Source organism: Eschscholzia californica, unplaced genomic scaffold (assembly GCF_041429995.1).
Source record: "Eschscholzia californica isolate CP2 unplaced genomic scaffold, dmEscCali1.0.p SCAF_1, whole genome shotgun sequence".
Classification (NCBI taxonomy): Eukaryota; Viridiplantae; Streptophyta; class Magnoliopsida; order Ranunculales; family Papaveraceae; genus Eschscholzia; species Eschscholzia californica.
In genome coordinates this window covers 39,441,344-39,513,432 of record NW_028238198.1, presented here as the reverse complement: position 1 = coordinate 39,513,432, position 72,089 = coordinate 39,441,344, and the positions used below count along the sequence as shown (strand labels likewise).

General features: G+C 37.5%; 4 protein-coding genes across 7 annotated transcripts; 1 reads left to right on the top strand and 3 right to left on the bottom strand.

Moving 5' to 3' along the window:
- Positions 1-13,125: 13,125 nt before the first annotated feature.
- Positions 13,126-14,586, top strand: LOC147566746 (uncharacterized). The gene is made up of 3 exons (XM_086655464.1): positions 13,126-13,390; positions 13,593-13,989; positions 14,199-14,586. Exons 1-3 carry the CDS (start codon positions 13,126-13,128, stop codon positions 14,584-14,586), a joined length of 1,050 nt encoding a protein of 349 aa, XP_086511590.1.
- A 10,714-nt stretch (positions 14,587-25,300) lies between these two features.
- Positions 25,301-25,970, bottom strand: LOC147566745 (uncharacterized). Its single transcript, XM_086655452.1, has 2 exons — positions 25,956-25,970; positions 25,301-25,846 (listed from the first exon to the last, which is right to left on the bottom strand). Exons 1-2 carry the CDS (start codon positions 25,968-25,970, stop codon positions 25,301-25,303), a joined length of 561 nt encoding a protein of 186 aa, XP_086511578.1.
- Positions 25,971-32,045: 6,075 nt separating this feature from the next.
- Positions 32,046-44,340, bottom strand: LOC147566744 (MLO-like protein 1). Of its 2 annotated transcripts, XM_086653293.1 has the most exons (14): positions 44,148-44,340; positions 37,153-37,210; positions 36,828-37,039; positions 36,179-36,295; positions 36,013-36,073; positions 35,810-35,901; positions 35,623-35,697; positions 35,415-35,503; positions 35,139-35,188; positions 34,750-34,790; positions 32,891-33,100; positions 32,729-32,796; positions 32,548-32,608; positions 32,046-32,453 (listed from the first exon to the last, which is right to left on the bottom strand). In XM_086653293.1, the coding sequence occupies exons 1-14, from the start codon at positions 44,280-44,282 to the stop codon at positions 32,256-32,258; spliced, it is 1,467 nt and encodes a 488-aa protein (XP_086509419.1). In that variant the 5' UTR covers positions 44,283-44,340; the 3' UTR covers positions 32,046-32,255. The 2 variants fall into 2 exon arrangements, with proteins under 2 accessions (XP_086509419.1, XP_086509420.1); XM_086653294.1 differs by lacking the exons at positions 32,046-32,453; positions 32,548-32,608 and having other exon boundaries at positions 32,725-32,796.
- Positions 44,341-63,506: 19,166 nt separating this feature from the next.
- On the bottom strand, positions 63,507-70,648 carry LOC147566743 (cysteine protease ATG4-like). Of its 3 annotated transcripts, none has more exons than XM_086653290.1 (9): positions 70,101-70,648; positions 69,150-69,650; positions 68,965-69,050; positions 68,792-68,842; positions 68,278-68,663; positions 65,861-65,999; positions 64,381-64,436; positions 64,226-64,296; positions 63,507-63,926 (listed from the first exon to the last, which is right to left on the bottom strand). In XM_086653290.1, exons 2-9 carry the CDS (start codon positions 69,628-69,630, stop codon positions 63,724-63,726), a joined length of 1,473 nt encoding a protein of 490 aa, XP_086509416.1. In that variant the 5' UTR covers positions 69,631-69,650; positions 70,101-70,648; the 3' UTR covers positions 63,507-63,723. The 3 variants fall into 3 exon arrangements, with proteins under 3 accessions (XP_086509416.1, XP_086509418.1, XP_086509417.1); XM_086653292.1 differs by having other exon boundaries at positions 69,150-69,633; positions 70,101-70,595; XM_086653291.1 differs by having other exon boundaries at positions 69,150-69,795; positions 70,101-70,522.
- Positions 70,649-72,089: the final 1,441 nt, after the last annotated feature.

Here is a 72,089-nt window from a genome sequence, read left to right as displayed (position 1 = left end):
AGGCAATGTCCTGGGTCCCGCGTGATTTCCAGCGCTTCCCTTGTGGGTTTCAGTCATTACATACTCTTGTTCATCCTTCGCCAAACAATGTCGTAACAGATGGATAAGAGATTTTCGATTAAAAAGCCCTCTTAGCAAGGTGTATCTCAAGGCGTTTCTTTGGATTCTCTTGGCTTCGTTGGCATCTTCGGACAATTTTTCTGTCTGGAGGTATTCGATGTATGGTTTCATCCACGTATCTCCCTAAGTTACTCTGATGGCCAATACTTTCGCTGCCTTGTCGATGCTTCTTTCTTCCAGCGTTTGGAAGATTACCCCGGGTATGGTCGTTTGTCCTTTTATCATCTTGGACAGAGCGTCTGCTAATGCGTTTTCCTCTCGTGGGGTTCTGGTGATGGTGAACTTCGTAAACATTTCAATCAAGTCTTTTACTTTCCCGACATACTTTGCTATATCTATTCCCTTGACCTCGTCATCCCCGTTGATCTAGTTGACGACGAGTTGGGAATCGATGTATACCTGGACATTGGTAGCTCTGGATTTTAAGGCCATTCGTAGTCCTGCAAGCAAGGCCTCGTACTCGGCTTCGTTATTTGTGACGGCGAATCTGAAAGTTGTTGTCTGAAATGTCTTTTCCTCTTCGGGGATGATCAAGACTGCTCCGACGCCCTTCATTGCTTTGCTCGAAGCTCCGTCTATGAATAGGGTCCAGACTTGCTCTGGTCCTATATCTGCTGCTGGGACAGAGCATTCTGATATGAAGTCTGCCAGTGCTTGTCCCTTTATGGCTGTTCGGGGTTCATACCTGATGTCGAACTCGCTGAGCTCTACTGCCTATTAGGTCAACCGTCCCGACAAATCCATCTTTTTCAACACACTTCTGAGGGGTTGGTATGTTTGTACGATTACGGTATGGGCTTGGAAATAGGGGCGCAACTTCTTGGTTGTTAAGATGAGCGCGTAAGCTAGCTTTTCTACCGTTGGATAATTCAACTCTGCTTCGCTGAGTACCTTACTGACGAAGTCTATCGGGTGCGTTACTCCTTCAATCGTTTTTATTATCACCGCGGATACCACCTCCTTTGAGGTAGCTAGGTAGATAATTAGTTTGTCCCCGGGGTCTGGACTGACCAGTAGCGGCAAGCCCATTAAGTGCGCCTTCAGGTTTTGGAAGGCTTGTTCTGCTTCAGACGTCCATTCGAAGTTCGGTACGTTTCTCAAAACTTTAAAGAATGGGAGGGCTCCGTCTCCCATCTTGCTCAAGAACCTTGAGAGAGAGAGAGGCTAATCTGCCTGTCAATCTCTGGACTTCCTTTCTTGTTACTTGACTGGGCATGTCCCTTAATGCCGCGATTTTAGCAGAATTTGCTTCTATTCCTCTGTGACTTAGCATGAATCCGAGAAACTTTCCTGAAGTTACTCCGAATGCACACTTCTCCGGATTCAGTTTCATGTTATAAGCTTGGAGCCTGTCGAAAGCGATTTTGATGTTTGGTATCAGATCTTTGCAGACCATGCTTTTCACGATCATGTCATCGACGTAACACTCGACAATCTTGAGACCGAAGGGCATCTGTTGGTAACAGTACAACCCTTGATCCGTAAAGAATGCAGTGTGTTCCTGGTTAGCCCGGTGCATGGCTATCTGGTGGTATCCTGCGAAGGCGTCCATAAACCTGAGCAATTCGTGGCCTGATGTGGAATCCACTAACTGGTCGATGGATGGTAGTGAAAAGCTAATCTGTCAGGCAAGCTTTGTTATGGCTGGTGAAATCTATGCACATCCTCCACATGCTGTTCTTTTTCCGGAGTAACTCCACGTTGGACAACCAATCGAGATATCGGGCCTCTCGTATTACCCCTAAGGCCAGCAGTTTTTCGACTTGTTTCGCAATTTCTGCTTGTTTGTCAGGTACGAAGTTCCTCTTATTTTGTTTTACGGGTTTGCTTCCTTCTCTGATGTTTAGCCTGTGGGTGATTATGGCAGGGTCAATTTCGGAACTTCGTCGGTTCAGAAAGCAAAGACGTGGCGGTGGGCCCTTAGGAAAGAGTCAAACTCTTCTCTCTCGGCCTCGGTTATCGTGCTACCTACGCAGGTGATTTCATCAGGTTTGTAGCTCCGATCTGCACAGGTACCGTGATATCCGTTGTTTTCTCTGCTTCTTCGTCCTCTGGTGCATTCTCCTCTTTGGTTTGCTCGACCTCAGCAATTACCTCGTCGGAAAGGTGGTTTGGCTTTGGTTTCTTTAATGGCCTCGCTGTTTGAGGGCATGATTGCCTGAAGGACTAAGGAAAACGATTAGTTTTGAGAGTGAGAGAGAGTTCAGAGTACCGACTTGATGATATTGCTAGAGAGATGCCCTCCTTCTAGCGCCGAATGCTGATGTCAAAAAATGGCTTTCCGTTATATCAGCATGAAACAAAGGGACTTGATGCCTGACATCGTCCGTTATGGTTAAATATTCTGTTAGATTGACTGCGGCTCTGGTTTCCTGCTCCTTACTCCAGCTCTGGTCCCTTGTTCCTGCTCCTTAGTTCTTGGGAGAAAAACTTGCAAAGGGTTCGAAAACCGTTCCGATGCTGAAGACAGTGAGGTTGCTCTTTGCAGTAAAAGAATGAATATTAATTGATTCTTTTGGTGGCGAGTTATGGGAACTCTACAGTAATGGGGGGATCTCTCTGGTTGAAGAGATCGAGAGTGTGTGAGTGTGACACTTGAATATTCGGTCTAGAACGCGTTGTGTGTCAGTGAGTTGAGTGGGTGAAGAAAGCTTGTGTTCTGTAGAGGACGATTGTGATAGTCCCACATCGCTCACGAGAGTGTACGGAGCCTGGGCTATAGGTGTATGCTCAAGCTTGGTAAGTGTCGAGGCCTTTTGGGGGAGCTGGGAGTGCTCTCGCCACGAACAAAACCTCCTACCATCCGTGCGAGGGTGGTGGCGTAAAGGGAGGACAATATCGGTAACTGCTGGGCTTGGGGCGTCACAAGTGGTATCAGAGCCGAGGACGGCTCTTCACTGAGGGTGGGGGATTGTGATAGTCCCACATCGCTCACGAGAGTGTCCGGAGCCTGGGCTATAGGTGTATGCTCAAGCTTGGTAAGTGTCGAGGCCTTTTGGGGGAGCTGGGAGTGCTCTCGCCACGAACAAAACCTCCTACCATCCGTGCGAGGGTGGTGGCGTAAAGGGAGGACAATATCGGTAACTGCTGGGCTTGGGGCATCACAACGATGGGGCCCTTTTATAGGTTTAGGTAGACCGACTATGAGTAGACGGTCCAGATTGGGTGGGGATGTTCCACCGTTTAGGGAAGTTTCTCACTGTTCGTGGTTAGGGTTTCCTTTGTAGTTATCTCGTATGTACATGGGAAACCCAAACTTGCTTAAACACTCAAGATCTTCTGAGAGATGTTTCCTCGTGTGGGACTCTTGAAGCCCAAACTTGCTTTAACACTCAAGATCTGTGACCGACTAAGATCTTTAAGGAGATTCTGGGATTGAGTCGGTAAGCCTGCAACGCATTCCCACCCTCCCAGTTTAGGGTGTGAGACAGTGGCCTAGCTTGCGTGGACCCCTCATTCTTTTGTTAATCTCATAGGAGATCCGTCTGTGCCGAGGGCGAAACAGGGTTGTTGGTTTAAGTTGAACTCCCAGTTGGGGGTGTGGGTAGCGAAGTGTAGGGGGTTTAGCCGTTCTGTTTTCCTTAACTAGGGTTGATCCGTTAGACTTCAGGTCTGTGTTTGACTCTTTGACGTCAGTCAACGTCTGGACAATTTATGCATCATCAATAACCAACTCATCTAAATGATCCCTAAAGAACACCAACTTATATCTTAGCCTCCCTTTAATTTTTTTGTTAGTCTACTCTAACCGTCAACATACTTTTACTTATTTACCCTTCATCCAAAACATTTCCCTCCTTGTTCTTTTCTTTATTCCTTCGTTAGGGATGAGGTCGTTTGCAGCTGTCGGTCGACGACCCCATCTAAAAAGAAAAAAAAATCTTTATTTTTTTTGTTCGTCTCCTTCCGCACCACCAGAAACAAGAACAAGAGAGAAAGGTAGAAAAGAGTTGATGGTGGTGGTGGGCGGGGAAGAAAGTAAAGAAAAACATAATTTCTTTTCTTCTTTTTGGTGATGGGGGTCGTCGGATACTTGCCGTCTTTTGTCGCCGACGACCTCATCTTCGACGAAGAAATAAAGAAAATGTCAGAAAGGGAATTGTTTTGGAATGAATAGTAAATAAGTAAAAAAATATGTTTCACTATTAACATTGACATATTGAAAAATGAAAAAGGGCACGAAAGTAGAAGTTGGTCATTTTTAGGCGTCATTCTAGTGAGTTGGTAATTTTTAGGAGGCCAAAATGGAATTAACTCTTCTTGTTTACTATAGTATTTTGTTTAGTATAGACTTAGTAAATTTGAGATCATTACTGCTAGGGTTAATTCCAATTTGACCCTTAAATTTGTCAAGTATTTCAACTTGCGCCCTAAAATTATAATCCTAACTAAAGTTTTAATTATTCATTTATTATGCTCCCCTTTAAAACTAATTTCATCATGTCCTATTCTACTTCCATCTTGATGGAATTTGGTCACATGCAGATGGTCGGTCGGGCACCCGCCAACGATCTTTTATTAACCTTTTTCTATTTGTTATTTTTCATATCTTCCATAACCACCACCGTCATTATCAAATATCTCTCTCTGTTTCTCCCCTCTCTCTCCCTTTCTCTCTCTCTTCGTCTCTCCCCTCTCTCCCTCCCTCCCTCCCTCTCTCTCTCTCTCAAATGTTGAGTACCCACTACCCAAAGGTTTACTTCTTCTAGTTACTTAATCTCCCTTGAGGAATTGAAGTTTGTATGTTGTTTCAGTTGACCAACCAGAGGTTTTGTTCAACGTTGCGGTCAACTAAGCTCTTTCTGATGGAGACCATCCATCGAGTGGGCCTCCCGGCTAGTCAACTAATGGGCCTAACGGCCAGATTTCCGAATTAGAATAGTTTCCCGTTTATTATTTAGATTTCCATATTTAGAGTCCTAGCAATCAAGGACATAATCTTTAGTAGTTATCTTATTTCCGTATTCGAGTTTATCTAGGAAAGTCTAGTCTCTATATAAGAGAAGTCCGGTCTATCTTGTTGCTCATTGAATTGAATTACAAAAACCCTTGATTGCAACTTCTTTTATATTTATTTCAGTTTATCGTTATTTGATTATCGTTTTTCTTGTTAGTTTATTTAATGGATTCTAATAGTTTTACGCTTCCGCCGAAATCTACATCACTTTCCTTCTTAAGAAAATCTTTGAACTTCATACATGCAAATTCGAAGGGAAGTACAGTTGATTGATGATAAAAAATTAAAAAAATGCATCTTAAGGATGAGTTTAATCAGATGAGAATTTTTAAGGAACTCCAGATTGGGGTTTCAGTCAATAAAATAAATCGTGAGTTGCAGAAACCTCATATTTGGGGTTTCTGGATTCCGGGTTTGTAGAACTCAACCAGAAACTCCTGACTGCAGAAACCCCATGGAGTTTTTGTTCGCAAAAAATCAATTGGGATTTCTGCAACTCGATCTCTTAACTTCTGCATCTCGAGAGCGACTGAGCAAGCATGTGGGAGATATGACAATGATGATGATGATGAGATCAAAGGAAAGGGTAAGAAGAGATAGAAAAGTTGATCGCATATTTGCCTAACATAATTATAGTGTTAGAGGCCAAATTATAATTCTTAACAAATATGAAAATTCAAAATTTTCAATTGCCCACAATTTGAGGGTCAAATTAAACTTTTCCCCAACTAATAAGTACTAAATATATTCAACAAAAAAAGAAGTACTAAATACATTGCAAGTGACAAGGGGCTGAAATTGTTTTTGGGTTTTATCTTATTGCCAAATAGACCAAGACACTCTGGATGAATAGTTAATGGATCCTAAGAATTTATTGATTGCCAAATACTACACCTACGAGAATGCTAACGATTCATGATTCCTTCGTCAAACAAACCACTAATGTTTATAACCACAATCGGAGGACAGTAATGCTACTCTCATGTTCCTACTAGGAGCAGACTCACACTGGGACCTGCGAGGGCACGTGCCCCCACATGACTGAGTCAGAAGACGGTTACTGGGTAGCCCTTCTTAAGTTATATAGTCGAAAAATACAAAATGTAAATTAGTGTGTTGTGTATTGGTTATCTGCTTGTATGTCCATCCAAGAGGGTTGAGTTAAAGTCCCCTTAATGTAATTCGGTTTTGCCTCTTAATTCTTTACAAACTTTCTTTTGACCCTCAATCGTTCTTTACCCGTGTTTTTATTTCTATGGACCCCAAATTTTTTCTAAACTTATGTTATTGTCTTTCACTATATTTCTTGCACTAACTTCTTTAATGAACATAAATGGTGTTGAGCTTTTTCAAGATAAATAAGTACCTAAATATTTTCTATAGAGAATTAACATTGTTTTTTTTATACAATTCCAATGTGAATTTAAGACTAATTATTTTATTTATTTTATGAATATTGACTACAATGGTCATTACAAAGGCATCGATACATCGATACGATGTGATAAGCACGATAACTGCCGAAAAATAACTGACCTAAAGTCCGGCGACATTAAATGACCTAAAGCCTGGGGCAATTAAATAGCCTAAAGCCAACATAAATTACTTTATTTATACCCAAGTTCAATATTCCCGGATTTACACTTCCATTGAATCGAACCTGGGACCTCCACATTGCTGCACTGACCAACTGGGCTACCAATTGTTGGCAAGACTAACTATTCATATGAGATTTTTGTCAAAACAAGTCTTAAGTCAACAATAGTCATGTTGGTTGGGAGTGTCCCCATAAGATATAGTGGTCACTGGTTTGATTGAGACACATGTAGTTTTAGATGATTCATTTGTAACACAATAAGTAAATTATTTTAGTGATTATTTTTCTCGCAATCCATCATTAGTTACGATATTTGCTTTTTGCTATTTATTATAGTCAAAAAGTGCCCCCATAACGAATTTTTTTTAGATCTGATTCCTACTCCCCAATAATCAAAATGCTTCAGCTTTTATGCTTCTCAAATTATCACTCAACAGTCTAACACCTTTTCTAAGTGTTCTTTATCCCTAGGATACTTCTCCGATTGTGGCTCTTTATAATTTTTTTGTTTACAAATATTTATTACACATAATTTTCATTCAAACAATAACTTATTTATATAATATTGTAAATAATTTTCCAACACTATAATCATATCTTCCTTAAAAAATCACATTTCGTGAATGACTTGTAAGAAGCTTTTTTTTTTTTGCAAGGATAATCACATTAATGAATAAAAGATGAGTTATTACAATAAAGATGTGACAGTAAAGGAGGAATAATATTAAACGTTCTATTGCATTTATGGGTGCGAGCCCATTTTGCCAATTTGTCAGCTGGCATATTCTTCTTTGTAGGAAGCTTTTGTTGCTTTGGTTACATTTGGTAATGAGTATTTTTAAAGGAAAACAAATCTAAGTCTTCAAAAAATAGCTTGTGGACTTTTTTTGGTTTCCCTCTCTAGAATTTACTTTCTAAACTTGTCAATGGACATCTTAGGCCTTAGGGTTTCTTGAACGGGAAATGATTGTTGGTTTCGGTGTACCGATTCAACGAGTTGACTCAGCGAGTCTATAACCGAATCACTGGTGAAACTGGTTACTACTTTGATTTTATTTGTAAATCAATCAAAAACACTTTCTTTCCAAATTAATGGAGAAAAACTAAGGAATAGAACAACTCAATATCTTTCGTATTTCTAACCGATAATGTCTGTTATCCGGAACAGATGATTCGTAGTCGAATCTCACTATCGATTTAAGATTGGAAAGAGGAATTGTATTCCTTCTATGTTTACTGATTTATTACTTAAAAATCAACACACTTCTGATTTTAAAAATCAGAATGTCTTCGATTAAGAAATCAGATAGACTAAAAAAAAAAAAAAAAAAATCGGAGGATTAGAAGAAGAAGTTTTTTTAATCGAGGCGAGGTATTCCTCTTTCCTTAAGACAATTGACTCCCTGTATAGTACCAAACAGTTCCCGGCGTTTGTCTCCCAGGATACAACGATTACCTTTCGATTCAATGATACTTCGAATCAAAAAGCAGTCGAACTTGAAAGTATACTAACCTCTGACTTAATGCAAATGGACCGGACTTACTTCTTATGAAACTCCTTGAATACTCTATCAAATGATCTTCTTAAATTCTCTAAAATTAAGTTCTAATAATGCTTGATGCTCTGGAAAAAACGGAATGAAATTTGGAGTTCATTTGGGTCCTATAAATAGGTTTCGAATAGACACATGCATTTGGGACATTTCTGTTGGTTAAGGGATGCATCTGTTGAGAACTAAAAGTGACGTATCACTTAATTCCCTACAGTTCGTGTCGGTTGGGGTTTGAACCATCAGATCGCTCTCAAAACCTCGGAAGCAACGCCATCCATTGGATCTTGAGATGTATACCCGAAGGTAGCCCCACATCTGAAGGGGATCGACCGTTAGATGAGGACAAGGGTTATCCCACTCTGTGCCCGATAAGGGATTAGCGCGAGCCGTTGGATGAGCGCGGATTCAATGCGCGCCGTTAGATCCGAACTTGCCCTCCTTGCGCAAATGACCCTCAAACCAACATTTCTTTATTGTCGTTTGGTCAATAACTTAACTAATTTCCGTCCAAACTTCAAACTTGAATATCTCATTCATCCGAAATCGGATTTGAGTGATTCTTGACTCTAAACTTAAGAGCTCGACGAGACTGACACACTGACACTGACAAAGGTTAGAGGCGGAATTTCGCTGCATCGGGATAGATAGCTTGCGGCTTTGAATCTTCCGTAGTGAATAGCCATCGGGTTTACAAAGACCTTAGTGAACTATGTCTTGAACTGGGTCCCATGAGTTATAAAGCAACGAGTAACTATCACACAGCTAGTTCCTTACTTTCAAAAGTTCTCAGTTGTGTTCATTTCGGCTCTGACCAACCTGGTTTTCATGTGTGCTCTAGGGAAGTCGGCCATTACGACCTTCTCATAGAACCGGCATCAGTTCGCACACATATAGGTTATCCGTAATAAGGTATCCTGCTATACCTCACGTTAGACTCAGGTATCCTTCTCATTGAACTCAATTATCAATTATTGAAGGGAATAAATCAGCCACCAATTAGTATTAGGAATTAATAAAAATGTGTTCATAACAACCCATTTTCCTAAGTTTTTTAAATTCAATAACATGAATTTTTGCATTATTACTTCGACTGAGACTCTTTCATATTTTGCACAATCAGTGGCGAAATGACTAATACTAGATCAGTAACGTAGAAATGACATACTGGCAGAAAAATTAGCAAAGACTCCCTACACTAAATTTTCTTTTCTGCATCGAAATATTTTTGGCTTTAGATTTGGCCGAGGAAGGCGACCACAAATTTGCACAAGGAGGGCCACCACAAGTTCTTTTTTTTTTGAAAAAGGCAACCACAAGTTACACATCTCAACAAAAAAAACCACAAGTTACACATAGTTTTGCATAGGGTTGCAAAGAGAGTTCATGCCAAAAGATTTGATTCTTTGACCCAATTTTTCCATTAGTTTTCTTTTTTACTTAAGAACCGTAAGATTTGTTGTAAATAACGAGGACCATATGAACAAATATATTTTTATAATTATTGTTTATATTGATAGAATGACTCTTAGTTTTGGCTGGGTGTGCTTGATATGTATAGGAAAACTCAAGTTTCTTTACCTCCTAGGAGAAACTGGGTCACCATTTTGTTGCATTTGACTACGAAAACTAAGTTTCTCATTTCTATTTTGTCTTAGGTCGCGGCTTTGAGGAATAAAGAAAATTTTCCGGGGAATAAAGACTAAAGGAGCATATTTACATTTTAGACCGAAAATTTACAAAGTTGTATCTTGCCTCCCTAATCTTCATCTTCCACTAAGTTTATCTTCTTCTTCTCTCTAAAAACCCTAATCCAAGAAACCTAATAGTAGTACTACAAATCAGAATCCCGAATAAATCAAGAGAAGAAGATTGAGGAATTTAAAGACCAACGGGGTTCTTCTTCCATCAAATTCGTGTTGGAATGGATACTAAATTATTGTCAATCAACTCACCCAATTTTGATATAACATCACTTTGTAGGTTTCAAACTAATTGGATTTTTGAAGGTGTATGAATATTACTTCTAAAACTCAATTTGTAACCCTAATTCCTCAATCTTCTTCTCTTGATTTATTAGGAAATTTGATTTGTAGTACTATTATTGAGTTTCTTGGATTAGGGTTTTTAGAGAAAAGAAGAAGAAGATAAACTTAAAGGAAGATGAAGATGAAGATTAGGGGGCAAGATACAACTTTGTAAATTTTTGGTTTAAAAGTAAATATGCTCCCTTAGTCTTTATTCCCCGGAGAATTTTCTTTATTCCCCAAAGCCGTGGCTTGTCTTAACCCATAAAACAATCTATAAATTAGAGTTATTGGAAAGAATTTTGTGGTTATTTAGCTATTATTTTACTTCTTTTTATTTTGTAAGGTTTCTCTCTTTCAATTTCGTCTTAGCCCACAAAACAACCTAGAAATTGCTGAGTCCACCTCCGGTGGAAATCAAACATGAGACCTCCAAGTATTTTGAGTTTATGTCAACACTTTCGACCACTTGGGCGACCAAAGCGTTGATAGAAAATGGGATAGTTAATTGTTGGAAATGAGAGAGAAAAAGATCGATTGGCTGAACTAAAATGGCAAACGGGAGTTACCTATCTATAGGAAATCAAAGTATGTGAGGACATCCATTAAAAGAGATGCATTTCTTTAAATTAACTGTCGAAATTTATTCATGATTTAGGATACAAATATTGAAAAAGTTGATAAATCAACACCAACCGTTGATTTGAGATTCTCCCTCATATGTGGTTAAAATTTCCATAGATCATTTTCCATGAAAGAAACTTCTTTATTTGAAAAAATATGACCCCTCCAAATTAATAAAGGATAAAGAATAGTCAGATAAATATTGAACAAATTCATGTTTGAGACACACCAGAGAGAGTTTGTGGAGGAATGAGGCGCCTATAACACTTATAGGAGCCCCTGTAAAACTGCCCATCAATAAAACCTTGAATCTGAATAAGCGTGTCATTTCAATTTCACATTTTGACAATAGCATCTCTTCAAACCGACGTGGGAAGGAGAAAAAAATGACTCCTTGTGAATGACTTCATTTGCTCAACTTTTAATTGTGTTAAATAATATTCATTGTACTTTTGAACATGAACTCACAACCTCGTCGCTAAAGTTTCCAAGGCCACCAACTGAGTTGGATGACCAATTATGAAACGTGTAATATTTTATTGAATTTTTGGGTATATGGCCCAAAAATCTGACCCTAATAAGAGATTTAGTCCCCTCTAATCCCATAAAGGGTATAAAAACCAAAATAATATTACAAATAGATATCTAGTCCTTTTGGTTCAATCTAGAGAGTAACCACAAATCCCTAGAATAAATATACTTTATTAATACCCAGTCTAACCTTTCTTAAATATTATAACAGTTATAAGCTCAAAATCAGTTAATATATTTTCCATTTTTATCTCACTGTTTCTCTCTCCAATCACGTTTTATATTAAGCAATCGTGATCTTCTCATAATCAGCAAGTTTTGTAACTGATATCGCATTGTTGCTACTGATCTATCTCTCTCTCTCCCTTCATCTGATTCGAACGTAAATCCTCCATTAAAGCAAAATCATTTGAGTTGAAGCAATCATAATCACTATTCTTAATCAGGTAAAACATTCATCATTATATAACTTTCTTTGATTTTGTTTTAGTTTATGAAGATGTTGATTATCTATCTACATCTTCCATTAAAGCAAAGAAATTGTTAAAACTTCATTAGAGCTAATCAAAATCAGTTCCGGATTGTTTAATCAGGTAAACAATCTTCTTCTTTAATGTTTCTATTTCATATGGATATGAAATTAGGATTTTCTTTCTCTCTCTAAGGATCTTTTGAATGATGGCTGGTTTGATTCAGTAATGATTCATTAATGAATCTTACACATCCAGTTTAATACAGAAAGATTCAATCATCTAAAGATATGTAGATTAAGCTTAATGAGATTTGTACTTTTTGTTCAGATCCGGTTTTCAATCCGATTGGATAATTGAATCGTGTTTTTACCGTACGGTTCATCGTAACAGAATTATCAGTACCTGTAATTTATCATAAAGTATCATATATTATTGTAAATCATGCAAACATCAGAACTTCAATGATTTTGAGCTTGTAAACACCATTTCATAATTCTCTAACAAATTATATATACTTTATCAAGCTTTTAATGAATGCTATATTATGGCTCATAAGTTACCTGTTTGTAATACAACATTACGTATGCTTTAATATAAATCAGGGTTCGTTTCATTAACATAAAACATTCGCAATATTGTTGCACATCATGATTGATTTGGAATAAATTATATATAATTTATTCTAATGTATACTTGATTTATCTGACATCAATATACTTTATGCAAAATTTATTTGTATTTATTATATTTCAACATGTTATCACAGATGGATTTCCAGGCAGAATCAACAAATCAAATTAAGCAAATCAAATTGAAATCAGAGGGTTGGGATAAGATATTTACAGAAGTAGGACAGCTCTTTCCCGGTGGTGCCAAAGCATTTCGATATGCTCTTAGGCAATATAGTATTAACACAGGACATGATTTCAAATTCATAAAAAATGATACAAAGCGTGTTACTGCTGTGTGTCCTGTGGAAGATTGCAAATGAAGAGTGCATGGATCGGCACCATTAAAATGCGAATCGATGTTCATTTTGAAAGATTTGGAAATGAAACATGACTGTACTGATTTCATTAAGAAGATCAAAAAACCCAAAATCAACAGTTCTTTTGTTGGTAAACTTATTCTTGATGATGTAACAAGAAGTCCAGATCGTTCCACTAAAAGTTTGAAGAACGATTTCTTGAAAAACTACGGCGTCCAACTTCCATATTACTACACTTATGAGGGGAAGAAAGTTGCAATGAACGAAGCATTTGGCCAGGAAGGAGATTCATATGCAAAACTTAAATGGTATGCTAATGTCTTTTCACGTACAAATCCAAACAGCATAGTCCAATTAGAAATCGACGATGTTAGTCGTCGATTTCAAAGAATTTTTATAGCACCACATGCTTGTATGGCTGGATTCAAATATTGTAGACCTGTTATGTACGTTGATGGAACCTTTTGCAAAACTCGTTTTGACGGTTGCATTCTAGCTGTTGTTGCTAAGGATGGAAACAATGGTTAGTTCCTAAACTCACATAAATACAATATATTATGTCTTCAGTTTGTATACTTTCTTGTCATTATTCATAATTTCAATATTCCCTTCATAATTTAGCATAAAGTTTATACAATCAATCTACATTACCTATGCTTTACGTGTAATTTAGACATATATGATTACAGTATTATGGATTTATCTAACATAATTCGCAATTCCAGGTCTGTTTCCCTTTGCTTATGCTGTTGTTGACGCCGACATTAATTGGGAATGGTTTTTAAGTCATTTACGCAATGCTGTGGATATAGAGAAGACATATACTTTTATTTCAGACCGTCACAACGGTATTATCAACGGTGTTAAGAAAATTTTCCCTATAGCAAACCATTATTTTTGTGTTTGGCATCTAAGGAATAATCTCAAGTTAAGACTCGCTAATGGAGCTCGAAAATCTAAGTTCTTTCAATCTTTGATTTTCAAGGCAGCCAGAGCTATTCCCGAGTCTGAGTATAATAATACTATTAACCAGATGATACAGATGGGTGGTTCCAAAGTTGCTGCATTCTTTCAATCCTTAGACCCTGCATCATGGGCAGATTCATTCTTCCCCGGTCCAAGGTTTGATCAATATATTTTTACAAAATACCTTGGTTCAAATCACATATGTTTGTTAATAAATTTTTCATGATTTAGGATTTTGAAATCATACTATATGACATTATACACAGCAATAACTATAATTTAGACTTATTAAATTTTAATGTAAACACCTTTTTTAATTCTTTAGATCATGATATAACTATAATTTTTCTGTTTTGTTCAAACAGGTACACAACAATAACTTCTCAACTATCGGAGTCCTTTAATAATCAAATCAGATATGCTCGTGTACTCCCAATTACAGCAATGTTGGATGCAATACGTACCCATATAATGAACAAGATGAATGTAGCACGTGAATTGTCCAAGAAGTGGACTACGTTCTTGTGTCCAACCATCACTGATCTTTTGAAATCTAAACATGATAGTGCAGCTACTTGGAATTATGCACAGGCTGCACCACTCATATTTCAGGTTTATTCTGATCCATCACATTGTGTTGATCTTCTAAATCTAACTTGTACATGTAGAAGGTGGCAGGTAGATGGGGTTCCTTGTGAGCACGGCATGTTGTGCATTAAAACTTTGGCTGACGATCAACAAGATTGTTTTTAAGATCCTATATGGACAACTGAGTCTTATGTTAAGACTTACCAGGAACATATAATGCCAATCCCAAATTTTGATGAGCCTCGTTCATTTGATGAAGAGTCAAAAACACTTCCACCGTTGATTCGTCGTAGACCGGGTAGGCCAAGAACAGTACGGATCGAGAGCTCAGGGAACATTCCCAGGAAATTGAGGATATGTGGTAGGTGTAAGCAACCTTCCTACCACAATCACTCCACATGTAGGGTTAATATTTGATTTTATTTCTTCAGTTACAGTATAAACAATGTATCTCCGGTTCTTATTAATGACAAACAAATTGGAAAAATTTCATTGTTTATGATAAATGTGTTATTATGTTTCAATATGTTTGCATAATTTACTATAAAGTATACATAATTTAGTAGAAATTTTTTTAAGCTTTTACATACATACAATAATTTGTCCCATAAATTATAATAATTTATGGTACATAATGAATTCCTCCGTATAAATCTTACTGAGTTTATATCAGTACACTATATAAATTGCTTTATCTGGATTTATCTAACAGAAATTACTATAATTTAAATAACAATCCAAACATTTATATAATATAATCATATAGAGAATCTGTCATTAAATTGATTTTGGGTTCAAATACTTCGAGATATTACATTTGTCCAATAATTGTAGACCTTCCAAAAATTAAAAACTAAACTATTATAAATTCTTTCTCCACTGATCTCTCGTTTCATTCAGAAGCTCGTACGTCACTTGCGCCCTCTTTCGTTGTGCTAAATCAGTCCAATCATCGCTAAGAAATTCTTTTTGTACTCCCCATTTGAAATGTTTCATGAACAACAACTCCATTTGTAGCATTATAAATGGACCACAATCCGCACTGTCCATCATTTTTAAATTATAGTAAATTTCAAACCATGAAATAAGTAACATCAAATGTGGTGCTATAATAGTAATATTAAAAATAATATATCAAGGTTGTTACTTACTTCTCTCCTTGTTGATGATCATACGACGTTTTCAAATCTTTACATTTTTTTTTAATTCAGGACTTACATATTGTATTTCATGAAGCACATCAAGTATCTCCTGCGCATACTTCTTAGCATTTTCTTCGCAAACTTTACGTAGTTTGATGTCGAAGAACAACGAGTTGTAGTGTGTCCAAGTTTGATCATAATAATAAAAAACAAACAACGTCCAATGGATACCCCTACTTACATTTGTAATCATCGCATGACACATTGGTGCAACTACATACGACAGCAGCCCTCTATCAACCTCATTTAAAATCCGATCTTTGAATAGTGCGTTTATGTTTGCTTTGGTTGCCTTGCATTTTATCATTGTCTGTACAATAAACATTCAAGATTTGCACACCAAGTTTGCATCTTATCATATAAAGATTAAATTAAACATTAAACAATATGATATATTTCATGTAAATCTTAAATAATTTACTGTCTATAAATTAAAAGTTATGGTCTGAACATAACTTTACACATAAATCTGCACCAAGATGGTTACTGTTTTAGTGCAACAGTCATGTTGTTTGATAAATTATGACACCTTTATCATACATTATGCATATTTAAACATAATCTCACTGACAGTTTCATGTAAATTATGTATACTTTATAAATAAAGATTCATAACATAATAGAATGTATCTGAACACTTACCCATAACTCTGCTCCAAGAATGAATACTTGTCCAGCACCAACCATTACTTCAGAAAATAAATGTTTTCCCCACCAATTTATAATCTGAGCATCTGTCTCGCAATTCATCATTAGTAGTTCCAACTGTCTCCCTCTGATCTCACTCATGATTAGATTTGTCCAAACAAGTGTTCTGCATGTTGGATATTGTTAGTCAATATAGAAATATTTCTAGAACTCATAAATATAATATTTCATAAAGCTCACAAAATATCAGTTACAAACACAATACTAATACTTCAACAACATAACATTGTTCACAAAATATAACATCTTTAATACATATAAAATCAATTACGTGTTTTTTCCTCCTTTGCTAAACTCTTCCAACAGCCCCTTTTCATCATCTTTAACTTGTTTCCATACTATGCTCTTCTTCCAGTTGCAGAGTTTCTCGTCATCATCTGATGCTGGTTTCTTCCCCTTAGTATCTTCCACAGTTTCGACATTCACGACCTCCTTTTTCGACATTGTAGCATTCTTCTTAGTAACCTTACCTTCCATTAATTTTGGATCTGCCTTTTCAGTATGCTTTCTTGTCCTAGGGGCTTCCTTCACTCTCTTGATAAGAGAATTTTGCTTAGGTGTTTTAACAGCATCATCTTGTTTTAATCCTACTCCTTTTGATGCTTTTGACTTTGTCCTTGGCTTCTTTACTGTCTTTGGTGAAGGCTCTACAAAATCATCATCTTCATCTATTTGTACATCTTTTCCTTTGTAAGATTTTGCAAGTTCTGCTATACCAGCAAAGTCATTTGGCTCATTATCATCAATACCCAGGTCAAATGTTGGTGTGCTACTATAAACTCTATCTTCAACCATTTGATACTTGACTACGGCTATGCATGGTACATTTTCATCAGCTTCTGAACAAATAATAAAAAGAATTTTAGATAAATCATGCATAATTTTACAGCTATATTGAGATAGATCATGTAAACAAATCATAATGTCTGATAAAATACCTATAATTTATGACATCGATACATAATAGATGTGAAATTATGCATACTATAAGTAATGTTATACCATCATTTTTAATAAATTTTACTCCCTCCGTCCCAAATTAAGAGTCCACTATTCCTTTTTGGGATGTCCCAAATTAAGAGTCCCATTCCAAATATATCATATAAAATCCCTTACTTTTCCATGAATACCCTTTCTTTAATATTTCCAATATGGTGCTTTAATTAAGCTAATTAAGGCATTTGACACTTTCCAATACAAAAATTGATTTTTCCAATCAACAAATTCTTTTTTTTAGATTAATATAGTTACTTTACATGACTAATGGTCAAATTTGATTGATAACCCTTGAATTACTCTAACAAAAGTTATCAAATAAATAAGGGTAAACTTGGAAGAAGAAAAACTATGAAAATAAGTTGGATTACCAATATGGGACTCTTAATTTGGGACGGAGGGAGTAATAGAAAATGACTCACCAAAGTTGTTGCCACCATCATTGTTAATCTCACTCTCCTGTTGCTTATCACCATCATCACCGACATTTCCCTCAACATCTTTATCTTCTTCTTTTTCACTATTCTCATAACCACCTTCCATTCCATCTTCTTGACCTACATCTTTATCTCCCACATTACTTTCAAAACCAAAATTACTTTCATCATTTCCATCATTACCTTGATCTTCACATTCTTCCACATTAACTTTTTCCTTCAACTTAAGTTGTTCCTTCAATTCAGCTATTTCTTTTCTCAACATCTCTATTTCAACGTCTTTAGACTTCATTCAACTCTTTAGAAATTCTATCATCTCCAGCATATCAATTTTCTGATCATAGGTTAATTCAATATCAACCTTTTCAGTAAATTTGAGCAAACCATGTTCTTCTTCATTTTCTTCTTCATCAACACTAACAATTACCTGCATTTGAACATTAATCATCATCCCAAAATTTCATGGCCAAACTTATTATTTAATGTAAATTATAGAAAAATTATTATAAAGAAAATTTATTTCATGATTCAGTCTGAATCATATAATGTTAATTTAACAGTGATTAATATAAATTATATATACTTTATGATAAATATACATTAGTGTTATATAAATTATACCTGCTCTTCTTCAAGTCCGGCAATATCGCTCTCCATTCCATTACTAAAAGCATCAACTGACCACCTCAAGAACCTTGGATATTTTGTTGCATTCAAAGGATTCTTAGGATAAAGTGATGCGTGCATGCATATCCAGAACTATAAAACAAAATGTAAAATTTCCACATCACACAACTATTATAAACATAATTTTATGTAAAGTATATTATCTCTAAATAAAGTCTAACAGAGATCATGTAAAGTATGCATACTTACAGGTAAAAGTAACAGACTACCAGATGCTTTGGTTGGTTCTTCAGCATGTTTGTCAATGGTTTCCATCATGTAAGAGTGTATGGCTCTTGGCCATGACACCCTATTGATAGCCCTTCTCGACATTATGTTCTTATAAATGCTTGGCAGAACAGTGAAACCAGCCAAAGTTGCAAACAGAAAATTGGCTGCTAACAACATGATTAAAAGACTTACAAATTCGATTGTTGGTTCATGGTTTCTAATACATCTCTGTAGTGCCATTGCAACATAAGCACTTGAAATCCCCTTGTTTTTGTTACTTGACTTTTTTATTGGTTCCTCAAAATATTTCATTAGAAAGGAACACTTGAAGGGATCTTGTTCATGAAACTTTGGAAAAGCATCGTATTCTGCACCCTCCATTGGCATACCAAGCAATAGGGATACATCTTCTGGTTTAAACTCTAACTCAACCCCACCAATAACGAATTTTTTTGTCGATTTTTTGTATCGACATAGAATATCTAGTATTGCACTTATTGGCCGAGTGTTATAGTTTTCCCTAAGGATGAATCCTTCTGCCATGGAATCAAAAAGCTTTGAGAAAGGTGTATTGCCAATTTCTTCCTTCATCTCTTCCGTCATGTACTGACGGTGGCTTGTTATCAACTCGATCGGTTTGCTCAAGCTGTATCTGAATGGATTGAAAGTCTTCCCCTCTGGTATTATCTTTTTCTCCCCCACTATGTCAACAGTACGACAATTGTTCTCTTTTTCCTTCCCTTTCTTTGTTGTTGAGCTTGCTCCCACCTGTTACATAAATTTGAACCATTTATATGTAAGAATAACACTCTTTCATCTAAATTATCTATACTTTACATAAATTAAAAGAATGGATAGAAATTACTAAAACATTCTCATAAATCATACCTCTTTGACAGAAAGTGTTTTGTTTTTCAACTTTTTAACAGTTTCACCTTCTACATTGGCTGAGATTTCTTTGTTTTTCGATTTCTTGGCAGGACCTACTTCTTCCTCTGATGCTTTCCTTTATAATGGACTTCTTCTGACTGGTGTAGAATCCTTGGTAGCTTTAGGTGTCCTTTTTTACTTTGGTGCCATTGAATTCTCCTGCAACCAAAAATTAAAATGTTCTCATTCTTCAAGAACCCTAGTGATGTAGAAACGCAGCGGAATTAAAGATATGAAATAACTAAATAAGAACAATGAAATTAAAGATCAAATAACTCTAAATAATAAACTTTATTAAAACTTCAATGGGGTTTTTCTCTCAAATCTCAAAATAATAGACAAACTAGATATCCCTCTTATAGGGTTTTGGACTTTCCTAGATAGACTTGAATTAGAATTCCTAAATAATTAAATACTGCAACTTGCCTAAATAACTGGACTAACTCTGGACCTTTCCAATTATTGGAAATATTAAAATAGCATAATTCCTAAACCAAAATTAATTAATAAACATACTAAAATAAGAACTTTCTAAGTCCTCTCTCCTTGGCCGGTTGGACCATGACCGGGTCCGGTCATGGAATTAGTCTCCATGCCGGGTGCCCCTGCATCAGCATCCTCTTCCCTCAAGAGGTTCGTCCCGAACCGTTTGTGAAGAGAATGTAATTCCTCCGATCCATCATCAATTGGTAATAATGTCACAATCATCTTCTTCCATGGAAATTCATAAACATTCGAACGACCACAGTAAGTGGCATCAACATCAGATTGCCATGGCCGTCCTAATATGATGTGGCATAAATCCATATCTGTAACATCACAATTAACTGTAGACACATAAGAAGAACCAATAGAAAGATTAATAGTACACATATGATCAACTCTTGTTGTAGTACCGGACTGAATCCAAGCTGTTTTATATGGTGTTGATTTAATCACTGTAGGAATACCCAAGAAATTGACTAGTTTAGTAGAAATCAAATTCTCTACACAACCATTGTCAATACAATAGTACAAACTTTATTCAGTACTGTTCCCCGTGTAACGAACAAATTCTTTCGTTGAGATAAATTCCTCTTGAAAGGTGTGAAAAGAACTCGTCGAGTGAGTAACATAACCCTATCACCATTGTCGGGAATAGTGTTAATTCGTTCAAATTGATCCTCATCTGTATCCGAATCAGCTTTCTTTTCTACCAAATTAGCTTTACCGCGAGAGGGGCAAGCATTAGAATAGTGGCCTGTTTCAAAACAACGATAACACTTAACTGGTGGAGGCTTTTTATAAGGATTTTCTGTTAGTGATTTAGTACCGTCTTCCGCCTGCTTTGATTGATCTAATTCATCTGGTAGAGTTCTGACTGTTTGATTTCTCGTATTATGTCCTCGAAAAATTGAACGTGAATCAGATTCAAAAGACCGAGCTACACTAATACATTCAGAAACCGAATTAAAAGCTCTCAAATTAACCAAATCTTTAATATCATTACGAAGTTCGTCCTTGAATTTTTCTACTTTCATTGACTCTGAATCTGGGAGATTAAGTCTAGTAATAAGTCTTTGGAATTCCGAAGCATATTCCTCAACGGAACGTCTTCCTTGGCGGCAACGTAAATAATCAACACATAGTTGGTTCTCATAATCCGGAGGGAGAAAACGGGAGAACATTAATGGTTTCAATTCTAACCATGAAGAAATAGGTGGAAGGTTTAATAAACGACGATTCTCAGATTCCTGTTTCCACCAAGTAAGAGCAGTTTTAGATAAATAACCAGTTACACAACGTACCTGTTCAGGGCCTTCAACTTGCATAACATCAAAAAATATCTCAAGTCTAGAGACGTAATCCAAGAAATCTTCAATATTAATCGAACCATCATATGAAGGTACCTCCATTCGAATACGGTATGATGAACTAGGATTTGGAGATTCGATGTCGGTGGGTGGAATGTAGTGATCACGTTCGGTTTGGTTGCTTTGTACTCCCAAAGTTTGTCGTTGTTGTATGTTGGTTGGACGGGTGAGAGTGGTAGTAAGGTCACGGTTTAGAGAATTGGTGGAGAGGTGGTCTCGGTTTCGGTTGACCGGGTGGTTTTGATGACGTTGGTTGGTAGTGTTGTCGGGTTGGAAAGGGAGGTTGTGGTGTGGTTCGGTTTCAAGGGGGCGACGGTGTTGTGAAGGTGGTGTGACCGGATCAAAAGGTGTGGTGGTTGATCGTGTTTTGGTATAAGGGTTGTATTGGTAGTGATGTTGATGGTACGGTGGGTTGGTTTCGATTGGGTTTGTTGGGAATGATGGGTATCGGTTATACGGGTAAAGGGTACGTGGGTCTTGTTGGGTCGTAACGGTTCCTAAAGGGCCAATTGGTTGGGTTAGGTTGGTGATGTTTCGGTTGTTGGTTTGTGGAGTGGTGAGGGTATTGTGATCGGCCGAGAGGTGGCTCTCGGGTGGTGGTCGGTGTGGTGTTGTCGTCGGCTCGGGGAAGGAGAATGATGGTGGTGTTGAAGAGTGGGTATAGGGGGGGTAGCTAGGTGTTGGAAAAAATGTGTTTGGTGAATAGGAGGTGGTGAAGGGTGGTGTTATAATCGGTGGAGGGTGGCTAATGGTGTGGCCGAAGAGTGGTGTCGTCGGTTCGGAGGAGAAACCTAGAGGGGGAAACCGAGTGGTTGTGGTGGTGGTGGTGCCCGTTAGTGGTGAGGGTTGATGTGTGATAGTGGTAGGAGGTGGAGTTTGGTTTTTACACATACCTTCAAGTTGTTTGGAGATGATGGTGATTGAGTCATTGAGTTGATCGAATCTTTTATCGATTTTGTCGAATTTTTCTGTTGTTTCCTTCTTGTACTCATTGAACCCTTCTTCCAATTTTCTTCCTACAGATAGCCCTTCTTTAATGTTGTCCCATTCAGAAGAGAAAGTTGGTGATTTCTCCTTAGTTGGTTAGTTGGTGTAGTAGTAGTAGTATTAACCATGATGATAAAAGTGATGAAGAAAAAAAAAAAAAAAAATTATGGCTCTAGATACCACTTGATGTAGAAACGCAGCGGAATTAAAGATATGAAATAACAAAATAAGAACAATGAAATTAAAGATCAAATAACTCTAAATAATAAACTTTATTAAAACTTCAATGGGGTTTTTCTCTCAAATCTCAAAATAATAGACAAACTAGATATCCCTCTTATAGGGTTTTGGACTTTCCTAGATAGACTTGAATTAGAATTCCTAAATAATTAAATACTGCAACTTGCCTAAATAACTGGACTAACTCTGGACCTTTCCAATTATTGGAAATATTAAAATAGCATAATTCCTAAACCAAAATTAATTAATAAACATACTAAAATAAGAACTTTCTAAGTCCTCTCTCCTTGGCCGGTTGGACCATGACCGGGTCCGGTCATGGAATTAGTCTCCATGCCGGGTGCCCCTGCATCACCTAGAAACACATTTTATAAGAAATTTCGTGTAATTTATACATTATAAGCAAAATAATAGTAACATTATGAAACCTAACAACTTAAAAAACATATCAAAACCCTTACAAACTCACAAAATCGGCCAAAACACAATACTAACCCTAGCCCCCAAAAAAGAAAGAATCATAAATTTATTGAATGATATCAAAACGATTTTTCATTATCACATAACATTATGGATAATTTATCAAACTGATCCCAAATATTAGGGTTAATTCCGTTTTGGCCCCCGATTTGTGACCAACTGGCCGTTTTGGCCCCCAATTGTGTCCGACAGTTCGTTTTGGCCCAAAAAATTCCTCAATGGCCCCAATTTTTTTTCAACCTCCCAATTCTACCCCCATGGCAATTCTGTAATTATTTTTTTTCTTTTCCTTTGTCCACCTCATCTAACAATTAACACATCATCTCTGTCCACCTCACCTTCTTCTCCGGCGAAAGGTTGCCGGCCGGAATAAAAAATTCCGGCCGGCCACCTTTACCAAAAAAAAAATCTTCCTTTCTCTCTCCTCTTCTTCTTCTTCTTCCTTTCTCTCTCTTCTTCTTCCATTCTCTCTCTTCTTCTCTCCTTTCTCCCTCTCCTTCCTTTCTCCCCCTTCTTCTTCCTTTCTCTCTCTCCTCCTTCCTTTCTCTCTCTCCTTCTTCCTTTCTCTCCCTCCTTCTTCCTTTCTCTCTCTAACACCTCCGGCGAAGGGGTTCCCTTCGCCGGAGGTCTTCAACAGACCTTGAAGGTTTGTTGAATCGGATCTTCAACAGACCTTCAAAGTCTGTTGAATCGGATCTTCAACAGACCTTCGAAGGTCTGTTGAATCAGATCTTCAACAGACCTTCGAAGGTCTGTTGAATCAGATCTTCGAAGGTCTGTTGAGCAGATCTTCAACAGACCTTCGAAGGTCTGTTGGAGTAAACCTTCGGCGAAGGAACCCTTCGCCGGAGGTTTTAGAGAGAGAAAGGAGAAGAAGAGAGAGAAATGAGAGAAGAAGAGAGAGAAAGGAAGGAGAGAGAGAAAGGAAGAAGAAGAGAGAATTTTTTTTTTTTTTTTTTAAAGTTTATGGTTGCCGGCCGGAATTGTTACTCCGGCCGGCAACCATTCGCCGGAGAAGAAGAAGGTGAGGTGGAGAGGAGGTGGTGTGATGGAGGAGAGAGAAGGTGAAGTGGAGGAGAAAGAATGAGGTGATGTGGCTTTTATGCCTTTAATCTGTTTTTATAGAAATAATTCCTTTTTGGCCCCCGAGGTTAATTTCGTCAAAATTTAACCCTTCCGGGCCAAAACGAACTGCCGGACACAATTGGGGGCCAAAACGGCCAGTTGGTCACAAATCGGGGGCCAAAACGGAATTAACCCCAAATATTATGATGTATTACTAAGCTTTAAAACTTCAATAATAAGATCAGAACAGAAAAAACCCTAACAATCACACCAAAATCTTACCATAACGATGCAACTATCTTCTTTATGATGAAAATTTAACATGCAAAATCGGATTTATAAGGGTTTTCACCTGACAGTAACGATGGTTCAAAAAACAAACGACGGAACTAAACGATGAGGGATTTCATCAATACCTTTTCACCTGAACCGGAAATCTCAACCGAAATGTTTAAAGCTTAAGAAGGTTGATGAACAACAGATTTCTTGGCTTTCGATGATGGCGATTCAGAGTTTTCTTTAGGGTTTTTCACCGTTTCGTTTTAGGTAAAAACCCTTTTTTACCTAAAACGTTAAAAGAAGAGAGAGAAAGTTGGGTAGGTAAAAATCTAAAGATCCTATTAATAACCCATAAATCACGGATTTTGTCCGTTACAAAATATTCTCGCACAACCAACATTTAGATTTCCGGCTTTATTACTTTAGGGACACAGACGTAAATCTTATATGATTTATAAGGTTTTTTTTGTCCAATGTGTAAAAGGACTAAATATCCATGTTTTAACAAGATTGGACCCTAAACCTTTTTTGATTATTATTTTGGTCTATATCCCCACGGACCCTAGTTTATTATCAACTAGATTTTATTAGTTTTGTTCCTTAAAAGTTTAAAGGAAGAGAGAAAAGCAGTAATAGCACTTCATGGGACTTAAACCCTTGATCTACACATTAAAGCTTGAAGATCCACCAATTGCACTGCCAAAAATATTGGGCAGACATGGATAATAATCAGGTAGACTGATTTTGTCCAAAAAAAACTACATATTATAATAAATACTTTTTTTTTATTGAACAGAAAATAAATTTAAGCATCCAAACCATCGTGAAGCTCATGGAGAGAGTTCCAAGTTCGATTACAAGCATTTTTCCTGCCCCACTTAGCGAGTTTGTCAGCCCATCTGTTGTGATCCCTAGAGATATGGGTGAATTTGGTGGAGAGGAAATGACTCTTGAGCTTCAGAATATTATCCATGAATTTTTCTGTCTGCCAATCGATTGACTTGCTACCGTAGTTAAGGTATCTTATTATGTTTTGGTTATCACTTTCCATATGCAGATGAGTGATTTGAAGCTGTGTCGCCCATTCCATTGCCCGTACGATCGCCTGACATTCGCATTCTTCCGTCGTTTGGCCTCTAATCAAGCCTGCCATTGCAATAACAAATTCCGCCTTGTCATCATGTATAATACAACCGTAGCCAGCAGGGTCTAAAAGTGTCTTGAAAGAGGCATCCACATTGCACTTGAGAAAAGGTGGTTCTGGGGAGGACCAATTGAGTGGGGCGATATTGTTTGTTTCCTTTTGACCTCGAACCGGGGAAGTGATTGAACCTTGAATGTGGGTGATCACCTGTGTAGGGGTTTGCTTAATCGAAGAAAAACATTATTCACACCTTGCTTTCCAAATGAACCATAGAATTTTGGCATATAGAGACTGTGATTCTGGTTCAAAATTTCACCACTCCAGTATCCATTCCTGTATATTGGTGATGTTCTCTGGCATGATATTACAGTGAAACCATATAGTGCGGGTAAAACCGCGATGTAGCAGTATATGAGACGTAATTTCAACATTATCACAAAAAACACAATTAAAAAAATTACCAATGTAGTTTCCAATTTTTCCACGCACAGGTAGACTATTAGTGCAACACTTCCATAGAAATAGTTTAATTCTAGGGATCGTTGGAATATTCCAAATAAAGTTCCATTCCGGAGGGTCATATTCAAAGTTCTTGGTTATCAACTGATCGTACATAGATTTTATGGTAAAATTACCTGATTTGGTTAATGTCCATTTCATGGAGTCGTCCTTATGATTTTGCAAATTGATGTTGCTGATAGCCCTGCATAACTCGTTATTGAAAAAATGGTTTAACAAGTCCATGTTTCAATGATTAATAGTGATCAATTGAGCCACTGTATGTAAATTGCAGTTGTAATCATTAGCTATAGGGAGTTTATGATTCGGAATCCAGTAATCCTCCCAAATATTAATATTTGTGCCCTTATTCACATCCCAAAAAATGAGATTGTTAACTTGTTTATAACGTTTCGCTAAAGATTTCCAAAACCTGGAATGATTAGGTTTAGTTGTCGTTGGTTTGGTTCCCTTAGGGTAGTATTTGGCTTTGAGAATTTTGGCCCAAGGGGCATCTGGGTTCTTGAGAATACGCCAGATGAGTTTGCTAAGAAAATATTTGTTATCAATAGAGGGGAGTCTGATGCCTAGTCTTACCAAGTTTGCGGGGCCTACAAATTTGGGACCAGTTGATAGTGTGGATGGATTTTGATTTTCCCCACTAGAAAGACCTTTGGATGGTCTCAATGCGATTACTTATGTCTTTAGGAATGGAAAAGTACTGCATTTGGTATCGGGGAACGGCTGCTGCAATTGTAGAGACTACAATTGAGCAGCCAGCTTGGGAGAGAAGATGAGTATGCCATTTAGAAAGTTTGTTTTGGATTTGGTCAAGAAGGGTGGAAAAAACCTGCTTTTTATTGGCACCGATGAAAAGGTGCGTACCAAGGTATTTATCGAGGGAAGAGGATTGGTGGACTTTAAGGTTTCGAGTAATGATACGCTTGAATTTCGGGTGGGTCTTATTTTCGGTCTCTATTCTCACGAGAATCTCAGCAACCTTAAGAGTATTTTTGATACCTTCAACACTGCTTCGAGTCAGATGATAAATACTTTATCAAGGGAGGGGGGAAGGAGAATTAGTCCTTACGTAGCTACACCACTAGTAGGCAGCATCTACCACATGTAAGATCTTGTACTAAAGCCATACACCTCACGAGGGGCACCCCGTCAACCGTTTAAAGGCGCTAAATTATTTTGTTGTCATGAAAATGAATATCAATTTTAGGAAGCCATACAATATTTTCTTCTTTTTTTTATTGAAGGTCAGTAAAAGTTGCTTTCCTACACACTACACATCAAGGCTGTGTATGAATCACTACCCTATTCTGAATTGTAAGAACCAATAGATTTATTTCTGAAAGGTTGTATATATATTGCTAGAAACTCGAATGAATTGTATAAATATAAACTGAACTAACAGGAGGGAGACGTAAGTGACTTAAGGTCGTATTGTTTGATAGTCCATTTCCACATGCAACTTAAGAATGTGTACAGAAGTAAATACGAGTTGAAGGAATGTATTTATTAGCCAATCCTATCCCGTGAATTCTTAACACCACAAAAAAATCAGACTTAATCATGCTCACACGAGTCAAAAGTTTGTGTGCAGATTTCATGAATGGATACAAGTACGGTGTCCTGATTCGCGTACCGTAGAGTAGTAGAGGGATCAAATATAATGAGTGTAAAATGAGAAAATGGAAATGTGGCCAGTTGGCCAAACACTCACACCACACACACACATAATTTTTAAATATGTTATATATATATATATATATATATATATATATATATATATGTTAGTACTAAAAGTTCACGGAAGCTATCGAACATATCTTAGAAATTGATCTGATTATGAAAATTAATCGAAAAACTAAACCAAAACTAAATATGTAAACAGAATTAACGAGGTTCGGCTTAAAGCCTACGTCCTTGGGCGAACAAGAAAACTTTATTGAAGGATAGATGAAGACGACTCACACAACCCGCAAGTTCGTCCCAAGATGGTACAGTATAGAACTTAACCTTCTATATTAGATCTTCGACGACCGAGAAATTAAACACCGCTCAAAACAATGAAAATTTTCTCTCTCAGTTGCTCTCACTCTATGTTGAGTAGTTGTTGTGTTTGTGTTGTTGTATATTTTACCAATACTCAAACCCCCTATATATAGCATTAAAAACTGACTCCAATCTTGAGTTTTGGGCAATTTCCAAATTTGAGCAGTTTCCATATTTTAAGTAGTTTCCAATTTTGGAGTCCAATTTGGAAATCCAATTTGGAATTGGATTCTCACCGAACCGACTTCCAATTTGAGTCTCGCCACCGACTCTCACAATCCTCCACCTCGTACACAATTTGATATACTTCAAATTTTGGACGAACACCAGCTCTACTCCTTGTAAAATATATCTGCTTCTTGTAACTTCATCCGACTACACCATTTGACCATGGCTTCCTACGTACCCTTTTATAAGATCAAGCCTACCGTAGTTCTACCAACCCTTCACATAAAAATTTACCTTGTCGTTATTACGCCCTTTCGGGCAACTTAACACGAGCCGATTTGTAGCAATTCCAAGCAATGCTGAAACTTACTACATGTCACCACTTTAGTCAACATGTCCGCGGGATTCTCATCTGTGTGAACCTTCATATGAGAAACATCACCTGACTCTACGACATCTCGTACGAAGTGATACCTAACATCGATATGCTTAGTACCAGCATGATGAACCATATTCTTCACCAAGTGGATCGCACTTTGACTATCACACCGTACATCTACGTACTCCTGCTTAATCCCTAGATCATCCAGAACCCACAACCACAATGCTTCCTTCACACCCTCGGCCATAGCCATATACTCGGTCTCCGTAGTAGATAAAGCAACTGTAGATTGTAACATCGATCGCCAACTAACTGGAGCACCATGTACCCTAAATACATAACCTGTAGTAGATCGTCTGCTATCTAGATCGCCAGCATAATCCGAGTCAACATAACCGCTTACCTGACATGTGTCTCCACCAAAGCACAAACCCGTATCAATGGTACCCTTTAAGTACCTCAAGACCCACTTCACAGCTTCCCAATGTGTCTTCCCCGGGTTTGCCATAAACCTACAAACCACACTGACCGCCTGTGAAATATCCGGACGAGTACACACCATAGCGTGCATCAAAGTGCCAACTGCACTAGCATACGGTACACGATTCATATGATCCTTCTCCACCGTAGTAGTGGGAGATTATCTTCCCGGGAGCTTGAAGTGTGGTGCCGAAGGTGTTGACACCGCCTTCGCATTCTGCATATCCTGAACTGAGAAACTACTCGTTCGATGTAACCTATTTGACTCAAGTACAGTTTCTTACTTGACTGCTCTCTCTTAATCTCCATTCCCAGTATCTTCTTTGTAGCGCCCATGTCTTTCATCTCAAACTCTTGACTGAGTTGAGATTTCAACTTATCTATCTCCACCATGCTTCGAGAAGCAATAAGCATGTCATCCACATACAAAATGAGATAAATAATGTCACATTCGCGAAGCTTCTTGATGTATACACAACAATCGTAGTCACTTCTGCGAAAACCATGCTTTAGAATAAAAAAATCAAATCGATTGTACCATTGACGAGGGGATTGTTTCAATCCGTAAAGAGACTTCCTCAAACGACATACTTGATTTTCTTTACCCTCAACCTTGTATCCCTCCGGTTGAGCCATATAAATTTCTTCTTCCAAATCACCGTGCAAGAAGGCGGTTTTAACATCGAGTTGTTCCAGCTCAAGATCACTGTGAGCAACAATATTCAATAGCACCCGAATGGAAGTATGTTTCACGACTGGGGAGAAAATCTCATTGTAGTCGACCCTTTCTTTCTGTGCATAACCCTTGGCCACTAGTCTTGCCGTATACCTTGTACCCTTGATCTCAGAAGAATCCTCTTTCTTCTTGTACACCCATTTACAACCAATAACAGACTTACCTTCGGGCAATGGGACAATCTCCCATGTCTTGTTTTTGTGAAGAGACTTCATCTCTTCTTGCATAGCAACCAACCAACTCTCTTTTTCCTCCGCGACAATAGCTTGTTTGAAGGTGACCGGCTCGTCGTCTTCCACCGAGAGTGCATATTCAACCACATTTGTCTGCCCGTAATGCCTAAGAGGTTTGTTTTACCCTAACCTCTGTACCGGCTTATATAACCGTTTCGGCTTAGTGTGTACCGAAACATCTTGCTGCTGTTATTGTAAAACTTGTGTACCTTCTCCTTGAACCTCCTCATGATTGTGTTCATCAATTTCTTCATCCGGAGTACTATCCTGATGCTCCACCTTATCATGATTCTTAGAAACCCGTTGGTCTTCGGCTTTTACTTCCACTACTTGAGCTTTAGTAGACCCAACATCACCACAACTAGACACCGTAGCTTTCTCCCTAGCTACAATAGATGACTCATCAAACACCACATCTCTGCTGATTACAAACTTCTTGTCTTCCGTACACCATAGCCGATAACCCTTGACTCCTGATACCAATTGTTAGTACTAAAAGTTCGCGGAAGCTATCGAACATATCCTAGAAATTGATCCGATTATGAAAATTAATCGAAAATCTAAACCAAAGCTAAATATGTAAACATAATTAACGAGGTTCAGCTTAAACCCTACGTCCTCGGACGAACAAGAAAACTTTATTGAAGGATAGATGAAGACGACTCACACAACCCGCAAGTTCGTCTCAAGATGGTACCATATAGAAATTAACCTTCTATACTAGATCTTCGACGACCGAGAAATTAAACACCGTTTAAAACAATGAAAAATTTCTCTCTCACTTGCTCTCTCTCTCTCTATGTTGAGTAGTTGTTGTGTTTGTGTTGTTGTATATTTTACCAATACTCAAACCCCCTATATATAACATTGAAAACTGACTCCAATCTTGAGTTTTGAGCAAATTCCAAATTTTGAGTAGTTTCCAATTTTGAGTCAAATTTGGAAATCCAATTTGGAATTGGATTCTCACCAGACCGACTTCCAATTTGAGTCTCACCACCGACTCTCACAATATATATATATATATATATAATCTTGTCTTAATTATTTGTTCCTTCTTTTACTTATAATTTTGCTTTGGATTACATTATAGAGAAAAAGAGTCTATACCTAGTGTATTGTTTTATGGCCTTAATAAGCAAGTATGCACAACAAGTAATTATAAAATCTCAGATTATAGTTTAGAGCATCTCCAATGCAACACTCAATCTTAGAAACTCCGAGTGCCACTTAAGATTTTTAGAGTTTTTTCTTAAAAATCCTCTCCAATGCAACACTCTATTTGGATCTCTAAGATGACGTGTCGAGGGTGGAATAGAGATATCTCAAGAGGACACTCTATTTCTAGAGTGTCCTCTTGAGATATCTCTAATTGTCCAACTCATCAATATTTGATTTTCAACCAATACATACTCCCCTAAATGGGAGGTCGGCTAGAGGAAACCAGCCCTGTAACGCCCTCGGCATGAAAAAATCAGCCCTGGGGTCTCCAAAGGAATGAGGGGGGTCCATGTAGGTTCGGTCAATGTCTTACACCCAGTCTGGGAAAGCAGAAGCGCACTAGCAACCTACCGACTTAATCCCGAAATACCTTAAAGATCCTAGTCGCCTAACTGATCTTGAAGTGTTTAAGCAAGTTTGGACTCCACGCGTCTAAGGGGGGAAACTTATCTCTTATTCTTCTCTCTTATTCTTACACGAGTCTAAGGGAGGAAACTTTCCCAACCACTTTCTTAACCAACTTTTGAAACCACCTCTCAACTACTTCTCTCTTATTCTTACACTCCAGTTACACTGAATATACACTCCACTAACACTCTTTAAATCCTAACACAACAAAAATCAAACACCGAACTATAGCTATCAAATATAACAGTATATAATTTTACCTTACAATACTTTTTACGACATTCTTGCCATTCACAACGTATTCTGTATGATTGAAAAAAATGAAGATTACATGTATAGGAAAAATAAAAATAACATTCAAATATATATGGGAGGAAAATGCTTTCTCCTTGCTTGTGGATGATATCTTACAGTTACTTGCTAATCTCAGTGAGTTGAGGACTCAATCTGCACAATATTGTCTCCGTCCTCCGTAAGGGGTTGTGTTTGCTTCACCTCACCCAACTGAATGTGGTGGGTAGAAACTCCTCCATGTGACGCTTTCTTCCTTGCCTTCTGAGCCCACCCGACCAACCCTTCTTGTACGTGTTCTTCGAATATAGCTTTCTTAAATGAACTTCCCATCTTTATGGTAATAGAAGATTAAAAAAATATTTAGTTTCGAAACTGAGAAAAGCCATACACAAACATTACACACGGGAAAAAAACTGCAACTTACTTGTGTGACAATCGCATAAAGTGGTAGCGTACTGTAACTGCAGAGTAACTGAATGAAGACCCTGGGGGAAAATGAAAAGAAAAATCAGAGTTTTATATTTTTGCATGCCATTCGGTTGACTAGAGACCACCCTAACTCTATCAGAAGGATTTGTGAAGATACAAAAAGATTTATCTTCTACCCGATAACAAGTCTTGGAATGATATAGCAGACTTTTCCCATGATGCAGGAGTCAAACCCGTATTGGACCTGCGTTTAATTTGACCATCAGATTTTCAGTCATTTTAACTACTTGTACAAGATAACACAAGAGCAGTCATTTACATAGTAGTCAGTCACTTACCCATATCCAGCAGAAAAATGCAATCTCAAAAGCATTCTGGAAAAGGATGAAGTGAATCAAGTAGAGGATAATACGCGGTCGATTGAACCAGAAATGGTCATCTGAGGGCTGAACAACCAAATCTCCTTCTATTGCTACATGTTTTTCAGCAACCTCATGAGCCAACTGGATATTAACATGCTCCAACTTCGTTCCCACCGCAAGTAGGAGCTGTGTAGTTCAGATAAAATACAACAAAAGTCACCAATCATGATAAACATTTGCACCTCTTTTAAGAAGAGAAAGACATGTTGCTGAAAAGTGCCTTCAATACAAGTCGATATCAAATCTGAAGTGCCACCCGTCCACCCGAAGAACATTTGGCCAAATTTTTTGCCCGGCCTATATAAGTCATGTAACTCATGTTTGCCCTAGTCTTATAAAGGGAAGCTATCAATGCAAGTAGAATTCTTCTGTTCTTTTGTTGTGGGGAGATAGTGGAGGTGCAGAGTGGTACGCTGTGGGTAATATCTCTGCCATCTTGTTCTTCATAATAGTGAATATCATCGCACCATTATTTGTCGTGCAATAAGTTTTTACGACTGTTAACCTTTCGTGTTCCTGTAAAATTACTTATTTCAATTGTTACATCTCTAAATTTTTTGTTCTTTGACATAACAAAACTTACAACCTAGGTCCGGTGTTGCTTTTGAAAGGAATGAATGGTTCCAGACTCTATCTCAAGTGGGAGAAGCTGAGGTAGACGACAGGCTCTTCGAATAAAATATTAGCAACAAGTAAGCTAGATTTACTAATTTATTTTCTTGTTGAAGATGTCATTGATAAAAGTCGACTAATTTGCGTGGAACTAGAGTTTTTAGAGTTAAATCAGAGTAGGACGAATTTTACCTTTAAGGATAGAGGTAGTATGTTGTGGATAACTCTCAGTCCACTAGGACTGTCTTAGCTGAGTACTATCTAAAGCTATGTTAGTAAAGTCGGCACGGGGGACTAGTCAGAGGACCCGGGACTAGGCTTAGTCGCTACTAGTCGTATTTACACGGGACTAGTCGTAGAGTATAAATATATATTCTATTTTGTATGTATAATTATATATAAGTATAAATATAAGTATTTGGGCTTAATGAAGTATGAACACTATAAATTCATCCCTAAGAAGCACATATCTAATTATCAACAAGTTCTACAACCTTAATGAAGTATAAAACACTAAAACCTAACATTTATTTGAGTTTTTAGAGAAAAAAAATAGAATCTGGGTTCCAGAAAGAAAGAGTAGTTAAAAAAGAATTAAGAAGATAGAGAGAAAAACTTGGAATCTTGTTTGGATAGGAAGAAAATTTCAAATTACTTCAATCCAGTTAGAATGATGTTTGGAGGGGAGAGGAAGGGTGAAGAAGCCGAATGAGCAAATCCTAAACTACCTTTGTCGATTTGAGCAAAAGAAAAAAAAAAGGGTGAGCTAAATAATCCCGACTGGCCCGACTAGTCAACTCGGTCCTAGTCGGACCGAGTCGGGGATTTACTCGGAATTCCACAGGACTAGGGTTTTGGTCCCTAATCGAGTCGGCAAGATGGGGACTGACGAGTACTCGGGGATTAATCCCGACTTTTTCTTCATAGATCTAAAGTACCTTTCAATTTCTGCTCTATCAGTATCAATAAACCATGGATGCATATTATGCTTCTTTAATCTTATTTATGCTTTTCTTCAGTGCTCTCCTAATGAAATTTCATAATTCATCTGAGTTCAACTAAAGCTTCCGCCGAGTCATACTAAGAGGCGTGCATACATGTGTACCAATAGGCAATAGAATGGCAAATGTTTAAAGAGTGATTCAGAGGCTAAGCATGCTTACAAAGAGGGGGATAAATGCGATCCAGAAATATGTATTCCAACCTGCACAGGAAATGAAATACAGCTTACTTTTACATTCATGGAGTAACTAGCTCGAGAAGGAAGAATTTAATATACGAAACAGAATAAATTGAGGTAGGCAATGAAAAACATAATCTAAACGAGATTGTAGTTTTTTTAGAAAAAACGAGATTGTAGTTGAGCTAAAGTTTCATTCTGAAAATTTTAGTGGACACTTTATAATAAAATTTTAAGACTTAATCACTATGGAAATTTGAAGCTGCGATAAATAGCTTGTTTATTGGAGCACGATTTTATAATTAGAGATAACTAAAAGCTAAAGACGTCCCGGGTATTTTCTCTGGTGAGCTGAAACAGAAATGCACGTACCCTCTACATTCGGCAACAAGAAAATGACTACAAATATCCAGAGGTACCAGCTGCAGATGAAATAAATAAAAACTTAATTAGGAAGTTAAAGGTTTCAGTAGAATCAAAGATGTGGTTATTCATGTCTTCTTTTTTCTGCTAAAATACAAAAGTAGTAAAAAAGACTTGCTAAATAAAGTGTAAACTCGCCTTTTTTCCTAAAAATAATTCAAAAAATAAAATATAAAGATTGGCGTATGAGTTTGCGTTATTGGAAATAGCTGAAACATTCTTTACCTTATGCCGACGACTTTTTTGAAATCAGCTTCAAGAGCGCGTATCATGTACTTGTGAAAGTTAAACTTTGGGTTACTTCTGCAATGGGTCTACAACAATGTATAACAAATTAAAAATATGGCTGAAAGGAATACCACAACAGAAACAAGGACAAAATTCATAAAGCATCTAAAATGCTTAACGATATGTGTGTGCAGTCACAACTTACCATTATGAAACCCAAGCGCAGGGTGACATAATCTGATTTCGTCACAGATGCATAAAATTGCTTAAAGAAAGAACGCTGCAAAGACATAAGGCTGCATCAGAATATGAATTATGGAAGCAAAATTCAAATAAGAACAATTTGAAAGAGGAAATCCTTCCTCAATCATTTTTATAATACAATGACTTACCAACCAACCTAGTACAGTCGTTCTCTTCCCAAAACCAACAAAATGGTCCTTAATAAAATCATGTTGATGAACATGTGTTATCTTGCCCAGAACTACACATACAATAACCAGATATTACCGTAACTTTAAACAATAGAAAGTAAGGGCTAAAAAACGATTTCTTAAAAGAATACCACATAACCTGAACAGTCGACAACCACTACCTTTCTGTGTATCATAGTTATTTTGCACAATGGCGTTCTCCCAATCCTTCCATTGACGTATCTTCCAGCACAAACATCCAAATATAGTGAACAACAAAAATAATGACAAAAATATTTATGGATACTAAGAATAGATCAAAAGATGCAGTATTTTGGTCACAATTACCTTCATACCCCCAGAAACAATAGTGAGAACACAGAACGTCACGTGGACAATAGCCAGCACAAAGATAAAGATGTGCAGATGATGCAACGCCTCAGTAGACAGCAATGGGACCTTGTCCTAGGAAGAAAACTGAAAATATCAAATTTCTTTGTGTTGTAGATGCGCGGAAGCTTTACACAAAACAAAGAATAACTAACTAAGCTAATAAAAACGAAGAAATCAATAAGTAAAGCAGATAAATGGCAAGCTGTAAGTTTGAATGAAAAAGAGCTTCAAAACAGTTGCTCATATTGAGAGCGTCCACTTCTAAGGCCAATGTTGAATAATACCTAATCGCAAAATACTAACTATTCGCAGCTCAAGTGGAGTTCAATATTTTTAGCTAAGGATCAACTTTTTTTTGCAACGGTGTTGAAGGTGAGCTAACTTCTCTATTAATTAAGGTCTTGATCTGATTCCTATGGTTGCTCTGGCAATGCAGTAATCCAATTCTATGGTTTTAAATCATAAGGCTATAAATGTTCAGGATTGTAACAAACACATTCAAAATGCAATAGATGCTATAATATTTCAAAAAAATATATATCAATAGCATTTAACAAGAAACACAAATCTGCAAAAAATATGGAAAAGGGTTAAGAAAGAAAACCCTTTTAGCGCAGTAGCCATCAGACCCAGAGGATGCAAGGATCCTCCTGCCAATGCTGGAAATGCTAAGCTGAAAGTGGGAGGAGGATTCAATGGTTGTTTCCCTCTTACATGGGAGGAGGTTGTTGGTCCAACTCTTGGGTATGCAGAACTTAGAGATTCTAACTTGGAAGACTGTGAGAAGAAGGGAAATGAACCCCAACAACATTAACTCTGCAAAACAAAAACAAAAGGTAGCAACCAACATCTTTACGTAACATGATTGATATTAGGTGGTGATGATGCCATAAATTTATGGGGGAAAAGATTAGACAGAAAAAATATACCTTCTTTAACTTTTTGTAATGCTTCGAAAAGAGGTTTCTGATTCTTCTTCTTCAGATACTGTAGTTTTTATGTTAGAGAAAAGTAAATTAGTATTAGCCTGAACTAAATAAAGCTGATGAGGTGAAGCTGGGATAAGTTTACAAAAAAAAGGTGGGGGGCTTAAAATGGGGAGACAGTACTCAATGACCTCCTTTCTAAAGTAAAAGTAAAAAAAAAAAGTGCAGAGAGGGGAAATTGTGTATCTCTATAGTATTTATCCTACTTTTCTTATATATATATTACAATGTAAACAGATTTCAATCAATACAAACAGAGAATCAATTTGAAATTAATCTTCCCTCCTGAAGGATATTAAACCAAATTAAAATTGGAATCAATTGTTTTTAGTTGAAGATAATGGTGGAAGATGAAACAAGAGAAGTTTTATGTTTTTATTATGCACTAAATTAAAATATTTAAGTCATAGTATTATTATATTAGTAGTTACTTATGTTATGGTATTTAGAAAGTCAAGAGTTTTTGCATTTACTTAGGAGTGAGAAAGAAAGTTAATAGAGTTAAGAGTTTTAGCCATCTCCTTCTTCTCTTGTCTAAGTTTATTTCATACAAAGTGGTATCCGAGCAAGGTTAAAAAAAGTTGAGTGAGAAAAAAATTGAGAGGAAAAAAAATTGTGAGAAAAAGTTGTGTGGGAGATGGCAAGTAGTAGTAGCTCATTTCAATGGAGAGGATTATGATTATTAGAGCAACAATTTAAAAGTGTTGCTTAAATCGATGGATTTATGGAGTTTTGTTGAGGAAGGTTTCACCATTCCTGATAATGAAGCGGCTCTGACGATAGTCCAAAAAAACTTGTTGAATGAAAACAGGAAAAAAGATAACAAAGCATTGTTCCATATTTATCAAGCAATTGAGAAGTCAGTCTATGAAAGAATTGCTAAAGCTGAAACTTCAAAGCAAGCATGGGAGATTATTCAAATTGCATACAAAGGTGAGGAAAAGGTAAAAAAGGTACGTCTCCAAACATTGAGATCGGAATTTGAAAAATTGGAAATGAAGGAAAATGAAAATGTTTCTGATTATTTTACAAGAGTAAACTATATCGTTAATCAAATGGCATCTAATGGAGAAATTTTGGAAAATGAAAGAATTGTTGAAAAAATTCTTCGTGGTTTACCACAAAAAATTGATTTTGTAGTAATCAAGAGACCTCTCTTCACTTTCTTTAGAAGATTTACAAGGAACTCTAAAAGCACATGAGTTTAGAATTAACCAAAGAAATCTTACTCTTCCCGATCAGCTCTTGAAACCCAAATTTCAAATATGGGAGACCGAGGTTCTTACCGTGGTTGTGGTAAAAAATTTCGAGGAAGAGGTTTTCGTGGTAGAGGAAGAGGTTATTTTTACTCAAACAACATTGATGCTAAAGAAGTTACTGAAAATCAGTATTATAATAGAGGTAGAGGTCGTGGTTATCAAAGAGGAAGATGTAGAGGATATTTCAAATGTTATAATTGTCATAAACCTGGTCATACTGCTAAAGAATATCGGTATAAACAAAATAACTATGATGAATCTGGTTTTATGCATGAAAATAATGATGATGCAAATTAAAAAGATCATCCAGAAACTTTGTTACTTGCATGTTATCATGATACTGATGTAACTGATAATGTTTGGTATTTGGACAGTGGAGCTAGTAAGCATATGACAGGTAACAAAAATTTATTCTCAAAATTAATTGAGTCAGACAGTGGATAGGTGAAAATTGGAGATGCTAGAACCTATAAAATAAGAGGTATTGGTGAAATTTCTTTTCACACAAAATCTGGCAATACTGAAAAAATGTTGGAAGTTTATTATGTTCCTGACTTGAAAAATAATTTGCTTAGTATTGGTCATTTGTTAAGGAAAGGATATGATATCCATTTCATGACAACACTTGTTTCTTATCAAGAAAAGATCAACTTGCTGCAAAAATTGGAGTAACACCAAATAATATGTTTCCTCTTGAACTCCAAATTGCTAACAAGTCTTGTTTTTCAGCTGTTCATAACAATAAAATTTGTAAGTTGTGGCATGATAGGTATGGACACCTGAACTATGGAAGCTTGAAATTGCTAAAGGTGAAGCATGTGGTTGATGGGTTGCCTTCGATTTATGAAACAAAAGAAGTTTGTGAGGAATGCCAACTCGGTAAGCAACATAGAGAACCATTTTCGAAAAAAAATACTTGAAGAGGAAAGAGGCCATTGGAATTGGTACATTCAGATTTATGTGGTCCTTTTCCTGAGTCCAATGGAGGTGACAAATATTTTATTACTTTTGTTGATGATTTTTCAAGAAAAATTTGGGTGTATTTGATGAAAGAAAAATCTGAGTCGTTTCAAGCTTTTAAAGAATTTAAAGCGGAGGTAGAAAAATTTTCTGGTTTGCAACTTAAAATTTTAAGAACTGATAGGGGACGTGAGTATCTTCCTATTGAAACATATTGCAAAGAATTTAGTATAAGGCATGAGCTGACTGTACGATACACAACACAACAAAATGGTGTGAGTGAAAGGAAAAATCGTACAATCGTAGAAATGGTAAGATGTATGCTTAAGAAAAAACATTTGAACAAGATTTATGGGCTGAAGCAGTTTCTTGTGCAGTTTATTTGATTAACAGGTCTCCTACTAAAAGCTTGAGAAATTGCACACCTCATGAAGCATGGTATGGGGTTAAGCCGAATGTGGGTCATTTGAGAACTTTTGGTTGTGTTGCTTATGCACACATTCCAGATGCACTAAGAAAAAAATTGGATGATAAATCAGAAAAATGTATTTTTGTAGGCTATAGTGAGAGGAGCAAAGCCTATAAATTGTACAATCCAGAAACAAATAAAATAGTTATTAGTCAAGATGTTCGATTTGATGAAAGTGGTACTTTTGAATCAAAAAGTGAGGATCCTAATTGGTCTATAATTGAAGATGAGAATGGTAGTGAAATCCCTTCATCTTCTAATTTTCAATCAAATGATGATTCGTCTAAAAGTACACTACCAAGGAAGACAAGGAGCTTGAGGAAAATTTATGACTCAACTAATCCTATTGATCCAGATAATACTATATTTTTTGTTTTCTTTGCAGGTGAAGATCCAATTTCCTATGATGAAGCATCTAAAGAACAAAAGTGGCAAATAGCCATGGATGAAGAAATAAAATCAATTGAAAAAAATGAAACATGGGAGCTTACTGATTTGCCTCCAAACAAGAATTTAATTGGTGCAAAATGGGTCTATAAAACAAAGATTAATCCAGATGGCTCTATTAACAAGTACAAAGCTAGGCTTGTAGCAAAAGGTTATAAACAAAAAGAAGTAGAAGATTATACTGAGGTATTTTCTCCTGTCTCTAGACTTGATATGGTTCGTCTGATTATATCTCTTGAAAGCTTCTCCATTTATAGGTTTTGTGAACACATCTGCCAATTGATCATTCGTCATGCAATACTTGACCTGAATAATTTTATTATTAACAATAGTGGCAAATAGCCTTGTACTTGTTAATGATAAAAGTTCAACTATTGTTGTCACTAAGGATCCAGTACTTCATGGAAGAACAAAACATATTCGTATAAAATATCATTTTCTACGGGAGCTTGTTAATGATAAAATTATTCAGGTCAAGTATTGCATGACGAATGATCAATTGGCAGATGTGTTCACAAAGCCTTTGAGTGGAGAAGCTTTCAAGAGAAATATTGCAAGTATGGGAGTTATAAGAAAATTTTGTTTATGGCGGAAGATGAAACAAGAGAAGTTTTATGTTTTTATTATGCACTAAATTAAAATATTTAAGTCATAGTATTATTATATTAGTAGTTACTTATGTTATGGTATTTAGAAAGTCAAGAGTTTTTTACATTTACTTAGAAGTAATTTAGTATTAACTTGGGCATCTATAAATACCCAAGTTTGTAATTTGTTTCAAGCAAGAAGTGAGAAAGAAAGTTAATAGAGTAAAGAGTTTTAGCCATCTCCTTCTTCTCTTGTCTAAGTTTATTTCCAACACCTCCTTTGTCTCTCGGTTTCTCTATCTCTCGACATCTCGATTTCTCTATCTCTCTATCTCTCATAATAACCCAACCAGTCTATTATCTCTTCCTTCTTCTTTGATAATTCATTCATATAGTATTAGAGCAATAATGATTTTTTTCAATGACTTCCTCGGGACATCTCCGGCACCAATGCTCCTATCAACAAACATCTCCTTTGTTTGATGTTCATCACTCTGACTATCTCACCACCATTTTAATCACACCTTTGCTTTCGGGTGACAACTATCCTTATGGTCCCGAGCCATGAAGATGGCTTTCCGTGCAAAGGACAAGTTTTCCTTTGTTGATGGCATAATTTCTCGTCTCACCTCTGTGAATGAGTTACATTCTTGGGATCGTTGTAATGATTTGGTCACTAGTTGGCTTCTGAACTCGGTTGATCCCGCATTCGCCAATCAATTATGTATGATGAGAGTGCTACAGACATATGGCATAACTTACATGAGCGATTCCATCAAAGTAACACTCCGAAAATATTTCAACTCAAACGCGCCATTTCTTGTTTGAAACAAGGCAGTTCTGACGTCTCCGCTTACTTCACTCGCCTAAAGTCCATTCAAGACGAACTCAACTCTTTGACCTTCATTGAACCTTGCATTTGCGGACACGATAAGTCTCTCTTTGAACGTTACAATCAAGACTGTGCAATGGAATTTCTCCAGGGTCTACATGATCATTTTTCTGCAATCCATAGTCAGATTTTGCTTGTGAACCACTTTCCTTCGAATCCATAGCTCATATAATTTCTATTATATTTTCAACTTACGATTTTATCACAACATTAATATTATATATGTATCATTTAGATAAGTTAGGATCGTTCTCTTACTTGGTTGAGATTGTACACATGGGGCGTCACATAAACGTTTTTTTATGTAGGTGACCCCGACCGAGTTTCTTTTATAAACTGCCAGACAAACCGTGTTTGGGAACACGAGGCGTTACATAAATGTTTGTTTTTCATCACTTATAGGCGCTATAAAAATGTGAATTGTCTAGGTTATCCTTGCATTCAACTAATATTTAGTTAACAAGTTTAAGATGGATTATACTAAGGTTGTGTTTGATATTAGAGAAATAATTCCATAGAAATAAAAGACTTCCATGGAAAGTCTTCCACGGAATTACGAACCCTGTTATTTGGTTAACAACTAACTTCTATGAATATAATATTCAATTAAGAGTTTTTATTTACTTTTTGTGTAGTTAAAATGATGTTTTCACCCTTATGTTGCCAAAATTATATTTTCATCCTTATGCTTTCCAAATTATATTTCTACCCTTATATTGTCAAAATTATATTTTTCTCCCTATGTTATAAAATTATTTAACCTTGTGTCACTTTACTAACTTATGAATAAAAATGTCAAGTTGTTAATAAAACAAGATAAAAATGTAAAATTGACAACGTATGGATAAAAAAGAGATTTTACTTATGTAAAAGGGTAAAATTGTCATTTTAATATAAAAGTATAGACATACCATTTATACAAGATAAAGGAAAGAATGTCATTCAAACCACATAAAGGTAAAAATGTCATTTTGGTATTATACGAGGGTAAAAATGTCATTTTGACAATATAAAGGTAAAATGTCAATTTGATAGTGTAAAACAGTAAAAATGTTATTTCGAACATATACAGAGACAAATATTGGGTTTCAAGTATTTGAATATATTAAAATATTTTAATTTTGATTTTTGACTTTTCACGGAAGTTAATTCCTTGGAGGAGCAAGGAATTAAAGCGGGTTATTTCATGGAAATAGATTCTCTAGTCAATTAAAGTCATAGAATTATTCTTTGTACCAAACGGTGGAAGTACGTATTTCCATGAAAATTCTTTTATTTTTATGGAAATAGGAGATTTCAAACACACCATAAAGTATTAATGGCAGAAACAAATTTTTATTTTTTTTGCCATAAAAAATTACATTAGTCAAAGAACAATGCCAAAAAAAATAATACTCCAATAAAGTACGAACAGCAAAAATCATATTACTTTTTTATTAACCAAACTTATTTGTATATTAACCTATGAAAACTCAAAACAATTGAATGTGAAGCAGAAAGCAAAATCAATATTATATTAACCAATAACATAATTTATTGAGTGGAAACAAAATTACAGTGAATAAAAATAAATATCCATCAGAGAATAAACTAATTAAACAATGAATAATAAGAATAATATATAGACCTTACCTTAAAAGTTTTTTCTCTCTCTAGAAAATTTATTTATCTTTAAAAATGTCATGCAAGGTGGGGAAGAGTGTCGCTAAATTCCCTCGTAGCGAATGAAGCTTTAGGGTTTTAGGTTATTAATAGGTAGGTTTTTTTAATGTTTCAGTATCCTAAAACTCTTTTTCTTTTTCTGAAACTCTTTTTGTCTCTCTAAAATTCACTTCCACGTGATTCTTACTACTTTTACATCACACGATTTTGTCTTGAATTTTGATATATAGGATTCTAGGTAGTGATAGGTATTTGTAATTTTAAATCTCGTTTAGGTCTTTTTTGTCCATTTACTTTGACTCCACCTACAATGATATTCACTTATTAAGTGAAAAAGCAAACGAACAAAAATTGTCGGGCGCGGCACTTAATCACTTAATAGGTGCAAATATCAAACACCCAAGCTTGATTATTTTAATGAACAATAAGGACAACTAGATTGAGATAATCTTTTTTTTTCTCTGGACTCCTTAAATCTTGAACTATGGTATCAACCTTGTTAGTACATAAACGACTTTTGGAACAAGTTTTTCATTGGAAAAACAATCCATGTAAGTAATCCATCAAACTCAACTAAAAGAGACCTGATTTTTCATAGCTTTAGTTTAAGTTTAGTCTTCTAATGAAATAAAGGGAAAGGGAGAGAGAGAGAGAGAGATTGCCTTTCCGAGGAAGTGAATAAGTCTCTCAACAAGAAGAGAAATGAGGACGATGACGGAGCAAACGGCAGCAACAATCCATGTGGGAGTGAACTCCAATGTAGTAGCGCTTTTTTTGCTCTCACCTCCTCCTGCCATTGACGACGATGATAGAAGGAACGAACTCGAAAGGACTCTTTTTTTTCTCTCTCTATCTGGATATAATGAAGAAGAAAGAAGATTTTTGTTTTATAAGTTAGCTGGTGAGAGGTGACTGACTAGTTCAACCAAGGATTCGGTAGAAACAAAAAAGTGAAAGGGAAGTTCTGATCTTATCAACGGACGAACTACTTTTTTTAATTCCTTGGAGGATTTTAGGAGTTCATCCTTTCAGAGTTCAGACCACAAAACCCCGTTAATCCCCCCCTAGCACTGCCCCACAACAACCCAGACAAACCAAGAGTACATGAAAAACCAAAATCTCAGTCCTAACAGAAAAAAAAAAAAATACTCAAAAATAATAATTCAAAAAAAATCTATTTTTTTTTAACCCTTTTCAAAATGTTGACAACTTATATAATTGTGTTGTACTGTTGTTAACAAGACAACCATACTTTTTTCCTTGATTCCATTTTTACCCTTATATGTGGACAACATATATAAATGTGTTATTATAAATTATTGCAGAACATATAATTGTGTTATAAAATGTTGACAACATGTGCAATAATGTCCTGACTTGTTATAAAATGGTGACAACAAATATAATTATGTTGTTAACAACATATATATTACATTAGTCAAAATATTATTTGTCTGTTAATAGAATTGTCAAATACAAAGGATAGTATGCATAACATTTAAATTTTTTGCAAAAGACAAATCAAAAAAATGCTTTAATCTAAATGTTTCTGTCAAATGCGAAAACCATTTCTTTCTTCAAAAGACAATCAGAAAATGCTTTACCCAAAATGTTTGTGTTAGTTTGTGTATGTCAAATGCAAAGGACAAAATGCGAAACATTTTTGTAAAACAATTTTTGAGCAAAATAAATTTGTTCAGAAATTTACAGAATTGTTGAGAGAAAACTAAGATTCGTTCAGAAATTTTCAAAAAAGTTTTTCACATTGATTTGGACGGAAATTTTCACTTTGGGGGTAAAATTATATTTTTACAAAATTGATTTTTTACAGTAGGGTTATTTCACAAATAGCCCCCAACTTTATGATCAGCTTCTTGCCTAGCCCCTACTTTATCAAAAATACCTAGATGATCCCCTTTTTCAGTTACTGTTATATGTTCGTTAACTAGTCATCACTTCTCTCTCCTCCATCTCATCGCCTCTCTTTGCCACTTCATCCTCTCGCCACCTCATCATCTTCACAGGCGAAGGTTGTCCGCTGACCAATTTTTCGGTCGGCGACCTTCAAACATATAAAAAAAAAATTTCTCTCTCCTCTTCTTCTCTTTCTCTAACTAATTCAAAAGCCTCAAAATACCTATAGGAACTGGAAAAACATGATCGTCTCGAACTTAAGAACATAAAACACATGATTTCTGAACTTCTAAGTCTGAACATAAGAAACATGATTCTTTTTTCCTTATGGAGGATTTTGGGTGCTTATTTTCAATAAATTAAAGTTTCTGCAACTACCCAAACACTAAAATAAACAAGACATACCTAAACAAACAAGATCAAAGTCCCCACTTTCAAGATTAATAAGCAACGGAAAAAATAAAACGATACCTTGAAGAAATCGACCTTCGATTTCAGGATTACCAAAAGAATTACTACCTTGTGATATTGGTGGTGGAAATCTTCGATTGTCCACCACTTTAACATCGTTATCATCGACTTGCTAACCAGAATAATTAACCCAATTAGGTGGCCTGAGTGAAACCGTCATTGTTGAAGAACACCCATTCCTAGTTGCGAAATTTTCATACAGTTTTTGTTTATCTTCTTTACTATTTCTATGTTTTTCTAATCTCTTTCTCTTTACTTCCAATCTCCTGAAAGTTTGCAATTGCTTTCTCATGAACTCAATTTAAGATCTATAACTCTAACTAAATCTAATTTAAACAAATAAAGATCAGAAAAAGGTGACATGATCAATTAGTTTTACTCATCCAAATTCAGTCACAACAATATCCATTAGAGTAGTATCACTAAGCTTGTTATGAACTTCAAAAACATAAAATTAAACATTTTAATGATCAATAAAAGTCAGATCTTGAAGGTCTGGTTCAAAGTGAAACCAGACCGAGATCTGGTTTAAACAACCAGATCCCGGTCTGGTTTCTCCGGAGAAGGGGCTCCTCCCCTTCGCTTGAAGTTGTATAGGGAGATAGAGATAGAGAGATTAGAGAGGGAGGTTAGAGAGAGAGAGGGGTTTGTCCACTATTTAGATTGAGAGAGAGAGAGAGATTAGAGAGGGAGGTTAGAGAGAGATTATAGAGGGAGGTTAGAGAGAGAGAGAGAGGTTTGTCCACTGTTTAGATAGAGAGAAAGGAGGGAGGAATTTTTTTTTTTTAGAGAGAGTGGAGAGGGGAAAAAATTAATGTTTGACGGTCGCCAACCGAAAAATTGGCCGGCCGGCGACCTTCGTCGGTGAAGAGGATGAGGTGGCGAGAAGATTAGGTGGCAGAGAGGCGATGAGATGGAGGAGAGAGGTGATGAATAGTTAATGGAGTTACAACAGTAACTGAAAAAAGAGGTCATCTTGGTATTTTTGACTAAGTAGGGGGCTAGGCAGGAAGTTGGTCAACAAGTTGGGGGGCTACTTGGAAAATAACCCTTTACAATATTATTCATTTTTGAACCTAATTTTTGTTATCCTCAAATTATGGGTTTTATAATTATCCTCCCCAAGAAAAAAAAAACCATAAAAAAAAAGACCAGCGCTTTGGGGAAGCTAAATAGTTTCCGGGGTGTGAAGACTTGGTCAAAAATTGGTCAATTTTGTTTTACAATTTTATTTTGTAAATTGTTAGGAGGAAAAATAAAAAATCCCCACCTCACCTCTCTCTCCACCTCACCTCATCATCTTCACCAGGTCTTAGTCTGTTCTGTTCGTGAGGAACAGATCTGTTCCTCACGAACAGAAGACCTTGTTCTTGAAGAACAGACCATGATCTGGTATGTTCTTCATGAACAGACCAAGATCTGGTCTGTTCTTCACGAATAGACCATGAATCTGTTCGTGAAGAACAGCCCAGATCTAGGTTTTAAAAAAGAAATTTTTTTTTTTTTAAAGAGAGTGAGGAGAGAGATTTTTTTTTTTTTAATGTTTGAAGGTCGCCGGCCGAAAAATTGGCCGGCCGGCGACCTTCGTCGGTGAAGATGATGAGGTGGCAGAGATAGAAGATGAGATGGAGGAGAGAGGTGAGGGGTGGAGAGTTTTTTATTTTTATTTTGAAACATATTCCCCATAATATATGTTTCCCCAGAAAATTTTCAAAATTTTGCATATTCCCTTTAAAATTTCACACCCAGAAACTATTTAGCTTTCCCCAAAGCGCAGACCAAAAAAAACCATAGAGAAAAGGGCAAATAGATTCCCTTCTTTCTCCCAGAATCTATTTATTTTCATACTAACAGCTACGAGTACAAGACCCACATACATAGCTTTCGTTATGTCCAAGCTGCCACCTAACCCAGTTTTTTACAAACAAAAATGTAACCAACTTCCATAGCATCTTCACTTTTTTTTCCTCCACATCACCCCTTTTACTCTTAACTAGGTACGAACAGGGGTGAGAATCCGGATAGGGCGGGTCAGGTTCATGTCATTCATCGGTCATGTTGGTCGGGCTTCGAAACTCTATGTCCATACGGGTTCTCGGATTTAATCGGACGAGTTGTTTAAAAAATCCTAGTGTCTAGACTCCGTCTAAATCCGTCAAACCTCTCGGATTCCTCAGGTACCGGACGGTCGGGTAACGGATTTTCACCAAAATTTCGAAATATCTCAGTCGAAATGACCAAAATATTTCGAAATTTAATTAAGTTTCTCTTAACAATGCTTTGTCAAAGGGCACGTGGACAACAATATATATCTATATATATATAGAGTTAATTCCTATTTGGCCCCTAGTTTGTGACCAGCTTCAAATATGGCCCCCAAATTTCTGTAAATTCAAACATGGCCCCCTATTTTCACACAAATGCCATAACTACCCCTCATATTAATGTATTTTCAAAATAAAATAAAAAAGAAAACCTAAATTCCACCTCACTTCCCTCTCCACCACTCATCTCTCTCCACGTCACCACTCTCTCCAACTCATCTCTCTCTCTCCAAGTCACAACTCTCTTCTCCGATGAAGGTCGTCGGCCGGAAAATTTTCCGGCCGGCGACCTTCTAACTTAAAAAAAAATAAAAAATTTCACTCATCTATCTCTCTCTAAAAATTCCTGCGAAGGGGGTTTCCCTTCGCCGGAATCTGGCATGTTGGTCTGTTCTTCAACAGACCAGATATGTTGAAGAACAGACTAGTTCCGGTCAGTTGAAGAACAGACCAGATTCCGGCGAAGGGAAACCCCCTTCGCCGAAATTTTTAGAGAGAGAGATGAGTGAAAAAAAAAAAATTTAAGTTTGAAGATCGCCGGCCGGAAAATTTTCCGACCGGCGACCTTCATCAGAGAAAAGAGTGCTAACTTGGAGAGAGAGAGAGAGGTGAGTTGGAGAGAGAGAGGTGACGTGGAGAGAGATGAGTGGTGGAGAGGGAAGTGAGATGGAATTTAGGTTTTTTTATTTTATTTTATTTTGAAAATACATTAATAGGAGGGGTAGTTATGACATTTGTCTGAAAATAGGGGGCCATATTTGAATTTACAGAATTTTGGGGGCCATATTTGAAGCTGGTCACAAAGTAGGGGGCCAAATAGGAATTAACTCATATATATATTATACTAAAAACATTTAAAAAATATCATAGTACATTTTATCTATTTGATACATCATTTCACCGAGCCACTACCATATTATGTCACTTTGGTCACCATCACCATACAACAGTCACATCCACGGAGTCCTGGAGCTCGAAATCCGGACCAGAATGCCCATGTCTAATGGGAAAAAAACTCGCCCGAAGCCCGACATGGGTAATGCCTAATCGACCCGCCGGTAGTGGACAGGCTTGGGCTCCATTAAAAAATCCCTTGCCTGAGCTATATACACGCTCCTAAAGCCCGTGCGAAAGGCATGTCCAAAATACAATATAGAGGCACCCCTTCCCTCGGTTTTCGATATAAAATGTCAGATTTCACTCAACTTGGTCTACATTTCCACCGCCAAAAATCAGAAGAGAAAGAGACCGAGGCAAAAGGATATGGAGAGGGGGAGAGAAGGCTAGAGAGATAGGGAGAGACCGAGAGTGGGAAATTGAAAGACCGAGAGGGAGCAAATGAAGATGAAGAAGAGAGGAAGTTGTAAGGGTTTTTTGAGCTTATCCCCTCATCACTAATTGCTAATTGAGTTTACCCCCCTCAATAAAAGGTAATTGAGCTTACCCCCTTAGATTTACTATTTTTGACAAAGACACAAAGGTTGTGTTTGGCGTACGTGAAATAAATGTGACGACCAAGAGCAATTATCCTTCAATATGATTACTCGTAGTTATTTCACCTTACTTTATGGTTTTATTTCGTCGTGAGGCCCAGGTGTGCCAAAGCGAACAATATCACTAGCAGCCCTGAAGGTTGGTATGCACCATCCTATAACACGTTATCAGCACGATTCGCTCTAATATGATGTGGTCATGAGAGGGTGTGTTGTGGCAACAATCCCACATTGGTGGTGAGATGGAGGCTGGTGCTCCTCCTAAGAGGTTAAGCACCATTCCCTAATGAGGCCTTTTAAAACCGTGAGGCCCAGGTGTGGCAAAGCGGATAATATCACTAGCAGCCCTGAAGGTTGGTCCGCACCATCCTATAACACGTTGTCAGCACGATTCGTTCTAATATGATGTGGTCTTGCGAGGGTGTGTTGTGGCAATAATCTCACATTGGTGGTGAGATGGAGTGTGGTGCTTCTCTTAAGAGGTTAAGAACCCTTCCCTAGTGAGACCTTTTAAAATCGTGAGGCCCAGGTGTGCCAAAGCGGACGGTATCACTAGCAGCCCTGAAGGCTGGTATGCACCATCCTATAACACGTTATCAGCACGATTCGCTCTAATATGATGTGGTCTTGGGAGGGTGTGTTGTGGCAACAATCTCACATTGGTGGTGAGATGGAGTGTGGCGCTCCTCTTAAGAGGTTAAACACCCTTCCCTAGTGAGACCTTTTAAAATCGTGAGGCCCAGGTTTACCAAAGCGGACAGTATCTGTTGGGTTTTGCGTATCCTATACACTAACTAGTGTTCTAAGCGGAATCTCAAACATCATATGTTTAACACTAGATTGCCCAGGATCATTATGCATAAACTAATCAATGAACTAGAAGAGGGATAAATACCTTAACGCGTTTTTCCCTCGAACCATTCCAATCGCATGCAAAGATCGAGAGCTCCAATTGTAGCTCCTCTACTTGAGACACCGAGTGAATAGACTTGATCTCCCTTCCTTTCAGACTGTTAGGACTTACTAGAAGGTTGAGAAGAACTCTTCTTCTTGACTAGATTGATAGAACGGGAGCTTTTTCTCTATATTCCTCTCTCTCCAATAGCTGTATATTCAGAGAGAGAGAGAGCTGTATATTTTTCCACTAGAGAAAAATCCACACCTTTTCTGTTCTCAACTGACCCAATATATAGACAAACCCTAATTAGAATCTCATTCAGATTAGGTTTTCTATTTTCGGGTCACAGAAAAGATAATTACCAAAATAACCTTTTGGGGTATTTTGATAATCCCTTAAGTGTCGCCGGCCAGGGCAGCCCACCATGGGCCTTATATGGCCGGCCCACTTACTCTGGTCGGCCATCTCATGGCCGGCCCAATGAGCCTTCCTTCTATCTTGTCCCGAATCTCCATTCGGACCCTTTCGGCCTTTCCAGTTGAATCCCATCCAACTTTAGCCAGTTCCCGTCTAGTCAATTCTCTTCGATCAAGCTACCACTCTTATGTGTAACCCGTTGTAGGATCCGGTCTATGTTAGCCGCGAATCAACTCCTTGATCCGACGATCGTAGTTGGCTTCTAGCAAAGCATTACGACCCCTAATTGGACCGGACTGGATGATCTTTACGTGTGGTCATCGTTATCCTAACTGACAAATTGATCGCATTGCCACCTTGGTCGAAGGACACTCCTTCGGAAGGACATCTCCTTCAGACCGAACGGATAAATCCTTCAGTCTCCCACTTTACTTAAAACAAGTGCAATGCTCGATTCCCATGTCGCTTAGTATCTCATCTGATACGTCACACCGTTCAGACTTTCTTGATCTGGAGAACAACTGTCAATTCAAATGATTAACTCTTAATCCATTTGAGTGCGGCCACACATTTTCCAGTTGCTTCTCCTCAAGTGGCCCGGAGATACTTATTCCTAACTTAATAGGAGGACATCATCCAGTCTTGTACTCCCACTTAACTTCATGTCTATCATGTCTCCCTCAGTATGCCGCCTTTATAACCTCCTTTTACGGCGCGACTTTTGACGGTACCAAAGTTCGACATTCCTTACATAAGATGAGTGGAGCACTCATGTTTACGGAATCTCTCCAATCTTGCCTATGAGAGTTTGTGACGTTTTTTTTTTTCAACTCCTTGAAAAACTCTCATCTTTGGGTTATCCAGTGTAGATTCCCCAATCTACACCCATGTAATTGACTTAAATACCATATTCCTTTAGCCCATGGAACTGCGCTATCAGTCAATTCCCATGCTAGTCTTCTTGAGTCATTGTTGTCCATGCAATGACCTGGACTAGGGACTCAATAATGAATCTATTCCATGTTCACTTAGTAGGGTTCCATTTACCAGATCACGTATCTGATAAACCTACCTGGAATTCCTCATTATTTTGGACCGTCATTAAACACTAAACCATTATTTAATGACAGAAATAACTTATTTATTTCTTTTTATTGAATGTAGTTAATTGATTACATGAAACCCCTTTCATTAATCCAATTACAACTTAAAGCCATTCATCGATGCGCTTTATACCTATGCCCCTTCTACGACTCTCATACTTGGGCTGAGGCAGTGGTTTAGTTAACGGATCGGCAACGTTGTCATCCGTATCGACTTTGCAAATGACCACATCTTTTCGCTCAGTGATTTCCCTAATCACGTGGTACTTCCTTAGGATATGTTTGGATTTCTGGTGTGCTCTTGGTTCCTTAGCCTGGGCGATAGCTCCATTGTTGTCACAATACAGAGTAACCCCATTCTCTATGCTAGGAACTACACCAAGTTCGGAGATAAACTTCTTTATCCAAACTCCTTCCTTGGCTGCTTCCGAAGCGGCAAGGTATTCTGCTTCTGTGGTAGAGTCTGCTACAGTAGTCTGCTTTGAGCTTTTCCAGCTTACTGCTCCTCCGTTTAGACAAAAGACATAACCCGACTGCGATCGGAAATCATCTCTGTCCGTTTGGAAGCTCGCATCCATATGGCCTTCCACGATTAGTTCGTCTTTCCCGCCATAAACCAAGAAGTGATCCTTTGTCCTTCTCAAGTACTTCAGGATATTTTTGGCTGCGGTCCAGTGTTTCTCACCTGGATTAGATGGGTAACGACTACACATGCTCAGAGCATATGAGACGTCTGGGCGAGTGCAGACTATGGCGTACATGATAGATCCTATTGCCGAAGCATAAGGCACCTTCTTCATGTGTGCTAGCTCATCAGGATCTCGGGGACACTGAGTCTTGCTTAGCGTCGTACCATGTGTCATGGGTAGGAATCCTTTCTTAGAGTCTTCCATCTTGAACCTCCCAAGAACCTTATCGATATAAGTTTCTTGACTAAGTCCAATCATCCTCCTCGATCTATCTCTATAGATCTTGATGCCCAATATATATTCTGCATCTCCTAGGTCTTTCATTGAAAAACACTTCCTAAGCCACTCTTTCACGGAGTCAAGCATAGGAATGTTATTTCCAACGATCAGTATGTCATCCACATACAGGACCAAGAAAACTAGGTTGTTCCCACTAACCTTCTTGTATACACAAGATTCCTCTTCATTCTTCAGAAAACCAAACTCTTTGATTTTCTCGTCGAATCGAAGATTCCAGCTCCGACTTGCTTGCTTCAACCCGTAGATGGACCTTTGAAGCTTGCAAACCTTTCCAGCATTCCTGGAATCCTCAAAACCCTCAGGCTGTGTCATGTACACATCCTCTTCTAGTTTACCGTTTAGGAAGACGGTTTTGACATCCATTTGCCAAATCTCATAATCGTAATGAGCTGCAATTGCTAGAATAATCCTAATGGACTTAAGCATCGCGACAGGGGAAAAGGTTTCTTCGTAGTCTATACCCTGGACTTGTCTGTAACCTTTTGCCACGAGTCTAGCTTTGAAAATGCTCACGTTTCCATCCTTGTCTGTTTTCATCTTGAAAATCCATTTGCATCTGATGGGTTCTACTCCATCGGACAAATCAACCAAGTTCCAAACTTGATTCTCAGACATGGATTCCATTTCGGATTTCATGGCTCCCAGCCATTTTTCGGAGTCTGGGCTCGTCATAGCTTCTTTGTAGGTGCTGGGTTCATTATCCTCTACCAACAACAACTCTTGTCGTTGAGATAACTTAATCAGCCTTGCGGACCTACGCGGGGCTTGAGCAACAGGTGAGACACTCTCAATTCCTTGAAGGTTCTCGAGCGAATCCCATTCGCTCTGCGCGGGAGGATCTCCGAGATCTACCATCTCTTCCTCTCTTTCCTTCTCAATTGGTTCATAATAGTTAGGAATCGCGACTTTTGACATCGGTACAACGGTGTCAGTTTGTTGCTCAGATCGAACCTCTTCGATCTCTATATTTCTCCCACTTGTCTTCTTGGAAAGGAACTCCTTTTCAAGGAAGACATCATCACGAGCAACAAACACTTTGTTCTCTGATGGGTTGTAGAAGTAATACCCCTTTGTCTCTTTCGGATATCCGACAAAGAGACACTTGTCTGATCTTGGTGCTAGTTTATCTCCTTGTAAACGCTTTACATAAACATCGCAACCCCAGACTTTGAGAAAAGACAACTTTGGAACCTTTCCAGTCCATATCTCATATGGCGTCTTTTCTACAGCTTTTGACGGAGCTCGGTTAAGTGTGAAAGCAGCCCGTTTCGAGAGCATACCCCCAGAAAGTGTTAGGAAGATCGGCTAAGTTCATCATCGATCGAACCATGTCCATCAATGTTCGATTTCTCCTTTCGGACACACCGTTCATCTGAGGTGTTCCTGGAGGAGTGAGTTGTGAAACTATTCCACAACTCCGAAGATGATCCTCAAACTCTTGACTCAAATACTCACCACCTCGATCCGATCGAATGGCTTTTATTTTCTTGCCAAGTTGATTCTCTACTTCATTCTGGAATTGTTTGAACACTTCAAACGATTCCGACTTAGGCCTCATAAGATATACGTAACCATATCTAGTGAAGTCATCTGTGAACGTTATGAAGTAGCCATAGTTACCTCTCGTAAGTGTACTCATAGGTCCGCATACATCTGTATGTATCAGTCCTAATGGTTCACTCACCCGATCTCCTTTCCCCTTGAAGGACGATCTTGTCATCTTGCCCACTAAGCATGGCTCACATGTATCGTACGATTCCAAATGACACGATCCCAGAAGTCCATCTGAATGAAGCTTCTGCATGCGTTTCATGTTAATGTGACCAAGACGACAATGTCAGAGATAGCTTTGGTTAGAATCAAGAGTACGAAGCCGTTTCGTGTCTATGTTCAGGATTTCGTCTTCTATGTTCACAACATAAAGACCATTACGCAGTTTAGCACTGGTATAGAACATCTCACCTTTGTATAAAGAACAACTCTTGTCCTTTATTATAGCGTGATATCCCTCTTTGTCTAACACCGACGCAGAGATGATGTTCCTTGATGGAGTGGGTACATAATAGCAATTATGTAGCACCAATATCAATCCAGTCTCTAAACTGAGCTCAAACGTTCCTATAGCCACAGCAGCAACTCTTGCCTTATTTGCGACTCGTAGAACCATCTCGCTCTTTGTCAGATACCTGACCTCCTTGAGCTCATCTAATTCTGAAATTATATGTGCTCCACATCCGGTATCATATACCTATGAGGGAGAGTCATCCATATCTGCTAAATTGACCTCTATAACATAGGCACCGACTTCCACTTCCCTTTCTGGTAGCTCTATTAAGCTTTCTTTCTTTGAAGCATCGAGAACTCTTCTCTGATCTTCCTCCCAATCTAGAAAGTCGTATAGATCTCTATCTAAACGTAAACTAATACTATTTGCCATCTCTACTCTACAGAAACAAAATAAGGATTTTGCTAAGTACTACATTCAATGTTTATGCAAAAACACTTTTTGCCATATTATTCAACGAAAACCGTCCCCCTATGAATAATACGATTCCAAGACCCCATTCCTGTGAAGCTAAGCGTACTTTGGCACTGCCCTTAACTTCACCCTCCCGGGTGAGTAACTCCTTACTGATCATATCTCATATGACTCTTGGTTGATGAATAACACTTATGTGTTCAATTCATCCTTTTGCCTCGAAGTCCAAAATCCTTTTGCTGACTCGTTGAGAATAACCATTTAGACATGTAGACCTCTTCATAGGTATACCCGTATTGTCCCGAGGTAAAAGATGGCACCCTGCTTTGGCATGACCCACCATCGATGAACAAGGGCGCAACAGGTGTCTTAATCTGGGTAGGCATTACTCAAATTTCTTTTTGGGGACTCTTACGTTTTTGTTTGTATGCATTACTGTGAACTCTAACATAATCATACACTACACAAAACGTAAATAAGTAAATGCGCGCGAGAAAATAAATCAAGCAGACATGATCCTAGTATGGCCCCTAACCTAAAAGATCTAATCTTCTTAGGTTCTTTGCTTGTTTAGCCTCCGTTCGCCTGGATCTCCATCCTCGAACATCCATTGAATTCTCCCACTCGAACCACGATCTCATCCTTTGGCTCTTCAATGGACTCTTTTGGACCCTTAACTCTAATTACAAGACTCAACGATTCGCAGATCGTATAAAACTTGAAATTAAAATAATTACATCGGGCACCCATCCGTGCTTAAAAACAAGATAGAACAATTCTATGGCCATACTAGAACCCGCATTCACATCCATACATACATAATAATATGCCACTCATAAAACACCCAAGTATGTATGAGATTCGCTTCCTCAGGTCGGATCTAGGTTTGCTATGTTCTAGATAGCTATTCGGGAGATACTACCGACATCTCTATGTCTAACGTGCCTTAAGTCTAACTAATGGCTCGTTTGGTTTTATCCTAAAAGATTTTGAAATCGTTTTGGAAAAACTCCGAGTCAGGCTTTGGTTGGCCCGGGTCGCTTTCGGAAAAAATATGGTCAAAGTCGGAAGAAGAAAATAGAAACCTCCCACTTAAGTCAAGGCCCAAAAGACCCGAGTCTAACTCCAAAGACTTAAGTCAAACTTGGTCAAGGAACCCTTTGACTAGACCCAGTCAAGTCACGGTCAAGGTCCGAACCAAGGTCGTACCCGGATTGGCACGTTCCAGACCGTGCCAAGTCCCTCGGGTGGACGCGTCCTGGCCTAGGCCAGACGCTTCCCAGCCCCACAGACGCGTCCTAGACGCTCTGCCCAAGCCTATCCATCTCGGACTCCCAGTCCGAGACGGTTCCTAGTTTCACCAGACGCGTTCTGGAAGGAATAGTCCCGGTCGCGTCCGGATTCTCAATCCGAGACGCGTCCGGACTTCTCTGTGGTCGCGTCCTGAAGACGCGGCCTCAAGTGCGAGACGCGAATCTCCCGGGATCCCTGTCCGAGACGCTCTCGGACGCGTCTTCCTGTCCGAGAAAAACTCGGACGCGTCCTTATCCGAGACGCTCTCGGATTCCCAGTCCGGGAAGGACTGGGACGCGTCCTGAGCGTCCGCGACTGGCCCGACGCGTCCTGGTCAGTCCGGCTCCTGGACAGCACCTTGTCTCCTTCCAATTTTCGATTTCTTCCATCTTTTTGCTGCTGTTTTGATGAATCTTCATCCAAAAACCAACAATTTTGAAAACTCTTTTCAAAAAACCATCCACGTTAAAATTTTCTTTTGAAAACTCTTTTCAAAAAACTCAAAATTTTAAAGTTCTCCCATTGAAACTCTTTCAATTTTCTATCCGATTAAGTCTAAATCCAATTTAAACTAATCAATTTCATGTCTAAATCCATATTTAAACATAAAATCATCTAATCAATCATGCTCGAATCTATTTCGACTAGTCAGAGATAGTTTCATGCAACCGGCTCGTGATGCCACTGTAGGGTTTTGTGTATCCTATACACTAACTAGTGTTCTAAGCGGAATCTCAAACATCATATGTTTAACACTAGATTGCCCAGGATCATTATGCATAAACTAATCAATGAACTAGAAGAGGGATAAATACCTTAACGCGTTTTTCCCTCGAACCATTCCAATCGCATGCAAAGATCGAGAGCTCCAATTGTAGCTCCTCTACTTGAGACACCGAGTGAATAGACTTGATCTCCCTTCCTTTCAGACTGCTAGGACTTACTAGAAGGTTGAGAAGAACTCTTCTTCTTGACTAGATTGATAGAACGGGAGTTTTTTCTCTATATTCCTCTCTCTCCAATAGCTGTATATTCAGAGAGAGAGAGAGTTGTATATTTTTCCATTAGAGAAAAATCCACACCTTTTCTGTTCTCAACTTACCCAATATATAGACAACCCCTAATTAGAATCTCATTCAGATTAGGTTTTCTATTTTCGGGTCACAGAAAAGATAATTACCAAAATACCCTTTTGGGGTATTTTGATAATCCCTTAAGTGTGGCCGGCCAGGGCAGCCCACCATGGGCCTTATATGGCCGGCCCACTTACTCTGGTCGGCCATCTCATGGCCGGCCTAATGAGCCTTCCTTCTATCTTGTCCCGAATCTCCATTCGGACCCTTTCGGCCTTTCCAGTTGAATCCCATCCAACTTTAGCCAGTTCTCGTCTAGTCAATTCTCTCCGATCAAGCTACCACTCTTATGTGTAACCCGTTGTAGGATCCGGTCTATGTTAGCCGCGAATCAACTCCTTAATCCGACGATCGTAGTTGGCTTCTAGCAAAGCATTACGACCCCTAATTGGACCGGACTGGATGATCTTTACGTGTGGTCATCGTTATCCTAACTGACAAAGTGATCGCATTGCCACCTTGGTCGAAGGACACTCCTTCGGAAGGACATCTCCTTCAGACCGAACGGATAAATCCTTCAGTATCACTTGCAACCCTGAAGGTTGGTATGCACCATCCTATAACACGTTATCAGCACGATTCGCTCTAATATGATGTGGTCTTGGGAGGGTGTGTTATGGCAACAATCTCACATTGGTGGTGAGATGGAGTGTGGTGCTCCTCTTAAGAGGTTAAGCACCCTTCCCTAGTGATGCCTTTTAAAACCGTGAGACCCAGGTGTGGCAAAGCGGATAGTATCACTAGCAGCCCTGAAGGCTGGTCCGCACCGTCCTATAACACGTTATCAGCACGATTCGTTCTAATATGATGTGGTCTTGGGAGGGTGTGTTGTGGCAACAATCTCACATTGGTGGTGAGATGGAGTGTGGTGCTTCTCTTAAGAGGTTACGCACGCTTCCCTAGTGAGCCCTTTTAAAATCGTTAGGCCTAGGTGTGCCAAAGCGGACAGTGTCACTAGCAGCCCTGAAGGTTGATATGCACATCCTATAACAAACGTGAATTTAACACTAATTATTTATATAATATTTTTGTCAAAACAAGTCTTAAGTCAACATTTGTCAAGTTGGTTGAGAGTGTCACCATAAAATATAGTGCTCACTGGTTTGACCAACACATGCAGTTTTAGATGATTCATTTATAGCACAATAAGTAAATTATTTTACGTTTTTTGAGCTCACCCCCTCGTCACTATTGGTAATTGAGTTTACGCCCCCCCCCCCCCCCCCCCTGTCCCCACCCTCAATGATGGACAATTGAGTTTACCCCCTTAGAGTTACTATTATTAACAAAAACACAAAAGTTGTGTTTGGCATACGTGAAATAATTGTGACTGCCAAAAATAATTATTCTTAATATAGATTCCACCTTACTTTATTGTTTGATTTGGTCGGAAATATAATTAGTAAGATTGATTTTGTTTATATATTATTTAATTTATGATTTATTATTAGATGCCAAACATTCCTTAGAAATTTTGACAAAAATTCTAAATTTAAAGGGGTAAACTCAATTACCAATTACTGAATGGGGTAAACTAAATTACCAATTAGTTTTGAGGGGGTAAGCTAAAAAAACCCCATTATTTTAGTGTGTATTTTTCTCGTAATCCATGATTAGTTATTGAGCTAAAATATTTGAATTTTTGATATTTATTATAGTAAAAAAGTGTCCCCATAACGAAAATTTTCTGGCTCGGTCACAGATTCGTACTCCCTAATATCCAAAATGCTTCATCCTTTATGCTTCTCAAAATTATGACTCAAGAGTCTAACACTCTAAGTGTCGTTTATCCGTAGGATACCTCTGCCATTGTGACTCTCTATAATTTGTGTTCTTTTTACAAATATTTATTACATATACTTTTTACTTAAACAATAAGTTGATCATCTATATAACAAAACAGAAGGGAAACGCTGACTGGGACAAACATCTTTTCTTAATACAAGATATTGTCTAGAAGCCCTTCTCAAAATTTAAATTATAGTCCTTCTTAGAAATAAAATAGCCTATTCCAAAAAAAAACTGTGTCTTTTTAAAAATAAAATAACTAATTTAAGAAAAAAAGAAACAAAAAATATTGTAAGAGTTATAAAAAGAAATAAGAAATCATAAACATGAAAATAAACAATAACTACAATACCAAAAAATTAGGGTATCCACCAATATAGCAATAACAAATATGAAAAGTCGACAAATTTGGTTGATAGAAATGTCGTGCTCTAGGGCACGGGATATACCTAGAATAGTTTAATTTTACAACACCATAACCATATCTTCCTTAAAAAACCACATTCCGTGTATGACTTGCAGGGAGCCTCTGTGCTTTAGGTATTTATTTATCTTAAGTCGTGAAAAAATAGCTTGTGGATTTTCTTGGTTTTCTCTGGAATTTACTTTCTAAACTTGTCAAAGGACATCTTAGGGTTTCTTGAAAGGGAGGCGATGGGCGGCTTTCATAATTTCAACTAAAGAAGCTAACCAAAAACTAACGAAAAATGATAGAACTCAATTACCAATTATTGAAGGGAATAAATTCAACGACCAATTAGTATTAGGAATAAATTAACAAAAATTTGTCCATAACAATTGATTTTCCCAAGATTTTTAAATTCAACAACATGAATTTTGGCATTAATACTTATGAAAAGGTGAACAAAAAAATAAGTCACTTTTTTACACAAACTCTAAATCTCTAATGGTATGACAAGTTTGAAAAACTTATGTGTCTAGACATGTAAGTCACATAGTTTTGCATAGGTTTGCAAAGATAGTTCAAGTCAAAGGAATATTATCATGTCTTTATAATCAAGGGCAACACAAAATTTGATTTTTGACCGGGTTTTCTCATTAAGTTTTTTTTTACTTAGGAAACGTAATGTTTGTTGTAAATAACGAGGACCACACGAATTAATACGTTTTATAATTATTGTTTATATTAATAGACTGACTCTTAGTTTTGACAGGATGTGTAGAAGAAGACTTGATTCCCTTCCCTTCTTGTTGTATTTGATAACGAAAACTGAATTTCTCTTTTCTTTTGTCTCAACCTGCAAAACAAGCTAGAAATTGCGAGTTATTGGAAAGAATTTTGTAGTTATTTAGCTATTATTTTGCTTCTTTTTATGTTTATAGTTTCCGTCTCTCTATTTTGTCTTAGCCGGCAAAACAAGCTAGAAATTGATTAGAACTTGTAATTTTCTTCTCTTTCTATTTTGTCTTAGCCCGCAAAACAAGCTAGAAATTGTTGAGTCCTTGTAAAGACTTTTGCCATTGCTATTATTGTAACTACTTTGGACTTATCTGGTTACCTTGGTGACGAAAATCACGTCATAAACTTTTAATGAATGAATTGAAGATGATGAAAGAAAACTTCAGAGCACGAAATGAGTCTCTTGGACAATACTTCTCAGTTACTAGTTATACAGGAGACTTATAGAATATAATTAAAGAATACAGTGAAATCTAAATATTCATAGATTGACGACGTAATTTATCGACTATATCCATGAACAGTCCTTTCCTGTGATGCAGACCTGAGATGAGAAATGGGATAGTTTTTTTTCGAAATTAACTGATGTGATAAGCACGATAACCGTCAAAGTTAAATTACAACTAGAAGAGGCCTAAAGCCCAACAACATAATGGAGAGGCCTAAAGTGGTTTAAGGTGTTGACATAAACTCCAGAAATCTTTGGAGGTCTCGAGTTCGATCCTCAGAAGAGGTGGAATATTTGGGTTATTAGTGTATAAATAATGTAGTTGGCCTTTACGGCCATAGTTTAGTTGGACTTTAGGCATGTTCTTGTTAAACATTTGGCGGTTATCGTGCTTATTACATCTTTGATGTATCAATGTCATTGATGTCAATCCAAAAAAAATAAAAATAAAGAGGCATGAAGTCTAATAAACTTATTATTTATACCTTTAATAACCCAGGTTCAATAACCATGAATCGAACCTGGAACGTTCAGATTTTTGGAGTTTATGTCAACACTTTTAACACTGTTGACACAAAATGGCATAGTTAATAGTTGGAAACGAGAGAGAAAAACATGGATTGGTTGAATTAAAATGGCAACCGGAGATACCTTATCTATAGGAAATCAAAGTATGTGAAGACATCCATTAAAAGGGATGCATTTCTTTTGATGGGTCACACACTCATACCCATTCGTCCCCTTCATTCACATCCAAATTAACGAACAATAGTGATAGAGCAAATCATATATCATATTCCGGGTGGATTTGGGAGAAAAATTTATATTAAAGGTCGAAATTTCCTCGTGATTTAGAATACAAATCATGAAGAAGTTGATAAATCAACACCAACCGTTGATTTGAGATTTTCCCTCGAATCTGCTTAAGATTTCCGTGTTAGATCATTTTCCATGAAAGAAACTTCGTCATTTGAAAAAATATGACCCCTTCAAATCACTAAAACCTTGAATCTGAATAAGTGTGTCGTTTAAATTTCGACTATAACCCCACAATTCTCATTTTGAAAATTCTCATTTTGAAAATTCTCATTTTGAATGTTCTCAAACAGATTTGTCACAAACAGTGATTGATATGTTGAATACATATTTGTGGCTCTGCAATTTTCTTGTACCAAACGGGATAATAATTTTAGGGACATAAGAAACAAAAGGCAATAGCCCATTTGCATCTTTCTTCTAAGTTGAAGACAAACTTCATATTCCCCACCCGTGCCCATTTGCATCTTTCTTTTAAGTTGAAGACAAACTTCATATTCCCCATTATCCCCACCGTGTTTTCAACAAAAAAAAAAAATCCCCACCGTGCGAACTACAAACTCGAACTAAAAATTTGCAAAAATCACTACAGAGGAGTTATAATTGTGTAGGATAATAATAGTTCCGCTATTACAAAAGGGGAATGTCAATCAATATTACTTCTTCAGGGGAGCACAATACTTAAAATTTGTGGCTAATAAACACCTACATGTGAGCAACTCTTAAACGCTATTTGTTTTTCCCAAGTTTTGAATCTAAAACCTAAACTACCGCGAAACTTAAATGTATAATTTAAGTATTTGTATTCTTTTATTCGGATTTTAAAATAACTTTACTTAGTCAAGTTCAAACATGTTTTATTAACTGAAATTATTGCATTAGATACAAACACTTGTTTCAGTATCTTAAGATAAAACAAACGCAAGCTAAATGAGTTACAAAAAAAACATTTTTCATTACCAATTACTTTTTCTCTCCTGTCTTTAAGGCAGGCACAGCCACTGCTCCAAGTTGAACCCTTGCATTTCTCTGCAATGCGGAGGCCCAAGGTTCGCTCTACTGGAAATGTAGATCCGGGAATATTAAACTTGGATTATTATATAATATGTGATAAATTTGTCGGGCTTTAGGCCTCTTTCATTTCTTGGTTTAACACTTAGGCGGTTATCGTGCTTATTACATCTTCGTTATGTATCAATGTCATGTAACGACTAACGTAGAACGTATTCGATTTCTCAAAAAAGAAAAATGAAAGAGAGGTAAATTTTTTTTTTGTTGATTTAACATGTACAGTGTGAAACATCATAAGGAAATAAATGAGGACAATGAGAGGAAGAAGTAAATTTGTAAACTTGATCCAGCAAATTCATTTCACAAATAAATCCAATGCCTAACCGCTTTCCCTGTTAGTCTTTGTAGCTTGTGCTATCATCTTCACAAAACAGACTCTCATATAAATGAAGCATTTTGACTAAAGAAGCTGCCACTCATCCTCAAGTTGATGCTCCTCTGACTCCTTCATGACCTCTAGGTCAAGGTTGTCTTCTTCCTCGCTTTGTTGTCTCTCCACCACCTCTTTCTGCAGATTACGAGTCTGAGTGACGGTGAACAGTGGTGCACCATTTGACTGCTGTGCAAGTTCTGAAGCTCGATTACAGAAATCATCAAAATCATCTGAACAACCATCAATGTTTTTATTTTAGCAGAATTTCAGAAAACTTCGGGCTTTTATTTTATCCACTTAATCTGAGTGATCATAAAGAGTATTATGTAACACGACGACTATACGAGTATTGATAGCATACAAGGCGTCAGAAAGTTTTGGGCGCGGGGCCAAAAATAGAAACAGCCGTAAACGTGTGCTCTTAAGTATAAGGGACTCGACTCATCTGGGGATTGACAGAACTGTTACGGTAACAAAAAACTAATACTGAGTTTCAAATCAACTAAAGAAAATGGGGCGACTAGCAAACCTTTGTCGCGGCAGTAGAACCCAATTGCTAAGGATGGATCAATCATTTCGAACGGAAGACTACGAACAACACTGCATCACAACAACTCCAAATGACAATGTTAAGAGTTATAACTTCGTTAATTAATACATGAAGGCTGAAGTTTTTTCGCGTACCTGCAGTGGTATGATGTAGTATCAGCCTCAAGATTATCTCTTTTGATATCAGTCACCTTATTAAGAGAAGTCCGGTTTTCAGAAGTAGTTCAAGCATAGTAGTACAAGAACAAAAAAAAGGAAAAGAAAAAATAAGACAGGTTGAAATGAATAGATGAAAGTGCTGCCACCATTTCCCAAATAAAGATATTAGAATATCAACATCATAACACATGCCATTTCATATACATGTGTAAATGCACAATGAACATCGCAAATAAGACATAGTAAATAAGGTAACTGACAGGTCGAACCAAAAAATACATGATTAAGAGGCTCAGAGTACCTGAGCCATATAGGTGGCATGACTAATTACTAATGGGTTTATGATGATTGTAATACTAGAAGAGGAAAAAAGATCAACCCTGGAACTCGAACCAAAAACTACGAAGTGATCAGAGCTTAGCCTATCATCTACCAAGGCAATTGGCCTCCCTGTCAATGACTTCATTTGGTCAATTTTTGATAGTGTTAAATAATATTCATTGTACTTTTGAACATGAACTCACAAACTCGTCGCTAAAGTTTCCAAGGCCACCAACTGAGCTGGATGACCAATTATGAAACGTGTAATAGTTTATTATTAACTAGATTTTATTAGTTTTGTTCCTTAAAAGTTTAAAGGAAGAAAGAAAGTAGTAATAGCACTTCATGGAACTTAAACCCTTGATCTACACATTAAAGTTTGAAGATCCACCAATTGCGCTGCCAAAAACATTGTGCAGACATGGATAATAATCAGGTAGACTGATTTTGTCCAAAAAACTACATATTATATTAAATACTTTATCAAGGGAGGGGGGAAGGAGAATTAGTCCTTACGTAGCTACACCACTAGTCGGCAGCATCTACCACATGTAAGATCTTGTACTAAATCCATACACCTCATGAGGGGCAACCCGGAAACTTTAAAGGCGCTAAATTATTTTGTTGTCATGAAAATGAATATCAATTTTAGGAAGCCATACAATATTTTCTTCTTTTTTTATAGAAGGCCAGTAAAAGTTGCTTTCCTACACACTACACAGCGAGGTTGTGTATGAATCACTACCCTATTCTGAATTGTAAGAACCAGTGGGTTTATTTCTGAAAGGTTGTATATATATTGCTAGAAACTTGAATGAATTGTATAAATATAAACTGAACTAACGGGAGGGAGACGCAAGTGACTTAAGGTCGTACTATTTGATAGTCCATTTCCACATGCAACTTAAGAAAGTGTACAGAAGTAAATACGAGTTGAAGGAATGTAATTAGTAGCCAATCCCATCCCTTTGAATTCTTAACACCACAAAAATATCAGACTTAACATATTTACCATGTTTTCTACATATAAAAAGCCAAGGGAAACATGTGTTGGAAGATCAGATGATGTTGCTAACAAAGTAAGAATGCAATACCAGTAACACTTAGAAAAGAATAGTTTAAGGTTACACCATACCGGTTGGACTTCATGTGGATCCAGATAAATTGCTTTATCATCTTGCACACCAACAATGTAAGTTGATGCTCCAGGTTTACCTCCCAAGATGCCAAGACTTTGAGGAAACGTAAATGTGTTCCACAATGATGGTATATACCTGATCAAGAAGCTCAACTAAATGAAATTATAAGCACATAAATTACCTTAGATGTGAAACTCTGAAGTCGTATAATCTACCAAGACATTAATTTTAACCTATCAGTGGACCCAATGACAAACAACACATCTGACAATCCCTGAAAAGATATTAGTAGAGAAGCATTCCACCGGAGAAGTTTCTGATTTGTGTGCAATAGAATTTGTCAGCCTGACTTGCCAACAAGAACTTTTCAACATATGCCCAAATTTGCTTTCTGTGAAAATTTGAAGTACAGAAACTTCCAACAAGACAATTTTCTAATTAATGTGTAATAAATTTGCCAGCTTCACTTGTCAACAAGAACTTTTCAACGTATGTGTAATCTTGATTTCTCTATCAATGCAACCTTAATCATGCTCACAAGAGTCAAAAGTTTGTGTGCGGATTTCATGAATGGATGCATGTACGGTGTCCTGATTCGTGTACCGCAGAGTAGTACGAGGGATGAGGGATCAGATAATAATGAGTGCAAAATGTGAAAATGGAAACATGGCCAGTTGGCCAAACACACTCACCCCACACACAAACACACACACACACACACACATTATATTAAATATTGTATATATATATATATATATATATATATATATATATATATATATATATATATTCTTGTCTTAATTATTTGTTCCTTCTTTTCCTTATAATTTTGCTTTGGATTACATTATAGAGAAAAAGAGTCTATACCTAGTGTGTTGTTTTAGGGGCCTTAATGAGCAAGTATGCACAACAAGTAATTACATAATCTCAGATTATAGTTTATACCTACTGAAGTGACTGAGTATACAACAAGAGTATCCAGAACAAGAAAGAAATTTATAAACATCATCCATGCTAGTATGCTACAAAGAAAATTATGAAATATAGATAAACCCACATAAAACAAGATTGACTAGCTAATGACAAACGGTTGTCCACATCTCTCTACAACACCTTGCTAAACTCTATTTCACTTACTCGTGATGCAAGAAAAACATACTGTGAAGTTCGTGAAACAATTTTTAAATTCTGTTTGCTGACATGTTTTTATTTATTTATTTGTTTCATTTCTTTGTCCTCTCATGTAAATGTTGAGCTCTAAGTCATGTTAGACTCAGTAGTTAGGATCGGCCTACCCAAGCTTGAACGTCTTAGTCAAGGATTTAGTGAGTTACTCAAGTAACTCGGCCGAGTCAACCCCAAGTTCTGACCAAACTGACTCGCCGAGGGAGAGAAGTAAGAGAAGAAGATAGAGAATAGAGAGAAGAAAATAAAGAGCATTAGCAAAATCCCCTCCTCCTCAATTTACAGCTGTTGTAGCTATATAAAGCAGCTATATATATATATATATATATATATATTTATAGAGAGAGAGAGAGAGAGAGAGAGAGAAATTGCCCGAATAACTTCTCGACTCAGGGTGACTCGGGGAACTTATTAATAACCCCATCCCAAACAACTTCAGGTCTTGTGGTTTCACTAATTACACAAATGCTAGCACAATTCAGTTTCTACTCGCATAGCGTACAACTGGAATTCAAGTATGGTGAGTGATACGTTATTGCTTTAGGACCTCTGAGTAAATATGTTACACTAAATTTCTCAATCTCCATTTAGTATTATGTCACACCAAGCTCTCTCTCTCTCTCTCTTTTGAAAGTAAAGCTTAAAAAGATCTTACTAGTACTTTCATCAGTCTGGTTTTTAGGATTCCCACATTTACATAGGTAGTCTTGTTCAACCATAACAAACTAAATGATGTGGCAACTTAGACGAAGAAATCGTATATAGTAGCTTTTTTTCTTCCTTTTTTTTTGTTTTATTTGAATCAGGTCAATAGGTATCACAACTATCTAATAGAAACAACAACAGTCTTCATGCTATAATAGTAAATTGAGGTATCTACTTTGACATGAGAAGCCACCTTGGAATCTATGGATGGAAAATAAATGACCTAGCCTTCAAATCTGTAGATGACTATTAACCTACTTTGATCTCACTTGACTAGTTTACTCCCTTCTATGAGCATCGCCAAAGATATAATAGTTTAGCACAGAAGTAACCAAAATTGTTTTTGAATATGTGATTTGTTCCATTCTCCTTCCCTTTCTATCCTTATAATAGAGGTTGTGCTTCTTAAACAAACAAACACTTTGTTGGACAGGCAATCTATACACGAGGAAATAACACATGTAGTACAAGTATACAAAAGGAATAATGACCTCATGCAATAATTGCTCCGAAGTTTACGAACCTGGTATTAACTTTATCAAGTCCAAGAACCAAAGGAACCAATAGAAGAATAGGTGTCCAATCAACTTGGCCATTTGCAAACTCTGAGCAAAGTCTAGAAGCATCTTCAATACATAAAACTGGCGCTCCACCTCGTTCCCCATCTTCATCTCCAGAAACAATATAAATAACCATTGGCATTGAAGTGCAGTCCTCTTCAGGATCAGCATGCTCTTTATTGAAGCGGGCAAGAGTTTCCCATGAGCGACACATTGCATATGGTCCTACCCATGAACCAGCAGCAAGACCATATGCCTTTCCCGCTTGGATAAGGTTGTGTATGGAAAACACGGATGCTTCAGAATCACCGAACAGACTTAGAATCTGAATATACTCTTGATCAAATGGCTGCAAATAAACAAGTGAAGTCGGATATCCCGCGAAAATAGCCCCAAATATGAACATTAACCATGATTCCAAGACTTAAAGAAAGATAAAAATATGGAATATAACTAGCAGTGTACTTTTTATCTTACCTTCTCCAATGGTTTTCTCCACGACCTTTGTAACCGATGAAAAAGCAAAGCCTGAAGCGTAAAATAATTGTTCACTAGTGACATGAGAATATAATGACAACTGACAGTCAAGAGCAAAAACATGACTGACTTTTTAGAACATCAACAATTTGGATGTAAAAGAAGCGAAGTACCTGAGCAACAAGCATCTGACTGCTTCTAAGCATGCAACCCCATCCGACATCACTTGTCAACTTTGAATCACCGATAACATCAAAACCTATCAACAAAGGGTTCCGACATCATTTCATCGTTGCTGATGTAAAATTAGCAGAGATTATTTAAATGAAGAGAGCCTGATCCTTTATTGAAAACTAACCTTTCCGATATGTCATCCAAATTCTTGATGAGAAATCGTTCATGAATTCAACTAAACCATTGCAATCAGTAGGACCATTCGGCAAGTCTTCGGGTGAAATTTTATAGCATGCACCTAGAAGCCATATTTCACTAGTCGAGCTAGAAACACCAGTGTTACTGGGCCCGAGTAGACGCTCTTGAAGTCTCCTCATTGAACCACCACCAACCATCCGCCTCACAGCTGTTGCCCACCCATAGTGTTTGCTGTTAGATGATTTCTTTTCACCAGGTAATGCCTCACTGTATGTTTCAAAGATGGAGAAGGAAGAAGGAAAGAAGCTTGACCACAAAGAACCCTTGGGCGACTTGGTATCACCAGCTTGTGGATCCAAATTTTGTGGTTCTGGGCCTAAAGAATCACTTGGATCACTATGTGGGGAGGTACTTGGACTTGTTATGGTAACTTCTGAAGCCTCAATCTCCTCAGGCAAGCTCTTCATCACCTAGTCATACATTAGAACTAACATACCATAACAGATAACTCGTATCAAACGATGAAGTACTAATGACATAGGCAAAATGGGGATTTGGGGAAAAGCTACCGAGTTGAATTATGTTGTAGCTCTAAATAGAGATTTCTACTGAAAACCGTGACTTGAAGAAATCTAAAAGAACACAAGTAATGGAACAAACAAACCCAAGAATAGCAAATCAGCTGGAATTAGTATTTCAGGTCAAAATCCCCATCCATAAGTACACTTAAAAGGGTACATAGAACAAATAATTAAGAGTGTACAGAGCAATAGAATTGAAATTTTTCAATCTTAAAACTTGGTGTTTGATTTGGGAAACAAGGGTTTGATTGATTGATCAGTATAGGAATATTAAGTGGTATAAGAAGAAAGTAAACGACAAGAAAAAAAAACATATAGACGTATGGAAACAAATATATAGTTTGGGTTTTTCTCACCTGAAAAGATCCGGACTTGTTTTTTTGATTTTGGGGGTCACCGGATGTCCCTCCTTATTCTGGATATATTGACGATGATCTTAATTATTCTTCTGGGAATTAGAAGGGGGAATTAGGGTTTTCTGAGGTTTTTTTTTCTGTTTGGTTCTTGCTTCTTGTGATCACGGAAGATTGTATTGGGTTAAGTTATCTCTCTCTTTCTCTCTACTTTTCAGCTCCTAGTACTAGAGAGAGAGAGAGAAGAGAAGGAATTTAATTAAAGGGAAGGAAGGAGTATGTGAGTTTGTTGTCTCTCTCTCTCTTTAGTCTCTGACTATCTCCTGAGAATTGAGATGAGGATGAACAGCAAAGAGGTTGGGACCAACCCCACCGTTGACGTGCCCAACTGGGTTTTCTTTTTCCTCTTCACTTCCTCACTCTTCTCTTTTCTTTATTTTTCTTCCGAAATTTTAAACACAATTTTTTTTTGTATTCCCACACATTTGCCCTTCACACTCTCGTCAATATGCTATATAACCTAATTTTAATTTCTTCCAAAATTCCCCATCACTATGGATCTGTCTCTCTTGATTTCTCAATTTTCTCCGACCTTCGACAGAAGAAAAAATTATCTCTTCACACTGTCTCTCCCTCCCCTCCTCTCTATCCAGCGAGGGGGATTTGACCCCTTCGTCGAACATAGAGGAAAGAGGGGACATTTTCTTCTTCTTCTTCTTTTTTAAAGGTTGTTGACCGTCAACCTCCTGTCAGCTGTAGTGACCAAAAATCGTATTAGGTCCACTTCGCCTAAACGTCACCTAGGTCCAGCCTACTTGGAATAAATATCACTTGGGCACAGCCTATTCGCCTACTAGTTGGACACTCTCCAACGTGGAATTCAACCCATTAGAAGTCTAAACGATCTAAGCCCTTGTGAACGTCCATCTAGACGAACAATAACCCATTAAAAGTAATAACACTCCAAGCACCCCTTGGACACCCCTTAACCGAGTTTGACAGTTACCAAGTGAACCTCAACTACGGAGATCTAACAACGCACCATTGACAAAGTCACTCGAAAACCCCACGATGCGTCAAATACCTTTAGGCGATCTCAGACTACGAAGAGTCTAAAGTCGAGGTGGTGTAATCGTACAGTCAAGTTACTCTAGGCGACAAATCGACGGTTAGAACGAGTCTCCTAAAGTTCGGAGTCACCCTAGACCCCCAAGTATTTCAGATCTGATAGACCCCACAAGTCCATCAGTCGCCTATAAATGAAAGGAGACTCAGACTCCAAAGGGCATCGAGTATCAGCTAGAACCCTACTGAACAATCTTCTGTCTCCCAGTAATTTTCTTACGATCAGTACTCTAGACGACGATAACCTACCTTCGAACTCCAGTAAACTTGAAGTTATTCTAGAATTTCCAATCCATTTCACTTATCCATTAGCCAGAATCTCCTATCGACGATATTCAATCTTCAAGCTTCAGCACACTTGAAGCTCTATAAAACCTCTGATCGAGTCGACCTCTCGACCTGCTCCAGGAGACCAACCTGACCAACTATCCCATAAAGTTGAAGTTCCGGCCACTCTACAAGTCGAGCCACCCTCCGACGATACGACACGGTGAAATCCTCCACATTCAATTTACTTGTTCTATTTCTAGTTTGCTGACTTGACTATCAGAGCCCTCTTGGTCGGCACCATCCCGGTGATCCCAAGACTTCACGGTTTCTACTTGTTTTTTTGTCTGTTTACAAGTCCAACCAGATCTTCGCCCATCTCGAGGTCTAAAGCCCAAAGTTGTTGGTGGCCCACCAATCGACCTTCTGTTAACTGTGTGATTTTTTACCGTCCACAATTTGACACTCACCGTGGGGCCCCTTCAAACTAACATCTCAAATGACCTCATCAATGGAAGAAGAAATGGTAACCTCGCCAAACGACGTCTCGACCTAGATCGCCGAACTCACAGCTCGGATGCGAGAAAACTCCCAAAAGTT

Coding starts and splice junctions, on each gene's coding strand:
- LOC147566746 (XM_086655464.1), top strand. CDS start 13,126: ATGAACGAAGCATTTGGCCAGGAAGGAGATTCATATGCAAAACTTAAA. Junction 13,391..13,592: donor TGCTAAGGATGGAAACAATG/GTTAGTTCCTAA, acceptor TCGCAATTCCAG/GTCTGTTTCCCTTTGCTTAT. Junction 13,990..14,198: donor TCATTCTTCCCCGGTCCAAG/GTTTGATCAATA, acceptor TTGTTCAAACAG/GTACACAACAATAACTTCTC.
- LOC147566744 (XM_086653293.1), bottom strand. CDS start 44,282: ATGGCAGGAGGAGGTGAGAGCAAAAAAAGCGCTACTACATTGGAGTTC. Junction 37,211..44,147: donor TTATTCACTTCCTCGGAAAG/GCAATCTCTCTC, acceptor TAAAAACTACAG/TATCTGAAGAAGAAGAATCA. Junction 32,454..32,547: donor TTTATGCGATTGTCACACAA/GTAAGTTGCAGT, acceptor ATTACCATAAAG/ATGGGAAGTTCATTTAAGAA.
- LOC147566743 (XM_086653290.1), bottom strand. CDS start 69,630: ATGAAGAGCTTGCCTGAGGAGATTGAGGCTTCAGAAGTTACCATAACA. Junction 68,664..68,791: donor GGAGAAAACCATTGGAGAAG/GTAAGATAAAAA, acceptor GTTTATTTGCAG/CCATTTGATCAAGAGTATAT. Junction 66,000..68,277: donor CTTGATAAAGTTAATACCAG/GTTCGTAAACTT, acceptor CTTCTTGATCAG/GTATATACCATCATTGTGGA.